Source organism: Cajanus cajan, chromosome 5, assembly GCF_000230855.2.
Source record: "Cajanus cajan strain Asha chromosome 5, NIPB_CcT2T_4, whole genome shotgun sequence".
In the NCBI taxonomy this organism is placed as follows: domain Eukaryota; kingdom Viridiplantae; phylum Streptophyta; class Magnoliopsida; order Fabales; family Fabaceae; genus Cajanus; species Cajanus cajan.
The window spans coordinates 2,650,252-2,721,161 of record NC_138521.1 but is presented as its reverse complement, the minus strand read 5'-3'; the positions used below and the strand labels follow the sequence as shown (position 1 = coordinate 2,721,161).

Below are 70,910 nucleotides of genomic sequence, written 5' to 3'. Positions count from 1 at the left end.
ACAGGTTCTTTTAAAGCCTTGAAGTTGTCTATAACTGGCTTGGCTACAATAGGTTAAATGTTGTGATTCAGTAGGATCTAGTCACTTAAATTGTTTACCCTATTATAGGAGATCTCCTTAGTTGATATTCGTGACAACGCATTAGTTGTATATTGATGCATGATGACTACATGGTTGAGATGAAGTTGTTTAGTGTTCTATGTGGTAAGTAATTGTATAAGTAGTATTTGTGACACGCTGAAGTTGATGTTGTTATTTATGTTGATTAAGTTGCTATTGATGTTGTGCTAGTATGTTATTTTATTTCACAAGCTTATTTTATATTTTTCTTGTGATTGAAACTATAATGATCATAATTAGTATGAGAACAGGTCAGGATTAGTTAGTGGCTTATATGGTGATGGAGGGTCATGGAGGAGATAACAACTTTCTTTTGTGTTGTTGTTGCTCTAATGCAAGATGATCTTGTATAGTTGTTTGACTGACAAGTATATGGTTCATTTTGTATGTTGTTATATATTTGATGTAGTTGTATAAATATTTGTACAAAATATGTATATAGTCAGTGAGGGTTTTATTTTTAGTTGTTTATTTTTTACCCTATACAAGTATAACTTACATGATTACTTACATATAATTGTTATATAATAACTCTAGGTTAGTTCCTTCTTACTCCCATTGCATAGTAGTTGAACTGTAGAAGTGTGGTGACCTATCGAATCGTTATTATTATTATTATTATTATTATTATTATTATTATTTCTAAAGAGATAATTTTTCTCCCCCTTTTTTTTGTCATTTTTCACTCATTTTCTATAATTTATTTTTGCATAATTTTTTCGGTATAAATAATTTGAACTTGAACAATACATAAATTATTTTATTATCATTCAAAATATCTTTTAATATTATTAAGTCATATTCAGTTTATACATTAATATATTTACTGTTAAAAACGCTTGTAAATGCATAATAAACACTAGTGCTATTTTGTAACGAGTTTTTAAATTTCTTTTCTTCTTATTATTATATTAAACTCTTTTTTTTTTTTTTTTTGCGATAAACTGCATTAAGTTGTGACTTATAAATATGTATTATTACCTCTTAAATATTTATGTTTAATGTATTAATTTAAAAGTATGATAATGTCATCCTTAGTCACTGAAACAACAGTATTATTAGAAGTTAAAACTGTAAATTCTTTCTATAAGAATCGTTCTGCATGGTGAAATGACTATTTTTTACTAACAATTGTTGGTGCAAGTGATTTTATGTTTATTTTTTTTCAAGTAAAATCTCGTATGAAAAAAAAAAGTGATTGAAAAAGAGATTTCAATAAAGATGATTAATTAAATTTTTGAATAAAAATTAGTCAATGAATATTTCATATTAATAATATTATTAAAAAAATACAATTTCTTTCTGATAGACTATGGCCAAGGCTAAGGAATCCAAGAGGTGATATACTAAAAGAACCAAGAGGAATGAGATGATCTTAAAGACCTTTTTCTTATGTTTGTACATATAGTAGCTCTTTTGTATAGGTTATTTTTGCCTTTGTATTTGTGAGGCACTTTACTTGCTTTTTCTAGTGTTTGTATATTGATTTTAAGGTAGGCTACTTAGAGAGTTTAACTCCATTTAACCTTCCTAGTTGATACATTCATTTTGTATTTTTTCAGTAGAGAAAAGGGGGTGACATTTAGCAATACTTGAGGGTGTGAGTAGTAATTAGGCCAGAACTGGGCCTAGGCAAAATTTTGCATATTGGACTCATTTTGCTCCTAATTTTTCATAGATTTGATTTAGCTAGGTCTCATCATCATATGATGACCCTAACTAAACCAAATCAAATATTTTTGCAATAAATCTTGGAGTAATTTGGAGCCAAGGCTGCCTATTCTCTTTTGTTCATGGCCGAAAATTACTACTTTTCCTTCTAGTTTTTGAAGCTTCTCCTCCAAGTTTCTAAACCATTGTAAGTTAGGCTGACCTTACCATGGTTCTTAAGTGAACCAAGGTCAAGGATAGCTTCTCCTACAAGTTTTAGAAACCATGGATGGTTAGCTACACCTTACCATGTTTCCTAATGAACCATGGTTAAGGTTAGCTTCTCCTAGAAGCTACCTCCCCTATATATTTGTAAAACCCTCTCTTGTAATCACTTTTGGACATTAATGAGACTTAGAATTCAGAAATTCTCTCTCATTTTCAAGAGTCAAATTCGTGAGAAAAACTTCTCCTAGTTTTCTCTCAAAGTTCCTTCTCCTAGAAGCTTGGTTCCTTTCAAGCTTCTCCACTTCTTCAAGAGGTAACCGAACCTCTCTTAGGTGCTTCTCCACCATTGGAGAATCCTCCAGGGTGATTCCGCCACCTTCAAGGAGTTCAACCTCATGGAGCATTTCGGTCCTTGCATGGAAAGCTTGGAAGAATATCAATCATCTCCAAGTGCTTCCATCAGTTTTGGTATCAGAGCCTAGTGCTCTTGAGGTTTTTGTGTTCTAACTTTTTCTAAGTGAATCCATGTTGTATCTTCCTTCTCCTATGTCTAAATATGTGTTTGCTGCATGGATCTAAATTTTCTAAATTTTTTTGATAGATCCTATATGTCACATAAGAAGTAAATTGATTCATGTTCTTGCTTGTTCCTAATCTGTGAATCAATTGTGTTGTGCTTTAGGTTCCTATACTTGTGCGTTTTGCTTTTGTTTGAGTCTCTCCATTCTATAACATGTGTCCGTGATTGGACTTCATTCACATTGCATTAGTTTTATTTTTGAATCAATTGTTTTGTCATAGAAGTCATGTGTAGTCCTTTTCATGTTGAAAATTCCTAGACTAGCTTATTGAGCTAATTTTTTGTGTGTTGTTTGTGTCTGAAATTTTTTGTGTATTTTTATTTTTGAATCTGAACCTTACCTATATGTGCTTTTGTTTTACATATTTGTTTTCATAATTTGCTATTAGTTCTAGCAAATTTCCTAGAGTTAGGTTTCTATTATGTCTTGTTAAAAGTTTTGTCAAAAAAAATTACTAAACACTAATTCCTATTAGGTTTCTTTGAGTCTTGTGTTGTGGCTGAAACTTTTAACACTTTTTAGGCACTTAAAACAGAGAAAAAACAGAGGTGTTTGTGTTCTAAAAACATTAGAAAAACAAGAGAAAGAGTGCTTAAAAATTTGACAAAAAAAATAGTACAAAATTGTGAAGCACTAGTTGAACATTTCATGTGAACACCTCTTGTTTTGTGTGAAAATTTCTGCAGCAGATTTTTATGCTTAAATCCGAGATTAATACTTGATTAAAAGGCATTAAACTCCTGTGTTAACAAAGAAAAAAAAACAAAAGAAATCACAAAAGAAAAGAACACAAGAAAAAGCCAAGGAGTGAAAATTTTAGCAAAATAGTGCTCTCGGTTTGGTAACATTTTGTGTGCCTTATCATCAATTTTCTGTCCAGCCACATATACAATCTTTTGAGTCTTATTTTTGTTTCTAATCTTAGCTTTTATTTTGTAATCCATTCTAGTGCCTTTGATAGGATATCTTTTGTGTGCTAGCTTTCTAAAATTGCCTTAATTGTTGCTTGTCATTTTTGTGGAATTCTTTCTAGTCTTGTCTCATTTTCTTCCACCAATTGGTGTAGCTGTTCCTAATTGTTCCTTTTCAGTTTTTGAACTAATATTCCAGCATCTTAAGGTGTGTTGAGTGCCTCTTGGAAGGTGTTGAAGGCCAAGCTCAAGGTTAGCCAATATTGAAGGACTTTGGTGGTGACCTAGGAACTTGTTTCTCATTGGATTAGATTCTTGGAAATTCAAACACCTAGGAGTAACCATCATCAAGGTTGCTTCTAAAGAGGAGTGAAACACATTGAGAGGCTGCAAACTAGGTGTCTGAATTGGAGAAAGAAGGAGCAAAATTTTTGTGAAAATTTTGTGAAGAATTTAGTAACAAATTTAGTGACGGAAATTTTTCTTCAAAAATTTCAATACCAAATCCGTCACTAAAGTTGTCACTAAATTAGTGGCTGATTTTTGTTTCTAAAATTCTTGGTGCAGCCACTAAATTTTCTTTAAGTGAATTTACATTTCATTTGGTGTAAATTTACATTTCATTTGAATGTGAATTTGCATTTCATTTGGTGTAAAATTTACATTTCATCTTTGTAATCTTTTAATTTCCAAATTTTTGTAGAAGGCCTTTATTAAGGAGTGTCTTGGAGTTCCTTTGGTGTATCTCCATCTCTCCTTAAGTGTTCTCATAGTAAATTCGTTTAATACTTGTGAGAGGGTCCTTGAAGGTCTTTGGTGCCTTTCAAGCTTTCACCTAGGTTTAATTGTTTTCCACGTCTAGTTTATGTTTTCTTGTCTTTAAGTTTTCATGCAATTTATTTTTTGAGCAATTTATGTTTTCAAGTTTTGATTGCATTGCTTAATTGTACACATTAGGCACTTGCTTGTTATTTTTCTTTTGAAAAGAACTTTGTGAAAACATTTTGTGCAAGGCAAAGGACAAAGGGGTTTAGAGATTTTTACTTGAAGAGACTTGGTTATTAAGTGGCTTGATAGTAGCTCACCTCCCTCCAAAGTTCAATTTGTACTCTTAGACCTCCAAGTGCCAAGTCTAGCACTTCCAAAAATATTATTTTCTTAAAATCTATTTTTGTGTGAAGAGAAAAATCTTGCTGTTTAAAATGTCTCAACAATCCAACTATAGTGGAAGTGATAGCTCTCCTAAAAACATTTCTTACTTAACAAAAGAGCTAAAATCACTTAAACTATGGAAGAAGCAAGAGGCCTTTCAAAAAGAGAAGGAGAAAATTGAAAGAGAGGCCAAACTTGCTATCCTAGATGAGAAGTTGAGAATTCTTAAACAAGAAGAAGAAAAATTGAAAGAAGACATGAGAAAATACAAAAGAAGAAGAAAAATGAAAATCAAAAGAAAAAAAGAAATAGAAAAAAATAAAGAACTTTGTGCAGGGAAGAGTAAAGAGGAAGAAATATCCTCTACAGGATTTGTGACTAAAGAGAATTGTTTTAGTACTAAAACTCCTATGAAAAAAATTCTCTTTATTCATAAAGATCTTAACTCTTGCCCTCATTCTGCCACTAGTCTTGAAGAGGAGATTCATAAATCTATTATTTTTAAAGAAAAAGAGTCTCAACTTCAAGATTTGGTGAAGGAGAAGTGGACTTCACTTAGTTCCACTTCTCGTGCTACTTCCTTGGTGGTGCCCAAGGTAGATAGCCTTCCTTTGTGTAGGACTTTTCCTACCTTAGTTGTTTCAATAATGCACCCAATTTATGGAATATATTATTTGTTGGATATAACATCTGAACCTTCAAGGTTCCTTGTGACAAATTCTTTTCATAACTATACAACAAATAATATAATCCAAAATTGTTTAGGAAATTTCTTAGTAGTATTTTCCTTATTTTCTAGGAAATGCCTAGGTTACCACATAGGGTACTTTAGGCAAGATATTTTAGTTTTTAGGATTAAGACTTTAGTGTGCTATAGTTTTAGCTTTAGCACATTTTTAGGATTTAGAAATATACCTAGTCTATGTTTAGGAGAGGATCCTATTCATTATATTAGTAGGTCTAGTGTCATAGATTTCTTTAGGTTCCATGAAAGGATTCCTTCTAGGATCTTCCTTTCACATTTATTTGTTGAAAATATCACCTCTGATGAATTTTATTATATATTTGTAGGTATGGCCAATAATCATGAGGACCCTCGAGATTTGAGGTCAAATCCTTTTCAAGAGGGAGGGGATGATAGACTATGGCCAAGGCCAAGGAATCCAAGAGGTGATATACTAAAAGAACCAAGAGGAATGGGATGATCTTAAAGACCTTTTTCTTATGTTTGTACATATAGTAGCTCTTTTGTATAGGTTATTTTTGCCTTTGTATTTGTGAGGCACTTTACTTGCTTTTTCTAGTGTTTGTATATTGATTTTAAGGTAGGCTACTTGGAGAGTTTAACTCCATTTAACCTCCCTAGTTGATACATTCATTTTGTATTTTTTCAGTAGAGAAAAGGGGGTGACATTTAGCAATACTTGAGGGTGTGAGTAGTAATTAGGCCAGAACTGGGCCTAGGCAAAATTTTGCATATTGGACTCATTTTGCTCCTAATTTTTCATAGATTTGATTTAGCTAGGTCTCATCATCATATGATGACCCTAACTAAACCAAATCAAATATTTTTGCAATAAATCTTGGAGTAATTTGGAGCCAAGGCCGCCTAGCATTCTCTTTTGTTCATGGCCGAAAATTACTACTTTTCCTTCTAGTTTTTGAAGCTTCTCCTCCAAGTTTCTAAACCATTGTAAGTTAGGTTGACCTTACCATGGTTCTTAAGTGAACCAAGGTCAAGGATAGCTTCTCCTACAAGTTTTAGAAACCATGGATGGTTAGCTACACCTTACCATGGTTCCTAATGAACCATGGTTAAGGTTAGCTTCTCCTAGAAGCTACCTCCCCTATATATTTGTAAAACCCTCTCTTGTAATCACTTTTGGACATTAATGAGACTTAGAATTCAGAAATTCTCTCTCATTTTCAAGAGTCAAATTCGTGAGAAAAACTTCTCCTAGTTTTCTCTCAAAGTTCCTTCTCCTATAAGCTTGGTTCCTTTCAAGCTTCTCCACTTCTTCAAGAGGTAACCGAACCTCTCTTAGGTGCTTCTCCACCATTGGAGAATCCTCCAAGGTGATTCCGCCACTTTCAAGGAGTTCAACCTCATGGAGCATTTCGGTCCTTGCATGGAAAGCTTGGAAGAATATCAATTCTCTCCAAGTGCTTCCATCACTTTCGAAGCAGTAAAAAACTTAAAATTGAAACTAGTGTAAATAATGAACTTAATAACATTTTGTCGATCAAAAAATATTTAAAAATACAAGTGGATAGACAAAATGGACATTATATGGATCTAGGAAATGGCTCAAATTCATTTTATTTATTTGGAAATGAAATGGCTCAACTTTAGGTATGTGGATAACTGGTTATTTCCTTTAGCTATTAAGTTGCTTCTTTCCTATGTAGAGCAAACAACACCCTGCCTATATTTTTACGTGATTTTGATTTTCTTGCTACCAATTTTATTTCACAAATTTGTTTTCAATGAAAACATGCAGATGGGTAAGCAAATTGAAAAAACTTGAATAACTTGAAGGGGGTTGGTTGAATCTTTGCTTTGGAACAGGGAACATACATACCCTCCTAATTTTTTTTTGTGCCAAAAGAGCTGAAAAAAATGTGTAGCACTTGTCTTAGTTCCTTAGACAGAATCTGGGTAGTCAAAAGTTTTCTCCAAGCTCAACTGTGAACCCTATTCTCACATTAATATACAAAGAACCAATAAAGTTTGTGAAGCAATAAGGTAGATATTTTGACTTGGGTGGAGCACTGGCCAAATGAGTAGATTCTGTTTCTTTTGTTCACTCAATTCAAAACTGAAGGGAAAAGACACGGACCTGTATATGCGGCGAGAGGGAGTTGTGTTTGATTGCTTCCTAGAAAAAGATTGTACAAGATAAGGAAAAAATTTTATGCAAGATTTATCAAGGTATCCACAATTGATGGATCAAATAAGTTGCCAATTCAAAAGGAACAAAATGGTGGACCACATGCACTTACCTTTCTACTTAATTAGACCCATTTTGAAAGGTTGTCCGCTTATTAAGAAAAAATAAATTAAAAGATAACTAAATGTATGAATTAATTTATGTGAGATTGTTCTACTTTAACTAATTACTAATTATTTCAAATTCAAATTTTGAGTATCTTATTATTTTACAACTTTGTTATACATAATAGTTTCATCGAATTTAAATAGGATTATCTCAAATCATGTGTGATTTAGAAAAAGAAAAAAGAAAAGTTTGATGGGAACACATGGATTGCCATCGATGACAGCTCAACTTAGAGATAGCTATTTGTTATTGTAGGTCAGCGTTGAGGTCTTAATTCATACACATATTCGACCACCTGCATTTTATTTAGCTGAAAGGAATTTGGTTCTTCCTTTTCAACATAATTTTTCTCAAAGGCATTCTTTCTGCCGCAATGAAAAGAAAATTTAATTAAAGGACCACTTGTGGATGGGAGCAGGAACAAAACTCCTGCTATTGATGCACCGAGCATTATTAATAATATATAACATAGATTTATTAACAAGGCTACGTCAAAAGCAAGTAAGATAATAAAATGCATATTTCAACCTTATTTTATAAATCGATTTTATAAGATTAAATTATATTTTTAATCTATTTTATTAATATAGTATTACAGCATATCAAAATTTATATCCCAGTAATTATTGATTGTTAGTATATTTATTAAGTTATCCATTATTAGGTCGTTATCGTATCATTTGTAGTTATTTAATTGTGCAAATTTCAAGTTTGAAATGTCCAATTTTCAATGTGAGAGGAGCGTATTAGAAGTAGAGATTTCAAATCAATTAGAAATAAGATCATAATAATGTATATAAATAAGAAATAATTTTCACCTTACAAATTAATTTTATAAAGTTGAATTAGATTCTTAATCCACTCTGTTAATTAGTACGGAGTTGTTGCCAATTTTCTCAAGTATCTAATTACTTTTAGCAAGTATAAAGAAAACTTTTTCTATACACAATGAATAAGATTAGCATAAATCACAAAGTTGACAAGATTCTAAAGTAAAGTAATTGATAGATAACTGAATTTTTTTTTATGTATGTTACCAAGAGTTTAATTATTGATCATGTATAAAAATAAAAATAAAAAAAGAATTTGTTCACTTTAATATTTTTTGTTTTAAAAAAATTTAGTCTCCAATTATTTGTTACATATATTCTTAATTGGTACAAACCAAACAATAGTAATAACATAAAATTCAATGGCAATTATTTTTTTAATATTTCCAAAAAGTTTGAGACCATTCAATTGAATCTTAAATAGGTAAGTCCATAAGTGGAGCCATATATAGTGGGACTATTGAATAAATTAATTCTTAAAAAAAAAAATTTAGCCGTTAAATATCTTGGTGGTCAGTTATATCTTAGCAGCAGCATTAATTCAAAAAATTTTGTTGCAGAAATTTTCTTTTAGACATAGACCACCTTGTTGGTTGGTGTAAGAAAAGACAAAAGGACAAAGAAGGGTTCATAAGTAATGCTATGATAGCCTAATCAATTCATAGTTTCTTTTGACCTAAGCTAACCACTAGGCATTAAGAAGAAGCCAGGCTAGTCCCAACCTTTGATATTTACAGACATTACACCTTGAACCAATATTCATATAACAAGAGCATGTGTTCCTTTGTTTAATTAGGACCACAAAGAATTAAAGTAACATGAATGGAATCCACACTTGTGTCAAATAGCAAAAGAGTTGAGACAAATTAATGTTAGGATACTCGTTATGGTGCTTTAGTGCTTCTTTCGGGTCATTTCTTGTTCTGATGGATGAACGTGGCTTTGAGAAAATTGGAAAGTGGAGAAGTTTATTCTTGGAATATGCCTGATGGTTCAAATACATCTGCACTTCTACTTTGTTACTTTCCTACTTACAATGATTGATTCAATTTTGGTTTTCCTAAAATGCCGTTCCTCTTGGGACTATTGTTATTATTATTACCTCTTTTTGTTTAAAATAAAAAATGGGGGGTACATGACATAGTGCAGGGAAGGAAATTTGGTTAAACCACACAATGTGGCTCAACTGGCAGAACGAACTCTTTGTATATTGAAAACATCTTATTATTATGGAAATAGATACCTTATGATGTTACCCTAAATAATTGTTAAAATTCAATCATGATCAAGCAATATCCCAACAACATGTAATTACGTTAACTTTTGAATTAAAGCTTTTGAACACTTTTCTTCTATTGAGCGTTGACTCTAGGGGGTAATGTATCCTAACAACATGTAATTACATTAACTTAAATACCCCATAAAAACATGAGTTTAATTTCGATACATAGTATATAACTTTTTATTCTCTCTGGATATAATTTGATACTTAACTCCTTTTTATTTTATTTCTTACCAAACAATTTAGAAAAAGGATTGTTTAACTTACCGATTACTATCTCACTTTCATTTTTTTTTCCTTTTACTTTCTTCCTTACACGGTTACACCAAACATAAATTCTGAGGTCAACTCGAGTCTTGAAAATTTTAATTAGCACATGCTGGTCAATCATCAGTAGAAGAATTAATGTCCATGCTTCAGGACTCTCTTATTCTTTGCTAACACAAACAAACATGTCAAAATTGAAAAAGTTAATCACCTATATTATGCTAGTGTAAAGTTTTTTTACACTAATAACTAATTATATCTTTTAATTGTGTCATGTCACTGTTAAAAATAAATGTGTTTATAGTAACATGGTACAATTAAAATATATAATTGGTTTGTATAGGTGATTAATTCAAATTGAAAACAAGTTCTTCGTTATCACGTGTTTCACTTGTGAGAGCTACATTGGGCCAATACTTGAACAAGCCTTTGTTTGGGCTTTGGCTCCTCCCACAACTAGTTTGGGTCGCAAGATTGGGCCCGTACTTGAACTCTCCAAAATATTCTCGGGCCCAGTGGAGACACGCACCAGTTTTCTTTATCTCTTTCTTTCGTGAAAATAGATGTGTGCAGACGCTAGCAGATAAACCTAAACACCAACATTGCAAATTCCCTCAACGCTGGAGTCACTAAGTAGGACTCGTTGGAAATTGTTTCTGGGACTCAGGTATACCTTTTGTCTAATTCTTCTCAATATTCATTTTTGTTTGGGTTGTCATTTTCTTTGTGTTCTTATTATTAGTGTTATTGTATCAGTTGACCAACCATGATTCAAAATGGTTGCATTGTATCCCAAGGGTGTGCCCCTGTGAATTCTAGGTCGTGCAACCGTGTCATACCCAATACCTCTGTCTTTCGTTGCGCTTCTCGAATGCCTGCTAATGTGGCTGTCTCAAACATTCGGAGTTTTTGGGGACATAATCTAGAATGTAAATCCTGGTTGCCAAGAGGTAATGGCATGCTTTACTTATCTTAACTCGTTCACTGATAATTGTTATGATTTGAATTATTCAGTTTATGACTTGTGACTTGTGAGATTATTGTTTGATTTCCCATGCTCTTATAATTTGTGTTTAAACCTAACTCACTCAACTCACCCCAAAAGGTAGCACAGGAGGTGATATTTTGGCTATAACACTGGCTAACTTGTGATCCTCAACACTTCTCATGTCGAGGACTATACAATATTTTAACCGAATTGTTTATACATTTTTGTGTGATAGGAATGACATTCTCAAACATGTTTGCTGCATCAAGCCTACGTTTAAGTGGGGATCTAAATATTCTCTTTCGCACACTCCCTGTGTTACCCCGGTTGCGCAAGTCTAATATGGCTCCTCGAGCATCGAAGGATGTCCCAACTAGCTTCCGTTATCCTCCAATGACCAAGAAACCGCAATGGTGGTGGAGATCATTAGCATGCCTCCCTTACCTCATGCCTCTCCACGAGACATGGATGTATGCTGAGACAGCATACAATCTTCACCCGTTTTTGGAATTCTTCGAATTCTATACATACCCTTTTCTCATGGCAATTGGGAGCCTACCTAGCTGGTTTCTCATGGCATACTTCTTTGTTGCATATCTCGGAATTGTGAGGCGAAAAGAATGGCCCCATTTCTTCAGGTTCCATGTTGTGATGGGAATGTTACTGGAGATTGCCCTGCAGGTTATAGGGACTGTGAGCCGTTGGATGCCTCTATCACTCTACTGGGGTAAAATGGGAATGCATTTCTGGACTGCAGTATCATTTGGTTATCTTTTTACTGTCTTGGAGTGCATAAGGTGTGCTCTTGTTGGTATGTATGCTGACATTCCTTTCATCTGTGACGCAGCATATATCCAAATACCATATGATTAACAAGATCTAAGGAGGTTTACCCGTACATTATATCACTTTGCGTTGTATCAGAGTGTTTCTTGAGCAGAATTGAAGGATGTAGTCTGTTAGTGTTTGTTTATGTCAGAAAAGTATCTACTTGAGATTTCCCTTTGCGTAGGTTTTATTTAAATGGATTGACTTTATCTGCTGTCTCAAGGTTCAGTCTCCCTCTGTTTCTTCCCCCTGTGACATTTCCTTCTTTCGATTTCTAATACAAATGCACATTACCTTTTCCACAGCCTTTATGTAGAGATGGCAATTTTAAATGAGCTTGTTTGGTTTTAATTCACAAAATTAGTGAGAAATCTGAGATTGAGAGGACTTAATCAATAATAGTTATAACATGATCTACTCTGCGGTCGAACTGGAGATTATTTACTGGTGGTGTGATTCAAGTTTTGTTCTCTGGAGATTATTTACTCGTGGTGTGGTCAATTTGTGGCCTGTGCAGACTTTTCGTTGAAACTTGCGATAACATCGTGCCTCATGCCCTCATGTAAATCATTTTTTTTTTGGCCGACATATTACATATTTCACTATCAATTTCTTGGACTTGGACGGGTTGGCAGTCATTTTGTTTTTATGTTCGCTAGAGAATCATCTAATACAACTGCAGAATAAGTGCTGAGAGCATCTGCAGTGGGGGTTGCTTATAAGCAACTCCCTATGTCATATCAAACCACATCAACTCTTTTTATTGTTTATAAATTGTTTAAATTTTAGCAAAGTTGCTTGTAGAAGTTCCAGTGCTTAAAAAAAAGTGAAAAAGAGTTGATGTGACATGACGTGGTACAAGGGATTGCTTATAAGCAACTCCCACTGCAGATGTTCTTAGAAACTCGTGAAAACAATATTCATGTCAATTTAGCCTCAAAATGTGAAATCATAACATTTAGTGTATTTGGATAAAAGTTGAGTTTAACTAAATTCACTTTTCCTTCAAAGTAATACATTTGTTAATTTTGAATTTTATGCATTGAAAAGTTAAAATACATATTCCAATGTTTTAAAACAAATATTTAAATACACTCTTAATTTTTCAAACATGAAAAATTATGTGTTTAGAAATAAGTTAAGGTTAACTCAATCTACTTTAATTTCAAAATAATAGTCTTGTTTTTATATTTCATGTATTAGAAAGTGAAATCATGTGTTCCAAGGAAAACTAAACATGCAATAAGTTGAGACTCATCTAATTCAACCGTAGAATAAGTACATATTTGGAAACACATCTGGAAACAATAATCATGTGAATTTAGTCTTGAAATGTGAAAGTTATATAACATGGACAATCGTTAGGGTGGACAAATTCACTGAATGATTCACACGAGGAAGTGAATGTAGGGGTATTGTAGGTAATATCTTTTATAATTGGTTAAATAATTAATGACTTTTAATGTGTGAAATTATAGACTAGACCCTTCTCACTCTTTATTCCCAATTAGGGAGAACTGGATGACGAGTCATTGTGTGGCAACTCGACACCCCTTCGTCGGCGACCACGCTTTCGACCAACATCGGCAACGCCACCCAACCTTCGAACCTTCACGACATTCCCGTAACGCATTTGTGTTGAAGTCTGCCGCTACCTTGACCACCATGTGAGGTACAATGCTGTGTTGATTTGGACTTTCATATCATGTTCCTGTGTTTGATGTGTACATGAGTGATCGCATGAACATGGGAGAAACGATGACCGAGTGTTCTACGGGGACATGATCGCAATGCTTGGCGGAGTAAGTGATGTAGAGGTGTTGAAGCACAGTGACCACCATTTTTGTCCATCATAACGTGACTGTTGTTCCTTTTGCTGCAACACACAAATCTGAAAAAGCTAAAAGGTTGTTTTATGAACAACATCACCATAACTCAACTACAATTTTGGCCATTGGTTCCTACTTCCTACGATAAATCCAAGAACAAAATGGATATTTCATTTTTACGTATAATATAATTCTCAAATTTTAAAAAATATATCGAAAGTAACATGTATCTAGTCTCAACCTTTAATTTATATATTTATATATCCGACTATTTTAAACATTATCATTATATTTTCATATAACATATAGTTTGTCAAATGTGAAAAATTACATGGACAACAAGGGAAATCACATAAAAAAATGTGCAAATAAACACATTATAAATTGTTATTGGTTCCAATTAATTCTGTCGATTAGATCCATTATTGTCCAATTGTAAATGTAAATTCAAGTTGACAAAAAAAAAATGTAGGATCCATATTCACTAAAAATTATTGTATTAGACAGAATAAATGTAACTATCTTATATTTAATTAACAGAATTATGAAACAAAACAAAAAAGGTGAAGGACACAATCAACATCACCCCAAATCTTAATGTGTATCAAATGCATCCATAAACACATAATAGTTAGTTACATTACACTCGTAACCTATCTTGAATATAAAAAGGAAAAAAAATCAAAAAGTTAGTCTAGCATAATTTAATTATGTCAATCTTATTTAAAAAATACTTGTTTCCTGAAATACTCTATTAAAGCTTATATTAGGAATACAAAAAAATTATCAAATAAAATCAATAAATTGTTATGAAATAAGGTGAAAATAGTTAAATTTTACTTACATTTAAGACCAACAAACATCATTTTTTTTAGTTACTTATATTGAGAGTAAACATGATTTTTCTTCTTCTTATATTTGAAATAAGAAGGAATAGTCAATATAAGTCAAACTCATTGAGTTCTCCTAATTATTATCTTTAATTTGGTTAAAATTATCTTCAAAATATGCAAATGTGATAATTATTGGATTATGCAATTGTTTATTTAAACTTATTTTATCAAATAACTCCATCAAAGCTTTGAGAAGTCTTTGACTATTTTAGTTATAACTCTAACTAATAGTCCTTCCATCCATTATACAAAATATTTGAAATTATTGGACCTATTCTTAACATTATTATTGTTGAATCAATACTTATATAGGAGAAGAAACATGACCCTGTAATTGTTATTTGGAATGCTAATCGTGACCTTTTCATTTAATAGTCCTATTTGTGAACATCTGCTTTGTATTAACCATTTTTCTTCGATTTCTGTCTATAAGAACCATATTTTTCTATATGCTTTCATCCTTGTTTGTCTACATCTCTCTATTGTACAATTCACAAGTGTCCTTTATAGAAGTAATTTTATTCGAACCACTCGATTTCTTTGTTTTACCACTGTTGAGAGGTATCACGTCATAATCGTGGATTACTTTACTTTTGTACAAACAATTGTCTAAAAAAATTAAGTTGTTAGCATCAACTTAATTAATGCAAATTTAGCTTGCCAAAAGTAATTAATCTCTTACAACATAACAAAATCAACAGTCAAATTTTTATTTAAAAAAATATCCATATTTAATAACTGTGCCTTGTTCTCTTTAAACGAGGGTGATTGTAAAAAAAAATAAAAATAAAATAACATTTCATTTTTCTTTTTAAGCCCTTGATCTGGATAACTAAGGAATTTTATTTTTTTTAAGAAGGGTACCCAACTCAAACCCCTCCTACAGACAGTGCAACTGACGGGTATGATTAGATCTACGCCGTCCATTTTATCATCTCCGTTTCATTCTATCTTAGATCCCTTCACCGTTCACCCTACTAGCAATCGCATCCAAACGACAACGCATTGGACATACGACACTGACAGTGGCATTCTCGTAAATCCGTGTCTTAACCGAAAAGCAGCGTTCCGTTCCGTTCCCCCTTTGTTTCCCATCGATCATCATATTTGCACTCTCTGCACTGCAAAACCTCGTCGCCTTCCCCTTTCTCTCTCTCTCTCTCTCTCTCTCTCTCTCTCTCTCTGAGCTCGATCTCTTGAGCTCTTCCAATTCGACTTCTGATCTGCGACGAGTTTTGTTTAGTTCCTTCAATCTTCGGAAATGGTGAGTTTCGTCTCTTCTCTCGCGAACGAACGCTTCACTGTTTTCGACAATCCTAGATCTGGAGCGGACTCGCTTCGATTTGGTGTTTTCTTATTACGCTATCTCCTTATTCGAATTTCAATCGCTTCTGTATCTGTGACTTCAAACGCGAGCCTCCTGGTTTTGCTTTGTTAGTTCAGTTCCTGCGGGATCTAATGTGGAATTGTGCATTGACTCCTTTTTGTTTGTTTCTTTCTTTCTTGATTGCTTTTGCAGCCTCTCAGACTCGAAATCAAGGTACGGTTCTCTCGGCTTTTGGTTTGAGGTTTAGTTTGTTTATTGTTTTATAGCTTTCTGGCTGCTTAAACTGACGTGTTTTCTTAATATTTGAACAGCGAAAGCTTGCGCAGAGATCAGAGAGAGTAAAGTCTGTGGATCTACATCCAACAGAACCATGGTAATGCCTTGTTTGGTGGTGTCGGGTCGTGCTATTTCATCTCTGGAATTGTTTTATGATATGAAGCCAAATTTATACGCAGCATTATGAATTGTTACTCATTACGAATACGAATTAGGAATATCTAGAATTGATTCCATCATTTGGTATTTATCAAGTGTGGCTTCTAAAAGGATAGTTTGTGAACATTTGGCACTAATGGTTGTGTCTGTTATGTGGGAACACTGTTGACGTTATTTTTTTACTGTGGGGATTAGAAAGATAGGTATATGGTTGATATTTGGATGTTTCACTGAATTGTGTGATGTTACCATTGTTAATGCAGGATTCTTGCAAGTTTATACTCTGGAACTGTATGTATCTGGAACTACCAATCTCAGGTATGTTGATTTTTATATTTAGCGGTATATTGTTATAAATATATGCAACCAAATTGAGAAGTGTAATGTTCAATTCATATTTGTTTTGGCACTTGAGTCAGACACGAAAGTTTATTGATAGATTATCAAACAAGCCTCCTTTTGCTTGTCGCCTCTATATAATGGGCTGCTGATCCACAAATTAAAGGGGCCTATTAAATATTTATTAGAGCTTCCTTAAAATTCAAAGCAGCTGCATAAATGTTCGTGTGCTAAAAGCTTATCGGAGAATGTTTAATTAAGGTGTCTACCCAAACACACCCTAGATAAATTAAACTATAGCAGTTTAGCATTCAAATCCAACCAGGTTGATTTGCCTCTACTTTATCCTATCATTTCCCTCTGCACCAGATCCATAGACTTTCTTTGTAACTAGAAAATAAAAAAGAAAGAAGAACATGAATATGCTGTTTCATTTAACCAATTGCTTTGTTGCTGCAAAATGATAAATACCCGTTCAAAATGTTATGAAAGGCTAGTAGCTACTCCTATTTGACAGAAATTGATAGTCTCAATATCCCATTTCTGGGGAGACTATTTTAGATGAAATCCATTCCTTTTGAATATTCTTGGTGTCAGTACACTTAGTTGAGCTGCTGGGGCACATTTTAATAGTTTGATGAATTGTGTGCTTCTGTAGATTTAGTATCAGCATTGGCTATGGCTTTTTGCTCCTCTTGTGTACCCGGTATTTTTTTTTATCATCAATGGTGTGGAAGAATTCTACTCTTGGACTTAGTTTTGTACCTTCTGTTTGTTGTATTTTAATAATTCTACTAATATTGAATGAGCATATCCTTGCTTTCTTCATATAACTAATCTCTTCATGGCTCTAATTTCATGAGACTGCAACACATTCTATATGTAATGTATTTATGGATTTATAGATTGGTGTCAAAAAACAGCTTACTCTCCTGTTTGTATATTAGAAGCCTTTCTTCACATGGATATTCATTATTTGTTTCTTTGGAGTTTTGTGTATGCAATTAGATTGATTTTTTTTATTATTTTATTTCAGACCATGTCCAAGTCTTTTGAGGTTACTGAGTTACCAGGTGTGTGAACATTTTTAGTCTGCTTCATTGTTTGTATATCTGCCTCTTGATTCAGTTGCTTGAATTCATTTTCTTTCTTTTTATGTTTTGTGGGTCTCATACAGCATGATTTTGCAGTTAGGTCGGCCAAGTTTATTGCACGCAAGCAGTGGGTTGTTGCAGGGGCAGATGATATGTTTATTCGTGTATATAATTACAACACAATGGATAAAGTTAAAGTATTTGAGGCACATACGGATTACATTAGGTGTGTGGCAGTTCATCCTACCCTTCCTTGTGTGTTGTCATCATCTGATGATATGCTCATAAAGCTTTGGGATTGGGAAAAGGGCTGGATCTGTACCCAGATATTTGAGGGACATTCTCATTATGTCATGCAAGTGACATTTAATCCTAAAGACACAAACACCTTTGCCAGTGCATCTCTTGATCGCACCATAAAGGTATACATGTGTTCTTCATGCTAGTTGTTTCCTGCATTTTCTTTTATTTATCTATGTACACCTGTGATAAAATTAAAAAGTAATGCATTAATGGTGCTGTTATCTTCACTTGCAGATATGGAATCTTGGCTCTCCTGACCCCAATTTTACACTGGACGCCCATCAAAAAGGAGTGAATTGTGTTGATTACTTTACAGGTGGTGACAAACCTTATCTAATTACTGGTTCTGATGATCACACCGCGAAGGTTTGTTTTCTATTTTCTGTTTTTTTTTTTTTCCTCTTCACCCTTCCTTTAATTTTGTTGCCTATTTGTATATATGGATATGAATTGTTACACCAATAAGACCTTTGAAACAGGTATGGGATTATCAAACCAAAAGTTGTGTCCAGACTCTAGAAGGTCACACACACAATGTATCTGCTGTATGCTTCCATCCTGAACTGCCTATAATCATTACAGGCTCTGAAGATGGCACAGTCCGCATTTGGCATTCAACAACTTATAGGTAATTTTATGTTGTTCACAGATTACTGATTTGAGAGCTTATTTTTTTTATTTAATTTGATGCACTGCTCTTGCCTTCTTGTCCAAATGTTATCACTCTTTTATAGGAACTTGAATAATTCAATTTTGGTCGACTTCTTTTATCATAGAGATTAGAGCACAAGGCCTTATGCCAGTATGCCTTATTTTTAAAAAAAACTACATAGTTTTTCACTTGTCATTGTCTACTTGTCGTTTCTTCACCCTTTTTTTTAATGACTTTTATGTCTAAATTTGATGTTCACTTGAGAATTGACATATTGCTGAAATTTTAACAGGCAGACTGGATAGTATCATCTTATTCTTCCTGTTATAGATATTTTTTTATCACCTTTCTTCATGATACACTTTTTAAAGATTTTACTAAAGTTAGTATGGAATATATTTAAGATTATGGATATATTGTAGTCATTTTTAAAGTTTTATGGTGGTTTAATCTGCTTGCAGGCTTGAGAACACCTTGAACTATGGTCTTGAAAGGGTTTGGGCTATTGGATACATGAAAGGTTCACGCCGGTGAGTTTTGTTTTTGGATTGTATTGTGAAAGTAATTTGTGAGTCTCATATGTACCCTTGATTCATGTTGAGTGGGACAGCACTCAATAATGAGATATTCTTATCTGGTTAGATTACTGATTAGCAAACTCTTTTTCTCCTTATGTTTCATGTGATCTTTGCTCTAATCACTCCACAGATGCAGAATATTTTTTACATTTTCTTCTCTTAAAAATCAGTGTCACTCTTTACACTCTTTCTTCATGACCTAAATTACCAAAACCTCCTATGTAGGGTTGTGATAGGATATGATGAAGGTACTATTATGGTCAAACTTGGTCGAGAAGAACCTGTAGCCAGCATGGATAACAGTGGGAAAATCATCTGGTCTAAGCATAATGAAATTCAAACTGTCAATATAAGAAGTGTAGGAGCAGATGTGGAGGTATGTGCTCATTTCTACCCTTTTATCCATATAGGGCCCATTTGTTTAAACTTTTTTTTGTAAACGTGCTTTTTTCAAATAAAATAAGCACTTTTTTACTTTTTTATGTGTTTGTCTAAATTTTTTTAAAAAAAATACAGTTTTCTGTTTTTTTTTTTTAAGAAGCAACTCCTATCTGCTTAAAGAATTACTTTTTTTAAAAGAACTTGTTAGAAACACTTATTTTTAAGTTCAAACAAACAGATCCATAATATGCCAGCAATAAGTGAAAACTTGCTTTAGTGACACACAAGTACTATTTTATCTAGGTTGCAGATGGAGAAAGGTTACCGTTGGCTGTTAAGGAATTGGGCACCTGTGATCTCTATCCACAAGTGAGTGACGTCCCTTTTCCTTGACATTATGCAACCTTTTTGAGGATAAACTGGTGTCTTTACATTATTTAGCAATTTAGACATTTTGGTTTATAAATCCTGGCTTCTTTATTGTTGTCATTCATGCCTTGTATTTACTTTTTTTTTAACCCTGATCAATGTTTTTAATGTCTTTTTATTGTATTTGTTTACATAAAGCTTGTCATTGTTTTATAGGATTAAATTGGTCATGATCTCCTTGGCCATTTTGCTCTAGATCTTGAGTATGTAATCTGGGTACAGATGAGGATTTATTTAAATGTAGGTTTTGTTGAGTAATGTTAGACATTCAAATTCAGAGTTTAATGACAAGAAGTCAAGAACTAGTTGGTATCTCAGAACTATTCAATTGTAGTCTTCATTCCATTTTCAAATAAATGGGTTTTATAATAATAATCTACCCTTTGGGTTAAATTATCACCACTATTTTTTTATTATTTTTTTTTTCATTTATGTTGACTTTTGTCTGGCTTGCGGTTTACTTTTATATTCAGAGTTTAAGGCACAATCCAAATGGGAGGTTTGTTGTTGTATGTGGAGATGGGGAGTATATTATATACACTGCTTTGGCGTGGAGAAATAGATCGTTTGGTTCAGCACTGGAGTTTGTTTGGTCTTCAGATGGGGAGTATGCCGTAAGAGAAAGTACATCAAAGATTAAAATTTTCAGCAAAAACTTCCAGGTTGTACTTCATGTTCAGTTACTCTTTTCATTTTGTACTTTGACTGAAGACAAAAGTGATGGTGATGACAACCAACAAATTCTAAATATTTTTTTAAAAGGATAAGCAAACTGGGTGCTTCCAATGCTGCTCACAATTGGAGATTATTTTTATTTAAATTGCCTGACTTGGTTCTCCAAAATAACATTCTCTTATTGTTATATATGTCTTCCGAATGAGATAAGTTGTCTCTTGTGAAATTTTAATTGGAAACAATTTTTTGAGTATTTCAGGAAAAGAAGAGTATCCGACCAACTTTTTCAGCTGAACGAATATTTGGTGGCACTGTATTGGCAATGTGCTCAAATGATTTCATCTGCTTTTATGATTGGGCTGAATGTAGGTTGATTCGTCGTATTGATGTTAATGTTAAAGTAAGTTCTTACTTGAGGTGACAGCAGCTTTCTGCTTTGATCACTTCTTGTTATTTCTCGTTAATTTTGTTAATTTTTTCTTGTGTCAGAATCTCTACTGGGCTGATAGTGGTGATCTAGTGACGATTGCTAGTGATACATCATTCTACATCCTGAAGTACAACGTGAGGATTCCAATTTACTTGATCTTTTTTTACACTTATTTTACTTTCTGTGAAAGGCATTATGTCCCTCCCCCCCACCAAGGTTCTTGATTAAACTAATACCTGATGGGACTACTAGTGAAGCACACAGTAAACATTTTAACTTCCACTGTTGCAGCGTGATGTAGTTGCATCATATTTAGATAGTGGAAGCCCTGTAGACGAGCAAGGTGTTGAAGATGCCTTTGAGCTCCTTCATGAAACAAATGAACGTGTCAGGACAGGGATCTGGGTTGGGGATTGTTTTATCTACAACAATTCTTCTTGGAGACTTAACTATTGTGTTGGTGGTGAGGTATTAACTCTTCCCTTTTAGATTTTAAAAGTTTGAATATTTATTTGTTGAACTCTTTGTAACCATGTTCTTTGCTATGATGAATTTCTTTTATTATATGTATATTTATTGAACTACAAGAATCATACAAATCATGTTGATGCATTATATTATGAATTTAGGTAACTACAATGTTTCATTTGGACCGTCCTATGTACTTGTTGGGATATCTTGCCAGCCAAAGTAGGGTCTATTTGATAGACAAAGAGTTCAAGTAAGTGGATCAAATTTTTGCACTATTCAGAATCTCTCAACTCAGTAATCCTGATTTTTTCCTCCTTTTTTTTTCTCTCTGTTTTACTCAGTGTTATTGGATACACGCTACTTTTAAGCTTGATTGAGTACAAGACTCTTGTCATGCGTGGTGATTTGGAAAGGGCCAATGAAATCCTACCATCAATTCCTAAAGAGCATCATAACAGGTAGTAGTTATTTTTGGTTACTTTGTTACATAATGACCTATTCTCTCGTTATTTAGAAATTATGTTGGATAAGTTTTGAGAAAGGCTTTTTTGTAAAAGGGATGTGTTATAAAATTTTGGAATCCTACTTTACCAAAATAATAAAGACTGTATATGTCAATAATTATCATGCACTACATGCCCTTTTTTGTTGTGAGGAAAGTTCTGGTCTGATCCTACTAGTAAAAATTTCAACCAGCTTATAAATGGAAGTGGAACATTTATGGTTAACTGGAGAATCTTTAACACTTACATGGTCATTAAGTTTTTTGTTTGCTTATTAATGCTACTTAGCTTCTTGGGTACTTTGATATTTCATTCTGGACTCGCTCTAGGTTTCTTGCTTGTTCATTATTTATCATCACTTGGCATGCTTTTATGAAATTAATGTATAAACTATAATCTTATATGAATATACAATTCTTATTTTTTTTGCACATGTCCTTGTTTTAGAATGTTTTTCTATCTGCGTTTGGTGTTTTCATGGACTTCAGTTTCAATGTTCGGTGCTCAGATCGTACATACATCCTGATTGCAATTTTGTACTTGTTTTGCAGTGTGGCTCGTTTCTTGGAATCACGAGGGATGATAGAGGATGCTCTTGAAGTAGCTACTGACCCTGACTATAGGTTTGATCTGGCCATACAGCTTGGAAGATTAGAAGTTGCCAAGGTAAGTTCCCAAGTTTGTTGGTTCCTGCAAGGAAATATCATCTGACTTGTGAAATTTGATAAAGTGGGCATCTAATTTTCTGCATTACTCATGTGCATGAGTTTGATTTACAAGTTTATATTGTGAGTAATGTGCATTATTCTTTTGCAGGGTATTGCCACTGAAGTGCAGAGTGAGTCTAAATGGAAGCAGTTGGGAGAATTGGCTATTTCTACTGGAAAGGTGTTTTTCCCTATCAAAAGAATCTTCATTTTTTGTGATTTCTTACACCCTAAATACCCATGTCTAAATCTATTTAATGAGTGCCCTGATGTACTGATGATTGCTGAATATAACTATAACAGATGTAATGTTGGGAAGATAGGAATCATCTCAAGAGTATAGATTGCAAAAATGTTTCATTTAGCTGGGCCACCATTCCATCTTGCTATCTCAATTATGTTAATGATAGGTTTTATCAGATAGTTCTTATTCATTTGTTGCTAATAATAATCTTAGTGGTTTGTTCTCCTAGCCATAATGCTTAAAGAATTAGTCTTCTACTGCAGGAGAGGTCTCATATTGAAAGGTTGCTTAAACCTATCAAATCCTTTAGATTGTGGGAGTTATATTGGTTGCTTGTGGATGGATGGATGTACAAAGTAGGCTTTTAATGAATTTCATGAATGTAACTGAAGGGGGGGCTTTATTTTTTAAGGCTATTGATGGTTCCAAGAATAAAAAGGACAATGGGTAGCTTAATAAAAGATGTAAGCAATGATGTAGTGCCCCAAAATGTTGTCCAAATCATAACTGATACGGCTCTTGTTTCTGTTAATAATAACAAATGTATTTATGAAATAGTATGTTCATGCATCTCATGTTAGAATGTGTTTAGTAGTCATGGGTATTAGTGTCTAGGAAGTTACACTCAACTAATATTAACCTTTGTACTAGTGACTATTTTTTTTCTTCTTTTTCTTAGAATTTGGATTTTGGGTTTAGGGCTTAACTCAATCCCATAAAACATATGTTGAGATTGCCCAAGCTTTGAAAGCACTACTTAAGCCTTATCACTAGTCGGCTTGGCGTTAGATCCCAATTCCCTTATGGTGTGTTTGGATGAGAAATTTTACAAATTCAAGAAATTTAAAATTCTTAGTATTTGAATTATTTTGATTTTAATTTCTATCATTATTAAAATATTTTATTTGGATAAGTCAATTTCAAATTTTTAAAATTTTAAATTTTGTTTAGATATGATAATTTGATTCCACCATGGTAAAATTGATTTTAAAAATATATTCATATGTTGAAATTTTTAAATTAAAGTTTATAAAAATAAATATTAACCAAATTTAAAATATTTAATAATTTTAAAAATTATTAGATAATATTTAATGATTTTAAAAATATTTTTGAATATTCAATAATTAAAAGAATGAAGAGATGAGATAAAATATATAAGTTAAATAAGAAAAACAAATATGAGGAATTTCAAATTCTTACTCTTTTGGGAGAATTTGAAATTCTACTATTTTAAGAAATTTTACAAATGCTTGAATTTCAAATTCTTTGTAAATTCTCCATCCAAACAAAACATTTCATCTCAAAGAATTTGAAATTCTTCAAATAAATGAATTACTCTATTTAAATTCCTCATCCAAACACACTATTAGTATTAGAGTCGATGTCCTGACTGTACAAACTCTGATAGGCAGCCTTTCTAGCCAGCCCTTTTGGAGGTAGCCCTTTTTTTTTGAGACGTAGGCAACCAACTCTGATAGGCCACAATTAAGGTAAACTAGGGATGATTGCATTTAAGGTGACTTTCCAACACATTTGGTACTGTCTCCTGGACAAAATTTGGTATAGGCCCCAAAAAAATTTAGAACTAGTAATTTCTCATCTTGTGTCATAGGTGCTAAATTAAGATAGTTTGGTTGTTTGAAACCCCGAAACAGATTCTGAGTTTTCACAGAGAGATGAGAAAAACAGGGAGAAATTAAAAGAAATACTTGTTTAATGTTTTAAAGAATTACAAACAGAAACATAGGAAGAGAATTCTCTCGCCAAGGGTTTCCCTTTTCAACAGGAGAGCTAATGCCTAGTTCCCAAATGCTTCTTTTCTACCCTCTCCTACCAAGTTATTTTGCTACCTTTAAAATTTTTTACTTTCTAAATTTAACTATTCTAGCTGAATACTCTCTGGCACTAGCATTGGTAAAAGGAACAAAACATTGTTTGGAACTTTTTTTGTGCCTGTGTGTAATAGTGTATAATGGTTAAAGAGGGAAACCAAGCCACTCCTTACCACTCAAACACCCAAGGCACTCTTATTTTTTTAAATGTTCATTGATGATATCTTCACTTTTCTTCTTTTGCTGCAATCTTGCAACCATGTAATTAAAAGATAGTGTTGGAATTGGAAATTAAATTTGTATCCACTGCCCTCCATTAGTCACGCCTGTGACTGCCAAACAATGGTGAGGAGCTTCCTTCCGTTGCTTTATTAAAACTTAAAAAAAATAGAGCAGTGTTCCTTTCTACACAATTCCATTCCAAACAAATCCATTATGAACCCTCCATCCCATCATCTTAAAAACTCCTTATTGTATCAGAAGTCTAGATGCTGATCTGGTGTATGATTGGCATGTTGGATATTTATTTTGTTCTTGTTGCAATTAACAATGATTCTGGACACACTTGATGTTGATTGGTGTTGGGACTCTCTTATTCTGTTCTTGCAGTTAGAAATGGCTGAGGAGTGTTTAAAAAATGCAATGGATTTGAGTGGGTTATTGCTGCTATATTCTTCTTTAGGAGATGCTGAAGGAATGTCAAAACTGGCCACTCTTGCTAAAGAGCAAGGGAAGAATAATGTTGCATTCCTTTGCTTATTCATGTTGGGTAAACTTGAGGACTGCCTTCAACTGTTGGTAGAAAGGTAATATTCTACGGTTGTGATCTTTTATTTATGATATTCAGAGAGAGAGAGAGAAACGGGTTGATTAGACTGTAGTTGGAAGCAGCTGAGTTGTGCTTTTTGCAGCAATCGGATTCCAGAGGCTACTTTAATGGCCCGATCCTATCTCCCAAGCAAAGTCTCAGAGATAGTGGCAATTTGGAGAAAAGATCTCAGTAAGGTAATTTGTTATTCAGATATATAATTTAGTTATAATGGAACAGCCTGACATTTATGTTGTGCACTTGATATTGTGGGTAGAAACTTCTGTTTTCATTTTTCATTGCCCTGCCCTGGCCTAGGATTCTTATCAAGTTGACAAATATAAATACTTGCATTTATTTGTTAACATGCACAGGTTAATCCAAAAGCTGCTGAATCATTGGCTGATCCTGAGGAGTATCCTAATTTGTTTGATGATTGGCAAGTTGCACTTGCTGTTGAATCTAAAGTTGCAGAAACAAGGTCAGTAGGGAAATGCATTCTTTCTTACAAGTATCTTGCAACTTCGGTAATTTATGTATTAGCGTTTTGTGTGCTAGACCTCTTCAAATGTCTTTTACGAACTTATTTTGTTCATTTGTTACATAGGGGTGTTTACCATCCTGCAGCGGAGTACATCAACCAGGCTGATAAATCACATAGCACCCTTGTTGAAGCTTTCAGAAACATGATGATAGAAGAGGAGGATCAGCCTCTTGAGAATGGGGACTCTAACCATGAGGTATACTAAATATAGGGCCAACACCATGCAAAAGTTATCAAAATTTTCCTCCGAAAATAAAATATTGTATGCTTTTGCTGCAACAGAAAGAATAATCTACGATCCCAATTGATTATCAGTGGTGGTGTTAATAATCTACGATCCCAATTGATTATCAGTGGTGGTGTTAGAGTGTCTTATGTTGTTTTTATGACCTTTTGTCCCAGTTGACTGAACAAAATGGAACAGAGCACTACACTGAGGAACATGAGGAACAAAATGGAGAGGAAGGAAGCCAAGAGGAGGCAGTTGTAGTGGATGCGGATTCTACTGATGGTGCAGTGCTCATCAATGGTAATGAAGCCGATGAAGAGTAGGGGTACAAGTAATGGAGCCCCGTCGGCATAGAAGCATTTTGGTTGGGGTCGTGTGAAAATTGAAATTTTGTCTCGGGTGATTGTTTCTGAAGTGCCATATCTAACTCCCAATTTGACAACTAGCTGCTTCTACTATAATTACTACCACCTGGGTCCTGGCAATTCTAGTTTTGTTTTTAGTGTATCATATACTTTACTACAACTAGGTTGTATATTTGGGAAATAGAGAGGAAATTATAAAATTATGTTTATTTTAAGTAGTGAATCAGTGACCAAATCTCAGAACTCTCGCCACCTATTTTTCCATAATTTTGTACGGCAATTTGGCTTGGAATTTTGTAACATTTTGTTGCTTGAGCAATCATGGTATAATTCATGCTGAACTTTCTGTTGTGTAAGATGTGGCTAAGATCAAAATGAATTCTTTTATTTTCTATCTTAAATATTTCAGAGGCTACTGATCACTCTTTTTTATCGCATGCTAGCAGTCCCACTTCTATTCACTCCAAACTTATGCTACGTAATTTCATCTACCATTGCCATATTATTAACCACAATCATGGATATCTCCCCAAAATCTGTTTTCTATTTTAAATTTTGCATTAGGGCGGTTCGTCTTCACGTAAATTTTCTACTTTGTTGACAGTGTTCGCACATCGCTAAATTATCATGACACGGTTCCATTTCCAGGGATATTTATCTGTTAGGATAGGAGTCGTGTATTGTATTGTGTTCAACATACTGGTCTTGCATTTGTTTTGAACGTGGAAATCAGTTCCTTGGGATTCTTTAATCAAATATATTCATTCTCTTGTTTGTTTTATATTAGCACCTTTGTTTTGGACTCAAATAACCAAAACAATTTTACAAATTTTATCAAATAACTTCTCTTCCCACGGTGTCATTAATTATTTCTCAATGTCGCATTTAATCAAACACATAATGCCCACAACTCAGTATATGATGCACAGGATCGTTCCTTATCTATACAATGTTAATTTATGTTCATATATATATAACCCACCAAATATAAATTAGGTTATAATAAACTAAAATATACTAATTTTCACAAATAAAAGCAATCACAATATACAGAGAATTCATAGAAAAGATAAAACTAAGAAACTGAGAACCAAAATCATTAGCCACATTTACTACTACTTCGTTGATAAAAATTCAACTAAGATCAATGTTAAGAAATTTTAGTCGCAAACTCAATATAATTTTTTTTTTTTTAATGTCAAACTATTGATTAACTAAGAAGAATATTTTTTTTGTTGGTTTCTCTAGGCTCTCCTTACCCATACAATGTTAATTTTAGAATTTCTCATCAACCTTTTAATTTTATGGAAGTAATGTTGAATGATGAATTGACCAATATTTTCAACTACATTGGATTGAGATTTCATAAGACTTTTTTTAGTATAAATTTTTTTGTAGATTTTAAAAGACTTTATAATAACTTTTAAAATTTTTTTCTAAAAAATTTGTAGGAATGTAATAACTTTTAAGATTTTTTTAAATGATTTTTTTTTAATCAAGATTTTATAATATAGATTTTAATGATTTGTAATATGTTCAAGTTTATGATATTTATTAATCAATAAAATTGTCAAAATATATTTTTAACGTATGTTTAAAATTTTAATATTAAATTTTATTGAAAATAAATATTTTTTAAATTTTAATAATTTAAAATTTTTAATAATATACAATATTTAATAATTCAAACATAACTTTTAAATATTTAATAATTCAAAAATAAATATTGACAAATGAGACATCAATATTGATAGATAAAATGTAAAAAAAAATATTTATAGATAAAAAATAGAGAAAAAAAGGAAGAAGAAAAAAATAAATTAGATATATAAACAAGAAAGAAGAATATGAGATAAAGAAGACATAAGAATAGGAAGAGCAATAAATAAATAAAAAAAGATGAGATAGGGAAGAGAGAGAAAAAAAAAAGATAAAATAGGAAAGAGAGGAAGAGGAGAGAGAAAAGAGGAGATGGAACATAAGTAAAAAATTAGGGATGCAAAATGGGCTAGTCTGGCCCGTTTTGGCTCGCCAAAAATGGGCCAGGCCGGGCCGGCTCGCCAATGTAAAAATGGTTGGGGATGTTGGCCTGCCCTGTCTAAGGACGGGCTGACGGGTTGGCAAGCTAGCCCGCATACAAAAAAAATTAAAAGAAATAGAAAAAAAAAATATTTTATGTTCAAATAAATTTTTTTTGCTACAAATAAATAAATATAATCATATAAAATTAAAAATGCATACATATTATACATAATATATGTTCAACAAAAGCAAATTACAAACTTAGAACAAAATTAAACAGAAATTAGTCTACTTACACCAAAATCAAAACTAAATTATAAACTTACAAATTACTTATAAACTAAATTTTTTGATAGTTCATAAAACAAATTCAAATACAATTAATTAACTTTGAATTTTTATTTTAAGAATATTAGAAATTCTCTTGGAAGAAGTTGTTTCTATTTTTTTTCTTGATCATCTTCATCCCCATCTTTTATATCAAAATAAAATAAACCTAAAAATAATTAAATTAAAAATAAATAAATATGCAGGCTCGCGAGTTGTGGCAGGTCGGCCCGCTATTTGGCCCAACGAGTTGGCGGGCTTGACGAGATGGGCTTGGTGGGCTGGCGGGTTGAAATGATAGGCCTGGTCCGCCAATTTTTGGTAGGCCAACGGGCCAGCCCGCGAGCCACGACCCACTTTGACATCCCTATAAAAAACAGTGAGAGAAAAAAAAAAGAGAAATAAATGAAAAAAAATGTGAAATTTTAATAGTTTTGATGAGATTATTAGATGAGTAAAATATATATATGAATTCTATAAAAGTCTCACAAAATTTATCTATCAAAATATTTAATTGAAATATCTATATTTTTAAATATCAATACATTTTTTAAGTAAAAAAAATATTAATTAAATATCACTAAATTTTGATATCCTCTTCAAAAATTTCTTATTATCTTAATTGAATGCTATTTTGATAAACTATTATTAAAAAAAATGTATTAGCTCAATACCACATAAATTTTTAGATTAAAAAAGTCTTAATTAAATATCACACAATTTTTTTTATAAATCTTTTGAAATCCTAATTTAATATACTTAACAGTTAATTTTATTTGCACACATGTTTTACTTTTCATGCATACTATAAAAAATTGAATCGTAATTAATATGCTTAAATGATCAAATTATAAAGCTTAAATAGACTTGTTTTTTTTAAACCAACTTTAATTAGACTTTGAAATTTTAAAACATCAATTATTTTGAAATATAAAAAGAAATTAAAACATCTTAAGATATCAGGAGGTAGTACAAAATATAATATAAAATATTTATTATTTTATTTCTAATTAAAATAATGTATATATCTAAATTATATATAACTTTATATATAATATAAATAATATTTTTAATAATAATTTATATAAATTAAAATGATATAATACATAATACATATGTAAATACAAAATCAGTTGAGTATATATCAAAATTATAATTAATATTTTAAAATTTTATGCAGATTTATATAAAATTTGGTAATGATTAAAAATCTATTAAAAATATAATAAAATAAAATTATAATTATAAACTTAATGATTCGTATAAGTCATAAATCATTACACTAAATTATAACATAAGAGTGTATAAAAAAAATTATAACATAAGAGAAGATTATTATTTATTTTTTTTAAGCATTATAGAATTGATGAATTGTAAATTGGTTTTTTAAGCGATTGGATCACTCTAATTTTTTCCAATATTGATCTCCCGTGCCAGAAGTTGATCAGATTCCAAATCTCAATTAAAGATGGAATTCCCAAAATACCCTCCAAGAAATCAGATAATTCCTCCTAACACTGTTTCCTATTTCAAGTTTTAAACTCCCCTCTCCTTTACAAATCCTGCTCTGCTCTCACTCAAAAATCAAAATCTCTCAAATAATCAAATCACTCATCTATGCATCTCAATCGCTTCGATTCCCCTGTTGTCCCGCTCCTTCATAATCTCTCAATTTTTGGGCTTTTGTTTTTGGGGTTGTTTTCAATCGACTGAAGAAATTTCACATATTGGGTTTCATTATTGAGTGGGAAATTCCGGTGGTGATTGGTGCTTATTCGTCACCCCATAAACTTTTTTTTTTCTTTATGTCAGTTTGGGTAGTTGGGATTTGTTGAAAGTTGTGTTTTTAAGGTTTCTGCTTTGGGTTCGGAAAAGTCTAGGTTTTGGTCGGGGTTTATAGGTTGTTGTTGTTGTTTTGGTATTGATGGCTAGCGCGGTTGAAGAAAACAATGTTGAGTACGATAGTGATCCGGAAGAGGCAAAGCGACCGTTAACAATGCGGAGGCGCGAAGCCAGCGATGACGAAGAAGCCGAAGGAGAAGTCACTGATAAGAGGGAAGATCGTAGGGTAGAGGTTCCTTCTGATGTGTTAGATGACGAAGGAGGTGTTGAAGACTATGATGATGGTAATGTTGTTGAAGAAGAAGAAGAAGAAGAAGAAGAAGAATTAGAAGATGAGGAAGTTGAAGAAGAGGTGTACGAGGAGAAGAGTGCAAGTGGTGGGGTTGATGAGGGTTCAGTGGTTGTGGTCAAGGAATCTGATGGTGATGGTGATGATGATGTCAGACCCCCTTTGGAAGATTCTGCTGAGGACCATTTGGAGGAGAAAAAGGAGAATGAACCATTTGCGGTGCCCACTGCTGGAGCTTTTTACATGCACGATGATCGTTTTAGGGACAATTCTGGTGCTCGTCACAGGTTTGTTTCGTTCATATTTTGCACCATCCCAAATATAGCCTTCTAGAGTTACTTGGACTTGGAATATCCTATTTGAGTTTTGCTGTGACTTAGTTTCATGATCAAACTAAACTAGACGAGAACAACACCTTTATGTCCCGTGTTCGACCGAAGGTTGTGAGTGGGAACTGAGATAGATTCCTACATAACACATCCTTGAGTACTTTAAGTGGGTTCAATTTCCTTATCGATGATTAATCTCATAGCCGACCCTAAAGACTGAAGCTTGTAGGGATACTTCAAGGTTCCATCGAGTAGCCAAAGGCCCAAATTATGGTGGTTAAAATATATAGAATGCATTGTCTTTTCTCTTTTGAGTTCAATTTTGATACACCGTTAGTCTATGCTCAACCGATTAGTTATTATTACAAAATTCAACAAGTTTACTATACATGGAAATTCATGATTGGATGAGAGTGTAAATATTGTCTGTGAGTTTTAATTAAATTCTTATTTTTTATCGCGTTAGGCGGATACCTGGTGGAAGGAGACTGTGGGAGTCCAAAGATGACAGGAAATGGGGACATGATAAATTTGAGGAAATTACTTTTCATGAAAGGCGCTATGAAGAGGTGATGATCTTTAAAGTGTTGTGTGGTCAAGCATTCCTGTTAGTTCGATTGTCATTTTTCTGAAAGTCTATTTTCTAATGCTTTCTGTCTAAAATTTAGAGGAGACCTAAGGGTAATTATCATGGCCATGCTAAGAGTCGAGGCACTGATCGGGGAGGATATGTTCGAGGAAACAGGAAAGGGTATAATGACAGCTCTAGCAATCAAAATCAGGTGCCTAAGAGTGTTGTGAGAGGGAGAGGCCCCCAAAGGTATGAACGTACCAATAAAAGCAATGGTCCATCTCCCCAAGTGCAAAATAAACAGTAAGTTCAGGCTGCATTTTATAAAATTTTCTTGACACATGATACCTATAGAGTCAAGACTTTCTGATAAGTATTGTTTTGTTTTCCAAGATCTGGGAAGTCTCTTGAGAAAACTTCAAATGTTAGTTCAGAGAGGACTTCCATATCTGCTTCCAACACAGAATCTGACGCTGTCCGTGCTAAAATTCAAGTGGTTGCTTCAAATTTGAATTCATCATCCCCACCATATTATCCGTCAGTCTCTTCCAACAAAGATGCACAAAAAAGGGAGGTACAAACGGGCGGCAGTAGCAGGAGCACTGGCCCTTTTGTTATGGAAGAGGGTTTTCCAGTTCAACAAAACAATGCACTGCTTCGGGGAAAGAATGTTGCTGATTCCATCAGCATGGCAAAGCTGTATATTGATGAGTCCATCCCTGCATCTGTTGGAAAACCTTTAAACAATGAGCACATGGTGCCACTGAGATCTTCTGGAGTCAATGCTTCTCAATCTCCTCATCTCAGGGCTTCTGGGACTGGGAGGGGTACAGCAATCCCCGTGCAGATGAATTATCAGCGTGCTCCCTCACATAATCAAATAAATAAAGTTTCTCCAACGCAACTGCTGGCTACTCAGACAAGTTCTGCTCCAGGACGGAATTCTACTTCTGTACAAGCTACTGTTCCGCAGTTGGGCCATAGACCTAGTAGTAGGTCTCAATCATCATCTCCTCCCAAAACATCCATGTCAATGAATTCACATGATTCTGGAGATATGCATGACGGACCAGAATCAGGTAAAGCCAAAGGTGCTTTGGTTGGGAATGGAAGGGGAGGTACCCATGGTGCTGGTATGGGCTCTTTTGTTTATGGTGGGGCACAGGCAATGGGCGCTGCTGGAAATGTGAGTGTTAGTCATGGAGATCCAAATGTCCCAACCTTTTTGCCAGGTTTGTACTTGCTTTGCTGACTTTATTGAAATTTTAGATCCCATATACCTATTAATTATTAGAACTTCTGATGTTGGAATGCAATTTCTCGTGCGAATGTAGGTGTAAGCTGTAAAATTGTCCTGTGTCAAATTTAATGCTTATATTATTTAATGTTAAGATGGATATCTTAACCCTGAAGGCTCTACTATTAACACCCATTTGGCCTTTTGTTTGTAGTCCTATCAGAGCAAGACTAAGCAGTTATTTTAGTCAATTACATTTTTTTAGCTAGTCAATGAATATTTCTAATTTTGATTTGGCTTTGGTGGGACACAGTCATGCAATTTGGAGGTCAGCATCCTGGTGGTATAGGAGTTCCTGCTGTTGGCATGGCATTCCCTGGATATGTCCCTGGAAACTCAGAAATGACATGGTATGGATATAATTTCCAAATTTAGAGTGTATGGTATAATGCTTGAGGAGTGGGCAATTCACATGTTTTAGTGCCTTTGTGATGATCTCTCTCTCTCTCTCTCTCTCTCGCTATATATATATATATATATATATATATATATATATATATAAAAGAGCATTCTATGTCAGTGTCAACAAATCACAATAAAAGAAATATTTTGGAAAGGATCATGTAAGAATGTCTCATTTGTGTACATATTTTTTCTTTATTAATAAAAAAACTCTGATTCCTTTTTTGTTCACTTTGTATTAGAGCCCTTAGTAATTTCATCCTACTATGGTTTAGGCTACCAGTCTTGGCTGGTACTGCAGGAGCTTTAGGGGCTACATACCCGTACCTTGCTGTTGATGGTGCATACGCTCGACAATCTGGACAAGCCACTGCAATGGATACTTCAGGGTTGGTCAACTTTTATAGCATTGGCACATTTTCATACTCCCTCTGGTCCATTTTATAAGACCTAAATCAAAGTTGTTGCCTTTTTTTTTTTGAGGTAGTTTTAGAAAAAAAATTTAGGACAAATTTAACATTATCAACTAAATTAATTGACCTCCTTAATCCTAATGAATTAGGTAAGGGTCTTATGAAAAGGACGGAAGGCGTATTATTTATCACCATTTTCTATTCAATGTCGTTGCATCCTATTGCTAGGTTTGTGATTTCGGTTTTTGTTATTGAACCTATGCAGCAAGGAACATAATGTTAATAAACCTAACAATGAATTGAAGCCACCGCAGAGATCTGGTAAATATTGATATTCCATTTCCTTTGATATTGTTTACCCATTGACCTTGGTTTCTAATAGTCATTTGTGATTTGTCTGTTTGTAGCAAGTGATGAGTTTGGACAACGGCAGAATAAACCCCGAAGGCAAGTTGGATTGCAAAACCATCATCAATAGTTTAATTATTATTTTGTTTGTGGTCTTGGGCATGGTTCTGCGCAACTGCTGCTTGTACTGATGTTTTTCTTTGAGTGCTATTGGTCCTGTGTAGGGAAGTAAGGAATGCATATCTTGGTTACTGTGGGGTATAACTATGTATTGGATATATAACTTCTATGAATGTTGATTGTGTTGATATGTTCTATGCAGATATTCAGAGATGAATTTTGGTCAGTGAAGTATTATATATGATGCAGCTTGTTTAAAATAAGCAGATAAAGGTTTGTTATTTCCTAATTAACATCCTTTTTATTTTGTTATTGCTTCAAATATCTGAGGTTTGGTAATGCTGTTTTGCAGGCCTATCTCCTGGCCCTTTGTTCTCCGGCTTCTGATCTGGAGCACTTTGGGCTGCAATAAGTTTCAAGATTTTTTAGGTAATTGTAGCTACTGAACTTGTATTCTTTTTGAGAATATTTTATATTGTCCAGTTGAGAGGTGTCCTAGTTTTGTATCCTTTGGCTTCATCATTCAATAAAGCCAACGAAGAATCGAATCAAGATTTGACTCCTTTAAAGTGAGAGAAGCATGTTTTAGATGATAAAGTACAATATTTGGGGTAACTAGTCTTAGAAAATAATTGGACGGTTTTTGGACCTTTTTTATGGATACAAAAAACATTAGTATGGTTTTCTTAGACTCATTTATCTTTTTCATTTTTCTCCCCCTTTCCTATTGCAGTTATAACACCTGCTCTTGCTGTTCCCGTCATTGAAGTTATTGCAGCATGAAGGGTGGTAGTAGCTTGTTTAGTTGTACGGTAAGAATTATTACTAGTATTATTGTTAGTACTTTGTACCCTTGTAATCAAAGAAAGCACTGACAAATTCATTGCTTCTTTCCAGGTTTTTCTTACGGTTTGGTTTTTTAATTAAGCTTGTTTGTGTGAAACAAACACAGGAAAGCTTCTCTAGAACTAGGGATATAGAAAAAGTCATAATTATTATTCTGCAGCAGCTGATTGCATCATCGTGGTTGAAAAGTTTCTCATGTAAATGGTTGTTATTTGTTATTCATATGGTTCGACCTTGTGCTTATATCATCTATAAGTTTATGAGACATTTTTAATGTATTCTTTTTTTTATTATTTTAAAAAGCTCTAGTATTTTCAAATGAACCGTTTTGTTTCCAATTTAATACAACTATTGTGATTGAAAGACTATGGTTTGCTATCATACTATCAAAACTTCTCTTGCGTAATCAGAGGGAATTTATTAATATTGCCACCAGAGGTGGGTTCATGTGAATTGACTTTGAAGACTTTTTTTTAATAAAACGTGAAAAATAAAGAATATTTTTGTCGTACAATTATTTTTTTTCTTCTCAAAATAAGTAAAGAAGTATCTTTTTTTACACCAACTTAGTGTTGGTCTAATCTCTAGCAAACCAGTGGCGGAGCATTGCTATATTAGTGAAAGAAACATGAATATGCAGTATTATTTTCGTGTTAGATATGTTTCGAGTGTCGAATGAAATTCTAGTTCTGCTAAATTAATATAAAGGCACTAATTTCCTTTACAATAATGACAAGAATTTAGGGGTAAAAGCATTCTCTAGAAGGAAATATGATGGTAAAAGGCAGGGGAGTGCAAAGCTGCACTTTGCAAATTGGGATAACTGATTGAATTAATCCATTTCAAAAAATTTGATCTATATTTTAAAAAACAATTAAGTCGATTTATTTTATAAAAAAAATGGGTTAATCGATCTACTTATAAAATGGATTAGCTCGGCTTTGTTTGAGTTTTACAAAAATTTAATCCCTGAACATCCTAGTAAAATGTGGAAGCAAATAATTTAACATGTCTCGGACACAAAAGAAAGTTTATCAACTATGGCACAAAACATGCAGCGTGAATCATTAACTATTTCACTTTATTGCCTTTGGGGATGTTTGTTACATAATATCATTTTGCATTTCTTAAAATTACGTTTTCAAGAATATTATAATTAAATTGAAATGTCAATTTTTATTTTTTTAAGAAAATACTTGGTTATATTTTAATATTTTTAAAATTTAAAATGATCTAAATATTAATAAGTAAAAATAATTTTTATTAATATTCTAATAAAAAATATTACTTTACTGTTAACTTTTATAGAAATAAAAAAAAAATATCTGTGAATATATTTTCATAATTTTCTAACAAATATGGAAATAAATAACCTCATTTATACTTTTAATAACAGAAGATGCATGAAACAAATTTCTGGCTTGTTGGCCAATAAGCGGAAATGCATGTTTTAACTTTTAAATATATTTTTCAAGAAATAATTGAAAGTGTCAAAATAATAATTATTTTAAAAAATAAAAACATGAATATGTAGTTATTGTTTTTTAATATCATCATTTACTTAATGAAAATGATCAACCAAAAAGTGATTAAATTACTTATTATAATAGAAAAAATTGAGAGAACCTTTCGTAATCATTTACCAAAACTCTGACGTGACATCCGATCCGAGCTTGCACATGAAAGTAGTTGCGACCAGCGAATTCTGTAATAATTAATTCAATGATTTAAGAAAAATGCTTTTTAAACCTCAAAATGAGCTAATAAAAAGTACTTTTTTAATTTGAATCTGCATTTCTAAAATATTTGTATAAAAATAATAATAAGATATAAAAATAATATGTTATATATAAATATAACATCATTTTCTGGACCGATTATTTATGCTTTGGTCCAAAAGAAAATTGAGTTTGTTTTTGGTTGACCAACCTAACACATGTGCGAGGCACGTGCATCCTTTTGTGTCAAACTCATACCCCTCTGTCTCTTCTCTTCCACTTTTTGTTATTGAAGTACATTACATTGCAGGCCAAGGAACAATTCAAGAATGATCGTTGACCCTCAAAGCACACATCCTTGGAGTACCAATACATGTAACTCATGCTCTTAGTTTCTTCTTGAAAAACATTTTTGTCAAACTCTCTCTTTGCTATGAAAAATGCATCAAGAACTATAACACACCTTTTCTTTCGGTGTTTCTTTCTTGATAAAACTTAAACTTCCTATATATGGTAGGTGAGTGTGAGAGAGAACCAACATTGCTGAAACCAATGATTCCAAAAAGGAAATGAATAAGGATACTATACTAATGGAGGATTGCAACAATAGAGGAGAAGTTCATGCAAATTCAACTAAGAACTCTTCATCCAGATTATCTATCAGTTTGAAATCCACGTTATCTGGAAGATCAACTCCACAACATTATTCTCCTTCTTTTCAGCGACCACATTCTGGTTTAACACCAAGAAGAGAAACCAAGGGTGGTGCACAGTGTTTTGGGAGCAACCGATTACTTCTGTGGCTGTTTCTGATTACCCTTTGGGCTTATCTTGGATTTTGTGTTCAATCTAGGTGGGCACATGATGATAATGATGAGGAATTTTCAGGCTTTGAAAGCAGGCAAAGTGATAGAACAAACTCATATATTGAACAGAATCGGCATCATGATTTGTTTGTCAAAAACATTTCCTTATCTGTTAGTATTGGAAGAGATGGGAACAAAACAATGAATGTGGCTTTGGCCAAGAAAGAATATGGTGTTCTATCTCAACTCAAGGCTAGCTCAAAGAAAAGGAGAAGATCAATGCGTGCTTTGAGAGGTAAGAGGAGGCGAAAACATAGAGTTGAGAGTGCTGGTATAGAGGAGCAAGGGCCAGAAATTCCTCAAAGGAATTCTACCTATGGATTCCTTGTTGGTCCATTTGGTTCAATAGAGGATAGAATTCTGCAATGGAGTCCTAAGAGGCGTTATGAAACGTGGGAAAGGAAAGGGGAGTTTGCAAGGCTTGTTTGGTCAAGAAGGTTTGTGTTGATATTTCATGAGCTTTCAATGACTGGGGCACCACTTTCAATGATGGAGTTGGGAACTGAACTCTTGAGTTGTGGGGCTTCTGTTTCAGCTGTGGTGCTTAGCAGGAAGGGTGGTTTGATGCAAGAACTTGGTAGGAGACAAATCAAGGTGCTTGATGACAAAGCATACCTCAGCTTCAAAACTGCAACCAAGGCAGATTTTGTCATTGCTGGATCAGCTGTCTGTGCATCATGGATTGGTATGATACTATGATCAAATTGGTTTAGTTTTCCTTATGCAGTGCTGTAGTTTTCAGTGTTGGAATGTGGATGTGTCGTGTATTTGGGGGTAAATAATTTTTCAACTCAAGTGCAAAGCTTACATTGATGCTGAATGAACATCAGTTTCTAGCTTTTGCACAACAGGACAATGCTTGGTAGTTGTGTTGCTACTTCAAATTATGACTTTAAAAGAAAGATTAAAAACTTGAACAATACATTTTTGAAGACCTTACTTTTCCATGCCTTACTTTTCTATATAAACAATACCAAAATATCATAGGCTTAATTTCGCATCCTCATACTAATTCTTAATTTATTGGCATAGGACTTTTACTTTTCACCAATTATGTTATGCAATGTATTTATTCTCAACATCTTACTGAATGACACTGAAATAGGATTCTCCTCCCCATGCCTAGCCACTTTCATATAAACATGAGCTTTATCCTTTTAATCATTCTCCTGACAATTGATAGAAAAAGTGGTCAAGTAATTGTATGCTTATTTTCAGATTTTGTACCATTATCAAGATGAGAACTTCGATACATATCATAAACAATATGGAAAACCATGAGTTTGGAACTTCATACTTGTACCCTTCTTACTAGAACACCTTTCTTGTATATTTCCAGAACAATACATTGAACATTTTCCTGCTGGTGCAAGTAAAGTTGCTTGGTGGATTATGGAAAACCGTCGAGAGTACTTTGATCGTGCAAAGAATGTGTTGCACAGAGTGAAGATATTGTTTTTTCTTTCTGAATTACAATCTAAGCAATGGCAAAAATGGTGTGAAGAAGAAGGCATAAAACTGAGATCAAAGCCTACACTTGTTCCTTTGTCTGTTAATGATGAACTAGCTTTTGTAGCCGGCATTCCCTCTACTCTTAACACTCCATCCTTCAGTGCTACAAAAATGGATGAGAAGAGAGAGTTGTTGCGAAATTCGGTCCGAAGAGAAATGGGGTTAACTGATACTGATATGCTTGTTATGACTCTGAGTAGCATCAACCGTGGAAAGGGTCAGCTATTGCTTCTTGAATCAGCAAGTTCAATAGTAGAACATGGACCATTGCACGACGATATGAAAATGCAAAACTCATCAGATGATAGCAGTGTAGACTTGAACAATACCTCAAGAAATTTTATAAACAGGTTACATGAATCTAAAAACTATATGGCAGTTTAGTGTTATAAATTTATTCATTATTGATGTATAATTTTATGCTCACAGAAGGGAAGTGTTGTCCCACAACAATGGTTCAATGGCACAATCTCTCAAAATTCTCATTGGCTCCGTGGGATCTAAGAGTAACAAGGTCGATTATGTCAAAGGTCTTCTAAGTTTCTTAGCAAAGCATTCCAAATTGTCAAAGTCGGTTTTGTGGACCTCAGCCACAACACGTGTAGCCTCACTTTACTCTGCTGCAGATGTTTATGTCACAAACTCTCAGGTAAACCATGTTTAAATTATTTATCATGTCATAGAATATAATTGACTTGTGATGTGAGTGCAGAACTCAGATCGAGTCTATCACCTTAGTCGCTACTAGTGTAAGGCAATGTTATTATTGTTGTTGTGATTGTATAGTATATGTTTTACATTTGCTGCATTCTTTACTCTGCTAGCATTTATTGTTATTAAATTGCTTGAATGAAAATACTGTAATGACTTTTGTTTCTTTTGCAAAATGGTGAACAGGGACTGGGAGAAACATTTGGACGTGTGACTATAGAAGCAATGGCATTTGGTCTTCCGGTATGACTATAGAAACATTTTCAAGCATGATGCTACTTTTGTCATTTGCAATTTGAGAAAATAGGTTATATACGTATAGGATAAGTTTGTTAACGTTTATAGTAAATAACTTCAAAAAAATCTTAATAACAATAATTTCTAATTAGTTCATAGTTTTCGATGTCAGTACATAATCATTAAGCCTTTTAAATATTGTTACTTAATTTGAGTTTAGAAATGTAAAATTAGTTGTCCCTAGACTGTTCTCAAACAAGTAACCTTCAATCTATTGAGGTTTCTAACGTATCATAGCCCAAATTACTATTAATTACATATTGAGAGTACAACACTATATCCTGCTTATTTCTATAATTCGGTGAGGGTAGTTGATACTTGATAATCTCTAGGTTTTATCTCTCTACGACTCTACCTATGTGAAAAGTTTCTTGAATGGTACAAGTGAATAATGACAGTTTTTTTTTTTTTCATTTAAAAATATGGAGTAGGTGTTTGGAACAGATGCCGGAGGAACGCAAGAGATTGTTGATCATAATGTGACAGGTCTTCTTCATCCAATTGGACGCACAGGGAATCATGTCCTTGCACAGAATCTCCGGTATTTACTTGAAAACCGATTGGCAAGAGAGCAAATGGGGAATGAAGGAAGAAAAAAGGTGCAGAGGATGTTCTTGAAGCAGCACATGTATGAGAAATTTGTAGAGGTTCTTGTCATGTGCATGAGGAGCAAATAATTGCTTTGCACTTGAAATATTCTCATTCTTTTATTGGATTATCACATGATTCTGTCAATTTCTTTATATTCAAAATGTAATTCTTGTGCCCTGTTAATGAAGTAAGATCATTTAAGAGGAAATGATGTGTTGTGCCTTTCTACAAACCAAAATTAGTTGACTTTGAAAATGATTTCTATTGCAAAACAAACTACTAACTATAAAATAGTGCGTGTTTGGTTTCAATTTTTAAATGTAAGTTCTTCATCTCTCCACATTCAATTATCAATTTATAGAGAAGTCATTATTTTTTCTTTTTAGTTAAACGTGAAAAATCACGTTTTAACGCTGATATAAAAACACGGATAATATATCTTATTCAATAAAGAAACTCAATTTTACATCCTCCCAAAAGTACAAAAGGTAGACTCCATATAAAGGATCAACGGATCTTACTTTAGCATGGACAAAAAAAAAAGTTAGTAGATAGTTAGATTTTTTAAATATGTTGTTTGGTTTGATTTTTTTTTGTTATGTTTATAGAGAAAAATTTGCTGTGAGAAACAAAAATAATTTTATACCCCCCTAAAGCAATTAGTTAGAGTTTTTAATTTGTTTCATTAATTTTTAGGCTACTAGAAGATAATAGTCATTACCTCTTTTATCATTAAATAATCCTCCCCTACCTGTGACCTTCCTAACAAGCGTGAGTGGATTTTTATTCATGAAAATTAAATACTTGTCACAGTAGCTAGATATAACGAATGCATTTTCCACGATGTATTTAAAAATCTGAGTGAGTTGTATAACAATAGCTATGAGTGGCTACAATTGAGTCAAAAGAATTAATTAGTCTGAGGTTATGAATATGTTTTTGAGTTAATCACTTATACACTGTTAGTATAAAATTAATAATAAAATAACACAATTAAATTATATAATTAGTTGTCAGTGTAAAAAAAATTTACGTTGTATAGGTGATTAACTCTATTTTATATGTTGGAATTTGTATTGAGGGGGTTATGTACTTGTTTGGGTTATGAATGCAAGGAGCGTGCGCCTAAAAGGCCCATTTTATGTTTCCATTTTAGTCATTAAAGAGTGTCTAGAACTCGAGCAATTATCTTCAAGTTCACGATCATTGTGGTCCTCGTTAATCTACTTCTCCTCAAATGACATATAGTTGAATGTTATTAATGTTTTTTTCTAAAATATATTTCACATGATATTGACTAAAAGTATGGACGTGTCATAATCTCAAACTACTTGATAATTTCTTCTAGAACCGGATACAATTGGCTGGTCTTAGAGGAAAGGAGTCACTAAGCTAATTAATTCGCTCAACTCTTGAAATTAGTCTTTAAAAAAATATATATATATAATTTGTTCAAAATTGAATAAAAAGTCCAGAACTTATTCGAATATGTTTGCTAGGAAAAAAATAAAACTTTTTTTTTTACTTTTTTTAATTAAAACAAGTTAATATTTTTTATCCTGTTTGTTACAAGTATTCTCCATCAATGGACTAGAAACTAATGTTGTTTACAATAAGTGAAAATGTTATTGGTCTAAAGAATTGTTGTATATGATTGAAATTCAACATGAGATTTTTCACTAAATAAATCATCTTTCTCACAATGGATGAGTGAAGAATGTTTAACCATTACACTAATTCATCAACTTAAAAAACTTAAGATTATGATGATTAATATAATTTTAATTTAATATTATAATAGTAGTTATATCAATGACATTTAATTTCTAATCGTAAATACTAGACATATTTTTAATTTAGTTGTATTTAATTTTGAATATTACATTTTTTTTATATTGACCATAAATAATCATTTGTCTATCTATCTACTAAAGGAATCTAGCATAATTGATTGAACAAGTTGCATGAGTTGTTAAAGATCCATTAGTACCAAATTTGATTCCCAAAGATTAAAAAAAAAATGATCATCTATCTCTTTTGTTGCAAAGGAAAAGAATCGATTAGATTTAAGAAATTTAAGGGGGGAAATGCATGAATAAAATGAATTAAGAGAAATTTCATTACATTGACTACTAGGACATCACATGATAGAAAGTTTACGTAAAATGTACAAAATTTAAAATTCTAACTTTATTGTCATCATTATACACAAGCAAATGACAACTAACAAAATTTCATTAATAAATTGTACAAGGTGAAAAAATTATGTATTAAATATCTTGATAATTTTTTTTTTTTGCAAAATAAGATACCAATAATATGAATAATTTTTTTGAAATTGGAAATATCTAATTTATTTCATTTAATAACTTTTTTTTTCGGATTTCACTCCTTTTAAATGAGAGAGGTGCACTTTAAAAGATAAATATAATAATTGATTAAAAATTAAAAATTTAATCATTGGTAATTATAATAAAATCAAATAAATATATAATAAAATCTAAAACTATTTTTCAGTATGATATACACGTAGAGTTATAAATTATCCCATAATTTAAAGTATAGTTATTGGAATATAATTATTGTCCCATAAGTTATAAATATAATTGTTGTACCATAACATAAAATTTATAGATTTATCACTAAATTTAGTAATTCATCTAAAACTAATTATAAAATCAAGTCATTTTCATTTATATAAAGATAATTATAATTAGTGAAAAAAAAAGACAGTCTATGTTTCGATGATAACTTTTTCTATAATATATATATATATATGTGTGCTAATGAAATAGTATATGATTATCAACAATTTCAAAAATAAAACCTTTTTGTAAACAGGCTTTTTTTTGTCTTCTATGGTACTATGTAATATTTTTGAAAAGTTAAACATATCATAAATAATGTGTAAATCAAAATAAAGAATCAATTTTATATATAGATATAGATTTAAAATAGAGATTTAATATATTATTATTAAAATGGATATCTGTTTTTAAAAGTTGACGAGGATATTGATTTTCAAAAAAGAATAGTACATTTTACGCGGTTTAAATAAATAGAATAATGTGAAGCACAATTAGATTATAGTTACTAGACTAGGTGGTGTCCGAAATTTAAGTTACTTTAGTTTGGAAAGGATCAGACAAATGAAATCGAAACACGTGTCTCCTTTCCAGATGAAAACTTGAATTGAAAAGAAAATTGTGTTGTGGGGACCCAAAAATATAATCATTCAAAGAGGACCATTGCTTAGCACTCAAGGCTTGGCCCATACAAACAAAAGTTAAATTCCACTTCCTCAAACTGACACACAATTACACTGCCACATTTCTCACTTCATATACCCAAATCATTCATAAAATTTTTATTCAAAACAATCTTAACATGTAACATAATTTTATTTTTAATATATATTTAACCAACTTACATTTATGATTGATTTTGAACTACAAGTAGATAGATGGTTACATTTCAGGATCTCTTTTCAGAACATATTTCATATAATCAAATTTTCATTATTTGACATTTGGCTTCTCCGTTAATCCTGCTTATGCTTTCTCACATTAAATTAGACCAGCAGATACCGTGCCACATAAGTGCATATTAGTCCTAAATTAATCTTTGATTTATGTTAATTTTGAGACATTAGTCCATGTCCATAAAAAAATATTAAATTAAATAAATGACAGCACATTAATAGACATCTAGGAAAACAGAATTAAAATTGTGTGTCACATTCGTGGAGTTCAAGTCTTTAAACGAATCTCGAATCTCTCATTCTTTTTCCAATAGGAGCATTGGAAAGTGGACCACTCTCATTCTTTTTACTATAGGAGTATTGAAAAGTGGAAATTTAGTGCAAATGAGTTTCAAAGACACCCTGATTTTTAGAGTTTAATAATCTACATTATCAACCAAAAATCATCTTTATACAGAAGTTCAGGAGGAGATAGATTTTTTTTTTTTCACTCGCGCTATTTCAATTCTTTAAGAAAAAAGATTAAGTTTTCAAGATGGAAAACTATACTCTATATAGAGTATATATACCTATAATTGTATAATATTTATGTAGAAAAATGAAAATGCAAATTTTCCTAAATCTCCAAAACGCAACCAGTTTGGACATGTCCTCTGAAGGCCTCCGGTGTCTCCAGTTTTCTCCAGTTACAACTCTTCGCATCGAAAGCATAAGCCACGTGGACTTCCCCGTAGCCGCTGGATCCGATCACCACCAGTGTCCCATCCAACGCTCCAATGTACGCCACGTTGCACACATCCCCGGGCACCGCCGCAATCCTCTGCCACGTGTCCCTCCGCATGGCCATCAACTCACCCCCGACGCACAGGTACGCCCCCTCGCCATCGCCATCGCCACCGTCCACGAACGTCCTCGGACACGTGGCGCAATCCAAGAAGCCATCCTTCACTTCTCCCCAGCGCCACGTGGCGGGATCGAACGCCTCCGCGCTCTTCTCGAACCTTCCCTGCGCGTCCGTCGGGTAACCCCCGACGACGAAGAACCGGCCGCGGCGGAAGACGCCGCGGCACTCGTCGCGCTCCGCCGCCATGTCCGGCAGCGGAATCCAGCAGTCCGACGAGACGTCATAAGCAAGCGCGGAGCGCAGCGCGTTCTTCTCGTTGTCGTGTCCGCCGGCGACGAAAACCGTGGCGTGGGAGTCGGAGGCGGCGCACGCGAAGAAGGTGCGGGGTCCGCCGGGCATGCAGGCGGCGCGGCGCCACTTGGCCGACAAGAAGTTATAAACAAAAACCGAATTGGATGCTTTCCATGAATTAGGGTCCAACCCGCCCAACACAACCAGATCGTACCCGACGCCCACTACCTGACAGAACATGGGTAACCCCGAATTGAACTCGGGTGGGCCTGGCAGTTCGGCCCAATTACCCGTTTGGGGTTCGAACACGCTGAGTCTGTAAACCGGGTTGGTCACGCGCTTGGTCGAAGCGGTTCCCGGTTCGACCTTTGCTTGAACCATGAGCATGACGTTCTGGGCGTGGCCTGTGGTGCGGCGTTGACGGTGGAACTCCGGCGCGTGAATCTGGGATTTCCAGAGTCTGCAGACCGACGCCACCGTGGGGAACTCTTGATACGACACCCGTATCAGACAGTCCCGGGCCACGTCCTCTGGTAGACCTGAAATTAACTCCATGGTGAGAGTAGAGAAATCGATTACCTTTGCAGAAAGAAAGGATCTTTGCGATGTTGGAGGAAAAGGGTTTGGAGAATGATGATATGCTATGATATGAGGGTTTGGGATTTTATAGAATGGGGAAAATGGGGTGCACATGGTTTAGGGTAAGTTATGAATTATGAGTGAGAAGGCAAATGGCATTCTAGAAGGAAGGGGTGTTGAAAGCGACACATAAGGATGAGCATTGGAAAAGGGGACGCAACGGAACGGTCTATTATTTTTTATTTCTATTATCTCCACTAAAATATTCCCTTCTTTTTTATTTTTGTACACCCCACTTATCTTCTAGAACACCGAATCATTCCAACATAAATTACTTAAATAAGCTAACATATCTTATGAATAAGATTTTTGAAAAATGAGTACGAAACACAAATATTCAAAGCAAAGACAAAACATAATTAAAACTAACTTATTTCAAAATTTGAGATGCAATTTGATTTTCCTTCGATCAAAATCTTTTATTTTTCCATGCAGAAAATCTTTAAAAATAATTCATAATTGTTATGAAATTGTGTCTTATTTTAATATAATTTTTTAATTAATAAAAAATAACTATCGTTGGTAAATCTGGACCAATTATAAATCGGATAAATTAGCTGTTGCTTTTTAGTTAGTGAATACCATCTTTACTTTATCTTTGCAAAATTCTTGACGTTAGAAGTTAGATTAAATAAATTACAGGAGAGAGTTTTTGTTTGAACCGTGATTTGTGACTTTTTCTCGGTACCATCGTGGTTTATGCCTATAAATTAAAAGTTAAACATCAACTTATAAAGAACATGTTTCAAAATCGCTACTCGTAAATTACAAGAATGCTTTCAATTTTTATTATTATAATTTTTAATGCATTTAAATTTTTGTACTATAAAAAGTTTAACAAATATATATGTATAGGTAGTTCTTATGAAAATTAATAAACGTATATTTCAAATGACATTTAAAATAAATTAAATTCATAATTATTATTTAAAGTTAACTCAATTAATTTTAATTGATATTGATAAATCAGTTATTTATTTTTAGTATAAAGATAGTATATATTTTTTTTTTAATTGTATTATTGACAGAAGGTGCATCCTATAGTTAAAAGCATAAGATTGTCTAAATTGGGAGTTTGTTAGAAATATTCTTGAGGATATTGGATGCCACAACAATTTTATTAATTTTGTTTGGTGGTGCATCTCCTCATCAAAACTTGGAGTTTTATGAAATAGGGAGTCATTAGATGAATTCGATTTGCAAAAGGGGATTAGGCAAGGAAACCCAATTTCTTCTTATTTGTTTGTGCTTTGTATTGAGCGACTATTCCCCCTAATTCAATTAGCCGTGGAAGCCAAACAATGGAGGCCAATTCATATAGCTAGAATAGCTCCTAAGCTGTTTCACTTGGTGCTTGCGGATGATCTAATTCTATTTGCTAAAGCTAGTGAGGAGCAGGCTAATATTATTACTATAATTTTGGAATGTTTTTGCAAGAGTACTAGTCAAAAAATTAACAAGAATAAAACTCGTGTTTACTTCTCAAAGAATGTGAGGTGGCACTAAAAGCAACAGACTAGTTAGGTCTTAGGAATTCAATCCATGGGAGACTTGGTAATTAATGGCCAAATGGTGGAATTCTGGAATGATGAATGGATTCCAAATTTAGGGAGACTGATTGAACGAGCAACAAAAACTATTTCTAGTCCTCACCTTAATTTTAAGGTGAAAGATTTGGTAACCAAAATAGGTGATTGGGATTTTTTCGCTATTAATAATATATTGGAAGAGTGTGTTTTAAATTGTATTTGTGCAATCCTTCCACCGAACGATCTAAGACATCCTGATGTGTTATCTTGGAAAGGAACTTCAACAGGTAAATTCTTTGTGTTTTTCAACATATACACAGCTGATATCAAGCTTTGATTCATACAATGAAAGGAACTTGTTGTTTGTGGAAATTTGGTCATGGCCTGGGCCTGAACAGATCCGCACCTTGCTATGGAAAATTGCAAATTTCAACTTGTTGACTAATGCAGTTAGATATAGTAAACATTTGATAGAGAATTAGTCTTGTTTATATTGTGCACATTGCATTGAAGATCTGGACCATGTTATGTGATTCTACCCCCCATAAGGGTTGTTTGGTATATGTTACTCTTTGGATAGCAACACTCTTGGTTTTTGACAAAGATTTCTCGTCATGACTCCTAGCTAATTTAAGCTAGCATTCCAGCACAAATAATAGAAGATGGAACATCTTTTTGTAGTGGCCTTGGATGTGTTTTGGAGATGCAGGAACGAGTTTGTGTTTCAAGATAATGTTTCACAATTTATAGAAATAAAATTTCACATTCTTGTAGGTGAACTGTCTATCAGGACAAGCTGCTTGCATATTAAGGACAAACCTACTGTTGATAAAATAGTTTTGGAGCCCATGCTTTTGAGGTGGGAACCCCCTCCCCAGGTGTGATGAAATTAAATTGTGGCCTCCATGAAAGCAATGAAGGTAGCTAGCTGTAAGAGGTGTTTTTCATAACTTTTATGGTGCTGTTGTTTTTTCTTTTTCTGCAAATATTAGTTACTATTTGGTGCCTCTTGCAGAGTTATAGGCAATTCATTTTGTTATAAATATTGCTTGAAATAAAGAGTTTAGTAACTTCATAGTAGAATCAAATTCTTGTGGTGACTTTGTTGAAAGAAGAATATACTCTCTATCATCCTTGTTTTCGATTGGTGCAAAACAAAACATTATTTTTTTAATTTTGCCAGTCGATGATTAATTTGGTTTTATGTGTTACGCGAAGCAAATCAAGTAGTTGATAAGATGGTCAATTATGATTTGTCTCTAAAAGGTAATATTTGTATATTTGATAATGTTAAATTTTTCTTTGCTTCATTTGTAAAAGCAACTATTGTTTATACTTTATTTGTAAGAGCAAATATTATTCATACTTTATTCCCTTGTGATTTTTAATTGATTGTGTGAAAAATATTTAACCCTTCAATTAAAAAAATGTATTATTGACATCTCATCTCATCATATATTTTGTGAATTAATGTGCAATTTAAAAGAAAAAATTACGTTGTAATATAAGAAAAGTTAGATTAATAGTTGTATGCAATTAATAGACAAAGATGTCTAAAAAAAACTAAACATCATAAGAGTTTATCATTGTTATAAATTAATGTTTTTCATTAGCGCTATTATTTAGTTAATTGAACATTTTTTTTATATAGATGATTTCACTTTCTTTATTTTGCACTAATGGGGTCGAGACACTTCGTACCTCTATTAAAAATATAATAAAAATAAAATAAAATAATAAAAGTATACTGATCTAATTAGTATTATGATTAATTCATTAATTTTAAATTTTTAAATTTGATTAAAAAATAATTTTTTTAATTTTTTAGAATAAAATAGTATAATGGTAAAAAAATGGAGACCAAGGTAATTACTGAAAAGGGTATCCTCTTTATATATAGTATAAATTAGTATAGAAGTATAAATTCATTAGTTTCAAGTTCTTAAATTTAAATAAAAAATATTTTTTTTAATTTTTTTAAAATACAAGAGTATAATAGTAAAAAAAAAATGAAGATCTACCAAAAAATCTCCTTTATATATTATTATAAATTTGTAATAAATAATTGATGTTTTTGGTCAATGGTAGTATATTGACTTTAATGGTTTGCTTCTAGTATCTGGCTGAGCTGTGTTAATATTGCCAAAATCCAATACTGTTGCTTTCCTTGTTAGTGACGATGGCCCGGTGTTAAAATAAATTCGAATATATTAAGAAAATTAGTATTTTCATTTGTGCAATATTTAAGAGAAATATAGACTTACTTTTAAATACGTTAATTAGTTATACTCTTAATATATTATGAGGCTATTAATGAATCATATACTTATTTCTTATCAAAATAAATGTTTTTATTAAAAAATTAACAATATAAATTATCTTAATTGTTTGAAAAAGTATTCATTTGACTTTTGAGTTATATCATTAAATATAATTATAACTTACATTATTTTAATTCAATTTATATTTTTAAAATAAAATTTTAAATTATTATAGTATTAATTAAAGTTAAATAATTTAATTGTTTTCATTGATTTTGATTAATTAAATATTTTTTATATATAAAAACAATGGTGACTCTGAGTACTATAGTGGCACGATTACCCAGGACTTCATTATCAGAAGGACACATAAAAAATTATTTAGTGCATATAATATAAAAATATATAATTAATTATTGAAGAAAATAAATTGATTATGAATAATTAATCAATAATTGGTTTTTCTACTAGTAAAAAAAACTACCAATAATTTTGGAAAAATAAATTAATAATATTAAATGTAAAGGGAAAAGTGTGATATGCTATTTTTTTTTTATAAACTTTCATAAGTATTCATGTAAAATTATAAATAAGAGTTGATTTTAATTTTTTTCATTTTTCGTTATTTTTAATTTCTTTTATTTTTTTTTTAAATAATAACCTATCTTACTCTACTTATATCTTAAAATCAAATTATGAACTTCACTTTCTCTATCGCGAATTTTCTTATAATGTGTTATCACTATTGATCTATTTTTTCATTCCATAATGGTGCCTAATAATAATTTATAGTCATATTTAATTATTTTTCATTATCCTCCTTGTTAACAAAATATTTCTAAATGTATTTTACTAAATCTTTTAAAATTGTTGATGAGTTTATTTTTTATATATATATAAAGAAGTATTTTTCATTTGTAGCGATATGTTGTAAAAGCGGGATGCAAAACATATAATATATTTTAATGATTGATATATAATTTGATTAAATATAAATTATATATGTTTTTGAGAATTTTTTTATTGAAAACAAAGGATTTCTTTGGTTAAAAGAAGAGGAGGATAAGTGAGGGATTTTGATTAGAGATGTAAAAAAAATTCAAAAAAATTGATTTAAATTTGAAGCTAAAGTGCACCATTTAAAAAAAAAACATAATCAATTTTCAGAAAAATAAAGTTTATTATCTACATAAAATGGATTTAAAAAATTAAACCGCATTAATAATTAGGTTTGGTATACTAGTGCACTATTTTTAAAATAATAAAATAAAATAAATTAAAAATAATTTACTTATATCTCTTATATTTTATAGTTTAGTGATTTATAGTATCGCATAAAAGTTGAGTATTATGGTTATTATGTTTTTGTCTCTTTGTTTTTTTTTTACTTTTTAATAGTTAGTTATCAAATGATGTTTCTTAATTAATTTTTCACATAATAATTATAATTCTTCAATACTTTTGACTTTTGAGTTGACCTTTAGAAGTTTGTTTGTATTAATTTTTTTTGTTTTATTTTTTTAATAAAATAAACAATTTTTCTACCTTTTATGATGTATTTGTTTACTTAATTAATCTCTAAGTTAAGTGTCTAACTAGTAAAAAAAAATTAGTTTGTCTCTAAAGATTACATTGATCGTAACTTTGTTCACAATTTTGGGAAAAACTATTTTTTTCTTAAAAAAAATTGGTTTAAAACTGGCTCAATTCTTAAAATTGGTTCAAAATTGATTTGTTATAAAATCAATTATAAACCAGCTTTGAACTTGTTTAAAAAAACGATTTGACTTTGAATCAATTTATTAATTTACCTTGATTTTCTTATAACTTTAAATCTAAAAATATAAATAAAGATATTTTAAATATTATACTAAAAATATTTTAAGATCTCTATCATTTCCTCCGAATCCCTCAATATTGAAGGGAAATTAAAATTAAAAGAGGAGGGTTTTCACATAAAAATTGAACCAAACAATTTTATTTTATTTTTATAAAAATTTATCCTCTCACACTTTCATTTTCTTCCAACTAAATACTATGAAATAATTTTTTTAATAAAAAATTCTCAAAAGTATTTTTAAATTTATATTAAACATATTGATATATAACTTTTCTAAATAATCATAAGAATAATGAAAAGTAACATAATATGCATCATTCATTTTCAACAATCAAATCATATGTAATATGATACGTTTATATTATATGTTTGATTATATCTATGTGTTAAAACACTTTTTGGGCAGCTTAGTACTATGAATCGATATTAGCATACCAGAAAAATGATCTTTTCAAAACTACAGAACAATATTATGCATAGGACCAATTCATTGAACCCAATATACGATAAATATCGATCGTATGCATCCCCCATTTTATAGTAGGCATTATTCATTGTCAATGTTGTTTGTTAGGTTTTTTCGAATACTCAGCCTCAACTATTTGATTCACATTGTTTACAAGCTTTTTTAAGCTATAAACTACAGTACTTTCACCATGCTCCACAAGTATTAACTATTAACCTTTGGATTAATGAGGTTCAGAAGACTTCATATTCATGTCCCTCTCTTTTTCCTTTTCTTTTTTTTTCACTCTCTTGTCATAAATTATAAATTTATAATAGTCAAATCCATGCGATCATAGCTCGTTGGTCGAATCACATAATAAAAACTTATGGCAGATCTACACATATAGAAACAGATTTATTTCCTAATTGGACTGAATTACGCGAAATCTGTCTCTCTTATAAACTTGTTTTCAACACGTAGAGACCTCTGAAATCAATTCAATCGTCATCTATAGGAACACGTCTCTCTCTCTCTCTCTCTACATACCAACAATAATACAATATAAATAACATAATACGATTTTTTTTTACACCAACTAATACGAATCTTATTATCTTATTATATAAACAATCATCAAAATTTTAGAAAAGATTATTTTATCGTACGTACTTTATAAGATTATAAACGTAGTTGAAAATTTGAAACAATATTTTGCACATAATAATTTAATCAAGTATTCTTTTATATATTTTTACTTATAAATATTTGGTAAAATATTAATTAAAAAATATATTTCATAAATATAAATTTATATGATCCCGTGTAGCACGGGTAAACTAATTAGTGTTTTATTAAAAAATGAAGTATGAAAAGTGGATGGGATATATCATAAATATGGGAAAGTCGAATGCTAGATTTACCCATTTAAAATTGTATTCATTTGCTCCGAGGATGTGTGAGTGTGATAGAGTTGAAGTATTAATGTACAAAAATATAAGATAAATTAAGCTGAAAATGAAGAAAAGAAATACAAATACCAAATACGGTGATGTGAATAGATCTTCAAATCTAAGCATACAAAATTTCAAAAATGGCCTTATTAGGCTACATTGAATTAACAATGATGTGAGAAGTGATAACAAATGGGTCCTTCCGAACCCCATTTTCGTTCTGACAAGTGACCAGAGACCGATTGGGAAAGTTTCGTGTCCACTGTCCATACACACAAGTCCAACTTATCAAGTTTTGAACAAGACTTGTATGCGTGAATTTTCTGTTTTGTATGAACCATAAAAAGAGTTTGTGGACCTAAACGGTTCAATCGCTACTTTAATTTAGAATTCAAATTAAATATTTTGTTAGTTGAATATTTAAAATAGAAATACATTTTTTTCTGATAGAGTTTGAGTGTAAAAAGAGTTAGAGTTTGATATGTTAATATTATATAATAAAATAAAATCCACTTATCTAATACTTTAAAGTTATAAGCTATAATATGATGTCAAACTCGATAATTTGTTTAATTTTACTATCATTGAAGAGAATGTTCCCCAATATTCAATCCCAACATTTTACAGTACGGTTTGATTTTTAATTTTTATTTTAAAACTTAAATCTAATTATACTAAATTTATATTAGTTTTCTTCTTCTTATAATTTATGTTTCGGATATGGCATATGCCTAACCATACTAGCCAGTTAGGATCGTGTGTTAAGCAACTACGCGCTTTTATAAAATATGTAATGTCATACATGTGTTTTCTAGTTATATATATATATATATATATATATATTTGTATATTATTGAGGTTAATATTAATACGATTAGGCGTTACAATTATAATGGCATAGGATAATCTTATTTAAATAATATATGTATATTAAGTTTTTTTATTATATATTATATAGATAAATAGGTTAACATGTCAGGTCTAATAAATTTTTTATAAGTTTAAGTTTAACTTTTTTAAATAAATGATTTTTTTAAAAAGTTTAAACCTAATATTTTTAATAAATTGTCGAGTCAAACTAGACTTTAAAGAGGCTAAAACACAAACTCATGTTGACCTATTCTCATCTCTATACACATATACATGTATCTTACCTCCTCTCAATCATTAAGCGGATACTCATTCAATTATCCATTAAAAATTTATAGCAAATATTATTTGTTGATATTCTTGTGTATGAATTTTTTTGTCATCCCTAATTACAGGTTATCTATTTCATCATTTATAAATTAAATTTAAATGATATTAGAAAAATATCAATAGTCAAAATAATCTTATTTTATAATATAAATTATTTATTAAAAATGTACATATAATTTATATGATAAAACTATTTATTTATTGTGAATTTTGATTATAACATGATTTATATATTCAAGAATATTTATTTATTATAATTTTAGATATAAAATAAAATATATGTTGTATATTGCATATTATAAAATACCAATTTAAAATATATAAAAAATACAGTGAGAACTAAATAATAACAAATAAGAATAAAACGAACTTCTCTAAAGTTATTGTTTGTTTAAGGAAAATATACATAGAAAATAAAAATAAAAAAAAAAGGAAGAAAGAGATATTACAAACTTCTTTCAAATTGGAATGAAAAGGATTGAAAATAATCTCTCTTCCTCATTTATTTATTTATTTTATAAAAAATTATAGTATATAAAACTTAATAATAATAATATTAATAATAATTTTATCTTAAGAAAGTATATTATATTAAAAATTACATTTTTAACTATTATTAATATATTTCACAATTTTTTCTCTATCTTTTCGTTCATTCAAACAAACTGAAAAATAATTATAACATTTCCTTCCTATATGTATTCACCGAGACAACATAATTTTTCTATTTTATTTTTTCTCTACTTCCATTATTTCTATTTTATTTATTTCTTTATTTTCTTTTCTTTCTATTTTATTTCTCATCCAAACAAATCATAAATAAATTATATATAGATGGCACTAGATAAATATAACTTTAATAATAATTATATCATTTTCTTCCTATTTCTATTCGTAACATGATTTTTCTTTTTTTCTTCTTCTACTTCTATTATTTCTATTTTATATTTTATTTTCTCAATTTTTTTCTTTCTATTTCATTTCTCATCTAAACAAATCATAAATAAATGATATATGGATGGCATTAGATAAATATAACTTTAGTAAAATGATAAATGAAACATCATAGTGTAGCAATAATGGATCACATTATCAAACTTAACAATTGTAATGAAAGATCACACCGATCTCAACCGTTTATTATTAATAATAAAGATGTATAGAAGTATATGGTTAGTGGTATTAATATTTTTCAAAAATCAATCGGTTTCACTAATATTATTTTTCTTGAAATTTAAGGATACTATGTAATTTTTGACAAACCAATTATAAAACTACACTGTATTCTGTGATATTATTTGCACAATCTTTCCTCAGGATGTGTTGTCTCTATGTTTCAAATGTACTTGTAACCAGGGGCGGAACTTAGAAGTTATAGGGGGAGCCACGGCTCCCCCAAAACTTTTGTAAATTTATTTATTTTTATATATTCACATATATTTTAATATTATATTTATATATTATTATATTATTAACTATAATAAAACTAAAAAACTTTCTAGCTTCTCAAATAAGTATCCTCCACATGTGCCTCGTCACCTGCTCCATTCTCCATTTCATTCATCATTCTCAAACTTGATTCTGCTTGGCTGCTTCTCTGTTCCGCAGTAAAAGAAGAACTGAAGAAGAATAATGTAGTACGTACTGTAGTCAGAAATAGCAAAAGAAGAAGAATTGTACGGCAACACTAAAAGAAGAAGAACGCACCGACGAAAACGTAGAAGAAGATGAACTGAAGAAGAAAGGTTTGTGCGTGTTTCTCTAATTTGGACCCTTTTTTTCTTTCTTATATTATTTCCTTTTTCTTTTAAGATTTTAAGATTTTCTTTCTTATATTATCTTCTTTTGTTTTTTTTACATTTACAGTTTTACGTATACACATTACTTTTTTTTTTTAACTTTTAAGTTTTAATCATATTTTAATTTCTTTCTTTTCTTTTAATTTTAAATATTAAACATATTTAAAAATATAAATGTCTCCACTTTTACCATTAAAATATAGTAGTTTGTTCATGTGCTTATTAAGAATTTTAGAAAATTGAATTTGCTCAAAGTTTTGCATAGCTAGCTTGAGGAATATATAATATTGTATTTAATTATAGTAGTATATTGGTATGAGTTTTTGTATGTTTTGCATTGTGATAATTGTGAAGATAATTTTTTCCTTTTTTATGTAGGTGAAAGGTGATAAATATATATTAGAAAAATTATGATAAAGAGTAAAAGAATTGATTATTTTTTCAAGAGGAAGACTTGTGATAAAGATGAAAAAAAATGCAATTTCTACGTCAAGTGAACTTGAGAAGTTTCCCAAGAATCCAAGAATTGAAGAAAATGATAAACAACTCTCAGGATGTAGTTAATGCTATGCATTTAGTTCGTTTTACAAAAGCACTTATCCAGAACTTGAGAGAAGAAGGTTGGGATAAGTTATTAAAAAATGTGACATCTTTTTGTGAAAAACACGATATTGAGGTTCCTCAATTTAGTGCTTCTTATGTAGCAAGGCAAGGGCGTTCTCGTCACCAAAAAGATCATATTATAGTGGAGCATTATTTGAGAGTTGAAATATTCTTTGTTACAATTGATAAGCAATTACAGGAGTTGAATTGTAGATTTAATGACCAAGCAATGGAGTTATTAACTCTAAGCATGGCATTGGTTCCTAAGGATGCTTATAAAGCTTTCAATATTGAAAATATTTGCACTTTTGTAGACAAATATTATCCCATGAATTTCAGTGAGTAGGAGAAAATTAATTTGCATTTCCAACTTCAACATTTCATTGTTGATGCTCGTCAAGATTCAAATTTGAAGAATTTATCAACAATGCAAGAGTTGTGTACATGTTTGGCAACAACAAAAAAGTCAGAAGTTTACTACTTGATTGATAGATTACTTCGTCTTATCATGACTCTTCCAGTTTCTATAGCTACAACTGAAAGATCTTTTTCTGCAATGAAAATAATAAAGACTAGGTTGAGAAATAAGATGAAAGCTGACTTTTTAGCAGATAGTATGATCGTTTATATTGAAAGGGATATTGCAACAAGTTTTAGTTCTGACTCAATTATTGAACATTTTAAGTCATTGAAAGAGCGAAGAGCAGCACTTTAACTAAAGGTAACTTCTGTTTATGTTTATATTATTTTAAACTTTATGTTAGGCTTGCATTTAAAATTTTATATGTATATAATAATGTCAATATTTAATTTATGCAACTGCTCCTGAATTTTGGCCCACTTAAAAGTAATTATTGGCTTTTGGATGATTCTTTTTGCTTGACTTGCATTGCACAATTTTGGGTATGCCGTGTACAAGTGATACTATACAATACAAGTAGCTTGGGCTATGTTAAATATATTATTTTGGATCTCATAGGAGACAAGTGTACAACTTATCTTGGAATTTACTTCAACTACTTTGGTTTGCTTTATTCCAGGTAACCTTTGACATTTAATGATAGTCTTTTATGATTATTTTATGAAATGACTAGTGAATGATAATACTTTTTCTTAGATTTCATTATTATACATGTTTATTTTGAGTAGAGAAAGTGAAAAATTATGTTATTTTTTTAATTAGTAAAAAATTTAATTTATATATAAAAAAATTAATTTGGCACCTCCAAATTTTTTATCCAAGTTCCGCCACTGCTTGTAACTAACTAAGTTTGAAAACTGATTTTAAAATAAAATCCAATAATTTACACTATATAATGTCTCAAAATTGATGATGAAAAATTAAACTCAGTTCAAGGATGGATTGTGACTTTCCAATGTAATTGAAAATTGTTTATTTTAACGTTAATATAGTTGAAAATAATATTTATAATGTACTGAAATACTTTATTTTAAAATGTAATTAGTTGGATATTTACTGGTACTTATAATAAAATTGAAGTGGAGATATGGCAAAAGACACCTTGGCACGAAAAGGCACACCTCATCAGAACATGGTGTCAGTTTTATCCAATAAAAAAGAAAAAAGTTGACTTTGCACATAGCACGTCAAGTTTCTGAAAAAATATATTCACGTTGAACATTACTCGGTTTCTAGAACAATAATAAATGTCAATGATCACCTCCAAATTGTGAATTCACATTAATTTTTTTTAATAAATAACAATTAGACAATGTGTGATTTAGTGAGATTTAATGGCCGTTCTAATATTTTTAATATTTACTATAGTTTTATTTATAAGAAAATACAATGTAATATTATTTTTAAACAATTAAAGAGACTTAATGAAATATTTTTCAAGTGACTAAAGAGAGTTAATAATGTAAGGATAAAAAGGGAAAGGTATCAAGAAAATTTAACAAAACTTTATGGAGTATGTCAGTAAAATTTAGTCTAAAAAAATTATATTGATATGAATAGTGAAAGGGATGTTTAAACATTGAATTTTCGTACAAATTATTCAAAATTGTACAGCAAAGTCTAATCAAGTATATTGATTATTAGTTAATGTTTTTGCAATTTATACGTGTTCCAGCAAATGGTTATAGGATCTCATTATTGAAAACAGCAATTGATACATGGACTTCAGTCTTCAGCAGACATGATAATTTTTCATTAAAAAAAAAAAAAAAAGAGTAACGTATGTTTTGTTCTATATGATTATAACTTATTCAAGGCAACCATTGACGTATCCATTTCCACAGCCATGACAATTTTCATTAGAAAAAAAGAACGAGTAATGTAAGTACATGCATGATAGGTGGAACAATCCATCATTAATTGTAGGGTAAATTATACCACTCTCATGATATATATGAATATTATTACACCGTTCTCATTTTTTATATTAAAAATTATAGTTTTTTTTTTATGACAGATTCTAACATATAATATTTTGTCTATTTTTAATTTTTTCATTATTATTTTTCTAAAATATTTTTAAAAATACATATCAAAATAAAAATATGTTTGTAAAAGTAAAATAAAATAACATACAAATTTTAAGATATTATCAAATCAATATAGTTAATGTAATATTTTATAAAAATTTAAATAAAATAGTATTTTCATTATACAGTGTTAATTATAATATATATATATATATATATATATATATATATATATATATTAAAGGTAATATATATTATTGAAGTATTATTTAAGTGATGTTACTAATAATTTTTTTAATAATATCTAAATAAATAAGGTAAAATATTATTTACTATATTTAATTAATGTAGTGTTAATATATATATATATATATATATATATATATATATATATTAAATATATAATTATTACAAAATTTAATATTTATATATAAGTTAATTTATATCATACACATTTGACCTGTATATAAAAGTATACATATATAATTTATTTTTTAGTATTTATTTATTATTTTAATAGTTAATTTAAATTTAATTATATATTTTTATAATTTTTTAATCAAGCGAATGAATAAAAATAAATTAAAAATATTTTAAAATATATTCTAATTAAAAATACATTTTTCTAGTGAATAATTATATTAAAAATATATTTAATTTTATGAATAATGAAATTAAAAATATTTTTTAAAATCTTATAATTATTATTATCTAAAAAATTTATGTTAATATAAAAGGAGAATAATAATATAATATTTTTATTTATAAGAGATAAAAATATAATTTATTTAATATTTAATATAATAGAACATGACAATATAATACTTTTATTTTTTAAGAGAATGAAGGATGATAACAAAATTCACTCTTAATTGTAATGAGAGAAATCGCGTTATTACACGAATTTGGTAAAAAAGAAAAGTTAAAAAAAAAAAAAGAAGAGAAAGAGTGAGATAAATTAAATATTAATTGTTGTAAAGAGACCTAGAAATTGGAAAGAACTAAAAAAATAATATTTTAAAATATACAACTTGTTATGTGAATAATATAATTTAATTCTAACAACGTGGTTTAGCCTCATAATTTGTTAATAATACTCGTGTATTGTAAATGTATAAAAACTAATCAGATACACATGTCCATGTACTTTCACATTAAGGAGGAAAAACGAACAAGACACCACGATTTAAGCAAAAAATACAACATGTGATTTTTAACTAGTACCAGTATACTAGTTTTACCAGGTGAATTCTTTCTTTACCTCTTTAATTTCTGACAAAACCATGATTTTTATTCATTAATTATCTCTTATTATAGGTAGAATATGATTAATAAATAAATCAAGAATGCCAGCAAGACTAAATAACAAATTAATTTATAATAAAGGGAACCGATTCTCTAAACAACTCTCGAAACGAGTATCTTAAGTTTGACTTCTTCCCTCGCAACTTCTGACATAAACTGATGTGTGACAATTTAATTAATATAGATTAAAAAGAAAGAACACCGCAATATACAAGTAAGGTAATGGATTCAAAATCAGTTTCTATATTAATTAATTAATTTTAATGGATATATATTAAGCATAGTCTAAATCAACCAACCATGGCTACCACCGTGTCTGCATGCCCCTAATTAATAATACACAATCGTCATCCTTTAGCGTTTAAACTATGATAAGCATCACGACGAAAGATTCTTGGTTTTGGTTCTTTTAAAGTAAAAACAATTGTCATTAACTAAAATAATAATAATAATAATAATACACCAATATTGAAAACGCAACATCGTATATATACTATGTACAATTAAAAAAAGAAAAAACCATTATCATTCTAAAGAAGCTTCTGATTTGAAGGTCGAGTCACAGAGTCACAATTCAAGCCTTGTGCTTTTAGACCTTGAAAATGAGTTTTCATGGCTCCCAAATTTGATGTAGACATATTAGCCTCATACATGACGCACCATTTTTTTGTTCTCTTTTTTTCCCAGTAGCTATGAACAAAGCATGCATTGACTTGATAAATTCAGAATTGTACATCATCTTTTAGAAGTTCAAGCTTTTTGAATATGGAAAAAGAACTTCATCTCTTCATCAAGTTTGGTTAATATCAAAATACTAGGACTGAATCAACAAATTGGTCGATTTACTTTTTATTATGATATAATAATTAAAATTGTGCGCCTAATAATTAACACAGGGATTTTGATTTATAGTTCAAATAGTTTATTGGTACGTCTTGTTTGAACTGTCACCAATTATTTAATTAAAATCAAAATCAAAGTGCGACTTTTTTACCTGTCGGAATCACCCAAAAACAATTACAAAACCGAAGTTGACATTGATTCTTATAATCGTTTATTCGTTTTTGACTAATTAGGAAGATTTTGTTAAACTTAACATTAGGTCAATACGATTTCTCACCTTTGAACATATATATTTGCTGGTTTCCACTAAGCAGAGACAGCATGGACATTTCCATTTCCACTACTTTTCTTTCTTTCTTTCTTTCTTTTTTTCAATTTTGTTTTCGTGCCAACTGTATCAACTCTGTCCAAAAAGCAATTAAAAAAAAACATTGAGATTTTGATCAATAATGTTTGTAGTTACAAAATACAGGAGGTAAATGCATTTTAAAAATTTCAATAATTAATCAAAATATGGTTGAATTTAATGGAAGGAGAGTTGTTATAAAATGACAAATTAAAGCTCAAATTCCCATTGAAAGAGAGATTTAATTGAACTATTAAACATTTGATAATACCTCTTATCCAAATTTGTCGCATACCGGAGAATAAATCACTGTACTCTAAATTGATACATAGCGTGTTTGGAAATTTCTTGGAAAATAAGGAATCATGTTTAGATATAAAAGTTATAATCATTACTGTTTTAAAATCTCATGCATAAAATTACATTCAAGACTTGGAAACAAACCCACTAATGAATGATTTACTTTCAGGCTTGGGATGATCGACATGATTGATTGAGCAGGAATAGAGACATTGTACATGTGATGGAAAGAACCCAATCTCAACAATATATTTTTAGAGCATAAAATTTAATTGTCCATTAATTATTAGCCAATGATTTAAAAAAGGTCAGATAATAGATGGCTAATAGCTGATCAATATTAAGATAAGAAGACACATTTTTTCATCAATATTATTTTTTAACATTCTTTTTTATTAAAAATTATAAATTTTGTGGGTGTTATCTCTCATTCAATGATTTTTTTTAATTTAGTGGTAAGATTTATTAAAATTTATAATTTTCAAAAAATAATAAAAAAGATATCAAAACTAATGTTAGTATCATTCTTATTTCTTAAGATATAACTGAGATTTTAACATTTAAAAATGTATCAAAATGGTTGATACTCACGCTTTTTAGTGAAATAATGATTCTTTATAATTTTTTCATTCATAAATTATTCAATTATTTATAATTAAAACTAATACATCTATTAATAGAGTAAATTTGTTTTAATGAAATTGTATATACAAAAATAATATATTTATCATTGTTCTTAATTTGTTTAAGCCTTAAATTGTAATCATATCACTATTTACTCCATTTGTTTTGTATTATGAGAAAAATAAAACTAATTTCACATATATTAAAGAAATTAATCATCTACATTATATTTCAATAATTTTAAAATATTTTTAGTAAGTTATTCTTATTATAAATACAACATAAAAATTATACAATGAATAGTCATACATTAAAAAGAAAATATTTTTAAAAGAATGTCACTAAATAAGATAAAAATAATTAAAAATTACTTGTATTTAAGAAAATAATATTTTTTTAACGTACAATAAAAAAAAAATATCTTAACTCAATCATACAAAATCATCGTAAAGATTACTAATATATTTACTAAGAAAGTAAAGTCATTTTAATGAAATTATATATTAACTATTGTTTTTAATCTATGTTTAAGTCTTAAACCGTGGTCATATAACTTATACTTGTATAAGGTTGTGAGAATTATTTTTTATTCATCTATAACTTTAATCATAGTACTATTGAACTTTAAGCGTGTGGTTTAGTGGTATGGGTTGATTCACGCTTAAGCAAGGTCAGGAGTTCGAATCCTGCCTTGCATATGCAGCCGTGTTAAATTTTGGGAACAGTTATCCCACCCTTTGAAGTGCCTCTCTCATAATGAGGAGTTTTTGGAAGAGTTATCTCACCCTTTGAGGTGCCTCCCTCATAGTGAGGAGGGGTCTTAAACACATATATTTTAAAAGATATTTGTGGAAGAAGAAAAAAAAAGGTTCTAGAACTTTAGTTAAGGCATGGAATACGAATTAGTAAGAAATTGAGGAGGCAATGCAATTGCGTAGCACATGGTGCATTTTATAAAAGCAAAGTTTTGAAGAAAGCTTAAGAATTAATGTAACTTGTGAAAATGAGACGAGCACGTGATTAGAGAGAATGTATCATTCACCAGACACAAACTGTAAATCATTGATTAAGTTATCACCTTTTAACGCAACATGAACATGGTGGTCCACCTTTCATTTTCAGATAAGATATTATCCCACACCTTCTAGAACATCACCCAAATAAATAATAATAATAATTTCACATAATATCCATTTCTCTGTGCAAACCATTGAATTTGATATTTGATGTTGATTCCTGACAGATAGGGGAACGTGCTCACATCACATGGCCCTCCTATTCCTAATCCTAACCATTCAACCTCCCACAACCGCACCTCCACTTCTTTTAAGTTCAAAGGAAATTAAAAGACAAGTGTGGTTCACATTAATGATGGAACAAAAATCATTAAAATATTCTGTAAAATAATCCAGGAATTTTTGTGCTTACTCTCCTGAAGAGAGAAATACAAGAGAGGAATTGAAATGTCTTTATTTCTATGTTCAAGATCATTTTACCATATATTCCCGTGAGACCCCATATAAGAGATATACTGAGAATAAATGGACATAACTTGTTTTACTTTCAACATCAAGAGTACAATTATAGAATGTTTCTCCCTTTGACTATATATATTGGACACATCAGACATCTTTATGTTGCACTCCCTCCCCTAAAAATCAATAAATAAATAATCACACATCTTTTTTGTTGCCTTATCATCAGATTTAGAGAACATATATGTAAATTTATAGTTTTCTAAGAATATTAATTATAAAAAATTAAAAAGATGTTTGAAATTTATGATTCTCATGTAACAAAATAATAGTACATTATTATTTTTATAATGAATTTTAGAGGATTTTGATTTTTTTTTAGAAGAGAGAAACTTAAATTTCACTCTCTTTGCCTCTTCCTTCTATTTTTTTTTGGCTACGGTTTGAGAGAAAAATTTTCTTTTAGAGAGTGAACCTTGTTTCACATTAACAAATATTTATAACTCATTTAAATAAGATTCTCGAGAATTAAAGATTTTCATATTTGATAATAATAATATATTTTTGGATATATAAATATTTTTTTACTATAATGCTATTTATAAAAATAAACATATTTATTTACTCAAATATTATTAGAAATATAACATTTAAAATATTTTAAAAGTTGAAAACTTATTAAAATTATTAAAATACATAATTCAATAAAAAAATAAAAAATAAAAAATGTTACATTATAATTAAAAAGAATAAAAATATATTATTTTATTTAATTCAAATAAAAATAAAAAATATTAACAAATACTATTAAAATGTAGAAACAAAATAAAATTTAATAATATTATTAAAAATTGATAAATTCAATAAATAATAAGATATAGGAAAGAGAGAGATAAATAAAGATATGAGAGAGAGAAAGAGAGAGCGAGAGTGAAAAATAAAAAGAAAAATATAAGGAGAGACTAGAGAGAGAGGGAAAGGGAGAGGGAGAGTGATAGTGACCGAGAGAGAAAGAGTGAGAAAGAGAAATAGAAAGAGAGAAAGAGAAAGATATTTTTTTTTGTTTTAAAAAAAATATTGTGATCTTTTTATATAGATTAAATTTTTTTCCTAACTTAAAAAAGTTAAATTCTTACATTCAGAATATTTTTATGAGAAAGGGGGATAAAAATTATTCTTGCAAAATTATATTCATGAGATTTTTTAAAATAGGTATCAAACATAGAAAATTAAGATTCCTAATTCAAAATTCTTAAAAAAGTAAAAACATTTAATGTATTAAGCACCCTCTTAAAGTACTTTGATCTCCTTGAAAAAAAAGATAAACCTAGAGTATGTTTGATTTCTAAAAATATTTTCTATTTTAATTTTTCAAAAAATATTTTCACTTTCTAATTTTAAAATTTAGAAAATGTGTTTGGTTTATCTATTTTCAATAAATGTTCATGAAATATTTTTTATATAAACTTTACAATCAAAATTAGAATATAAATCTATCTCTATATACTAAATAAGAAGGACTATCTTGCATCATAGGATTTTTAAGAGTTTATCTTCAATGAAAATGATTTTAGATTTTATGCTTTAATTTGAGAATTTTTAAGGATTATTTTATTTTTTTTATCCAATTCTATTTTTATTTATCATATTTATTTATAAGTTAAATTTTAATATTTTAAAATAAATTATCAATAATTAAAAATAAAATTATATCATAATATAAATTATTTATCATAAATTTAAAATATAACTTATATATTCAAACATAATTAATATATATATATATATATATAACTTATTATAATAGTTAAATATAATAAACACTTAACATATATATACAAACTAAAATACTAGTTTAAAATATACATATATAATAATATTAAAATTATCATGTTATTTATCTGCAATATATATTAGATATAAGTATATATAGAATTGCATCCTAAGTCTCACAAATTAAAATATATAAAAAATATTTTGATATTATTTATCTTAAAAAATAATATTCAATTACATTAAATATTAATCATATTTAATGACTAATATTTCATAATAATAATAATAATAATTAAATATATATATCATATCCAATTAAATTATACAAAATATTTATATCAGATAAATCATTAAATATTAATATTATTATACAACACATAATTGCAGCTAAAATTTAAATAACCTTCTCTGCACCTATAAATATAGGACGTGAATATGCGATCAATTTGTATATGTAAAAAAAATAGAAAAAAATTTATGAAAATACATAAGAATCATAAGATACACACATCGAAGAGATGACAAAGAATTAAAAAATATCTCCTTTTCAGGCTAGAGATAAGTAAAATCTGACTAATGATTAATTTCAGTAAGAAAAATATTCGGAGGACATTTTTTTGTTTTCATATTTTGGCTTCTTTTGAAAATACTTTTTCATTTTTTAAAATTAAAATTAAACATATTTTCATGTTTATTTTTTATTTTCTTTAAAAATGAAAACAAAAAACAATCAAACCAAACAAATTCCTAGATATATTCTATCATCTCTAATTTTTTCTTCTATTCTATTTATCTTTTGTAACGAATTAGGGTTTAAGAAAATACTTTTTTCTATAAAAAAAATAAATCTTATTCACATTAACAATTTTAAAATTATTATTCTCATCAAATAATAATTATTTTCATAAATCATCTATTAAATCTATTTATAATTTAGTTATTAATTATTTATTGATTAATCTATTTAATTAGTTTGTCAAATTAAAATAGTGTAGAAGTTATAGAATAATGTTGTTGACACAATCTTGGTAAATTTGTCTTGTTATTCTACACATATAGCTTGTATGCAAAATAACTCTATCCACTAATATCGTTAGCTAGCTTTCACGATTTTCGCAACACATTTGGCTAAAAGCACCTCTAACGGGGTTGTTTATAAGCAACCCTACTTACCACATCAGCCTAAAAAAAAATAAGTGAATTGCTTAAAATTTACCAAAATTGCTTATATAAACACCAAATCTTAAGAAAAAAGGAAAAATAAGATTGATGTAACAAGTAAGGTTACTTATAAGAAACCACTAAAAATGACCTAACTACCAAATAGTAATACTACTTCTTATCCTGTTCAGTGGTAATGTTATAAGCAAGTAGCTGTCACATGTATTTATTATATATAAACACCACAATTTCTTTTATCAAAGACAATCATATATATTGGAATAAGATATAATCATATGAACAACAAACTTTTCTCACAAAGTATTTAATTAATACAATTATATAGTGCACATTATATATTTTAAGCCTCTAATTGGAAATCATTATTCAAGGCAAAAGAATTTGATGCCTATTGGCTCTGTGGTCACGATTTGTAAGTATAAATACTATGCAGTGGTGATGTTGATACAGCGAATGATATCGGTCTAAATCCACCATGAAACTGATACGTACACGGTATGCCAAGTGTGTATATATTCAGAAAATTAAGAACCTCTGATTCAATTTTTTCAAAGTTATTATGGCATGGTTGATACATTTGGAATATGCTGCTTATACGTAATCATATACAACACACTCACTACCTTATTTTTAGATAGTAAGAGTCTAAAGCCATTATGTTTTAGATTTTTTAGGTTAGTGTGGATGAGTTTAACTTATACTTGCTTATATAACAATAAATATATATATATATATATATATATATATATATATATATATATATATATATATATATATATATATATATATATAATGAACTCACCAAGAATGATAACGCCTCTCTTAATAATAGTATTATACTCCACTATTTTCTTATATTAAAATATATAATTTAATTTATTTAACTTAATATCATTAATGTAAATTATATTTTTCTTTCAAACGTAAGTATTATACCATCCACTTTGTATATGTTAAAAGATAAAATAAATTACAATTTTATCTCTTGGAATTTTAAATATTATATTATCATTCTTTTATTATATTAACTAAATTAATATTGCTAAAGAATTATGATTATAAGATTTAAAAAATACTTTTAATTTAATTATTTATAAAAAATTATACTTTTAATTTAATTATACATAAAAAATATAATTTTAATTAAAATATATTTCAAAATATTTTTAAGTTCATTGTCATTCATTCACTAAATTAAAAAAATTATAAAATATGTAATTAAATTTAAATTAGTTTATTAAAATAATTAATAAACTAAAAAATTTAATCTATATATTATACTTTTATATATACGTCAATATATATATATATAATATAAATTAATATATATATATATTAAATTTTATAATAATTATATTTTATTTAATAATAAATTTTTAATATAAATATATTTATTTAAAAATTATATATTTGTCGTACATATTTTAGTATTACATTAATTAAATATAATAAATAATACTTTATCATAAAACACTAATTTATTTATATATTATTTAAATATTTTATTAGTAACACCAATTAAATAATATATTAATTTAACATATATATATATATATATAATTAATATTATCTAATGAAAATATTATTTTATTTAATTTTTTTAATAAAAATATTAAATTAACTATGTTGATTAAATAATATCTTAATATTTATATTTGATTTTATTATGCTTATATATATATATAATTTTTATTTTGATAGGTAACTTTAAAAATATTTTGTAAAGATAATAATGAAAATGTTTTTTTTAAGATATATAGTTAATTTTAGTAAAATTTACAATAATTTTTAAAATAATATATAAATATGTAAATTAAGAGATATATTATTAAGGTGTAACATGTTTAAATTTTTAAGGGAAAAATATTTATAAAAAAAGAGAGTGATTTAATATTTACATGACTGAAAAGATATGAGGATAAATGATGTTTTGATGATAATTTTTTTAACAGAAGTTTACAAAAATTTGTCAAAAAATTTAAAAAGTAGGTAAAGTGTTATACATTATAATTTGCTAAGGAAATGTCTTTTAACATAAAATGGGAGGATAGCATAATCTTTGTATTTCTTAATGGAGCAATGTGTACTTTATTCTATAGATATAAATGAAGTGTTAAATTCAATTTTGATAGTTTTAGAAAAAAGACTATGTTTGAACTTTCAATATAAAATAAAATAACTTCCTGGGTGGAAAATATATAATTTTTGTGACATAGCTTACCTTGGTAAATTATATTTAATTGGTTGAAACAAGCTTTACACCACCACTCAAGCAAATAATGGTCAATATAATATAATATAATGCAGGAAGAGCTACAAATAATTTTGACCAGAGGAACAACTTGGAAAGTAATTGAAATGAAGAGCATATTTGAATTATAGTTTAATTCTACTGCAACTGATTTCTGACGCGTGCCTTCCGAATTGGATATAAATGCATATGGGCCCTTTGAACCATGTAAACACTACATTCTCAACTTTTTTTTTTTTTTTTACTCGAAATTTGCGATTGCAAGCGAAAATGGTGTAGAAAAGTGCAGGGACGTTGGTGCCACGCACAATGGCTGGGTAGTGGGGATACTGGACCGTATAGTAATTGGGCTGCCATAGTGGGCTCCAAATAAAAACATGACTAACAATTAATGGGCCTTCTTATTCCCATTCTCTATTTCGGTCTTTTCACCCTACCCTTTTTTTTTTATTTGGTTTTTAATATTTTTAAATACTCTTCTTTCTTCTCACTTTTAAGTTTTATGTATTTACTTTTTCACAAATATCGCGAAACTAATTTTCATAATGTGGTTATATTCAAATATATTACATTAAAGGAGTCTAGTTCAGCTATATTGACAAAAAATGCATGACTATTGTAAACTTATTTAATATAAAGTTTTATTCTGATAAATAATTTTTTAGATTTAAATATATTTTTAGATAATTTTGACTTTGGTTCATGTAAAGATATTTTTTTTCTTTTTAAAATTTATAAATATTATTTTTGATATCGGTAAAATGAGTAAATTTTTATTTTAATCTTTATAAAATATATATTTTTTTTATTTTCATCCCTCTAAAATCTAAAATCATTATTTTTAGTCTCAAATAATCATTTTAAAATAAATAAATAACATTTATTTTATGTACCTATAAAATTCTTCAAAAATATTAAATATCAATAATAGTTGTATGTAACACATAAGATGATTATTTAACCTTTTAATAAATAAAAAATAGTTAAAAAATGATCAAATAACA

General features: G+C 30.0%; 5 protein-coding genes across 6 annotated transcripts; 4 read left to right on the top strand and 1 right to left on the bottom strand.

Annotated features, from left to right (window-relative positions):
* Window positions 1–10,588: 10,588 nt before the first annotated feature.
* LOC109809315 (protein TIC 20, chloroplastic) lies at window positions 10,589–12,200 on the top strand. Its single transcript, XM_020372580.3, has 3 exons — window positions 10,589–10,747; window positions 10,837–11,030; window positions 11,304–12,200. Exons 2-3 carry the CDS (start codon window positions 10,847–10,849, stop codon window positions 11,939–11,941), a joined length of 822 nt encoding a protein of 273 aa, XP_020228169.1. The 5' UTR covers window positions 10,589–10,747; window positions 10,837–10,846; the 3' UTR covers window positions 11,942–12,200.
* A 3,481-nt stretch (window positions 12,201–15,681) lies between these two features.
* Window positions 15,682–27,323, top strand: LOC109809313 (coatomer subunit beta'-2). 2 transcript variants are annotated; one of them, XM_020372578.3, is made up of 24 exons: window positions 15,684–15,882; window positions 16,138–16,158; window positions 16,257–16,318; window positions 16,644–16,698; window positions 17,756–17,792; window positions 17,910–18,235; window positions 18,351–18,482; window positions 18,596–18,744; window positions 19,230–19,298; window positions 19,572–19,722; window positions 20,031–20,096; window positions 20,630–20,818; window positions 21,091–21,231; window positions 21,321–21,395; window positions 21,553–21,729; window positions 21,891–21,982; window positions 22,074–22,190; window positions 22,787–22,901; window positions 23,052–23,123; window positions 25,631–25,827; window positions 25,933–26,026; window positions 26,204–26,310; window positions 26,437–26,569; window positions 26,776–27,323. In XM_020372578.3, the coding sequence occupies exons 1-24, from the start codon at window positions 15,880–15,882 to the stop codon at window positions 26,923–26,925; spliced, it is 2,730 nt and encodes a 909-aa protein (XP_020228167.1). In that variant the 5' UTR covers window positions 15,684–15,879; the 3' UTR covers window positions 26,926–27,323. The 2 variants fall into 2 exon arrangements, with proteins under 2 accessions (XP_082930843.1, XP_020228167.1); XM_083074717.1 differs by lacking the exon at window positions 20,031–20,096 and having other exon boundaries at window positions 15,682–15,882.
* Window positions 27,324–30,857: 3,534 nt separating this feature from the next.
* LOC109808750 (protein MLN51 homolog) lies at window positions 30,858–36,096 on the top strand. Its single transcript, XM_020371873.2, has 12 exons — window positions 30,858–31,734; window positions 32,243–32,345; window positions 32,445–32,650; window positions 32,741–33,579; window positions 33,898–33,994; window positions 34,322–34,435; window positions 34,725–34,780; window positions 34,867–34,906; window positions 35,130–35,200; window positions 35,280–35,356; window positions 35,661–35,739; window positions 35,825–36,096. Exons 1-9 carry the CDS (start codon window positions 31,241–31,243, stop codon window positions 35,155–35,157), a joined length of 1,977 nt encoding a protein of 658 aa, XP_020227462.1. The 5' UTR covers window positions 30,858–31,240; the 3' UTR covers window positions 35,158–35,200; window positions 35,280–35,356; window positions 35,661–35,739; window positions 35,825–36,096.
* A 1,578-nt stretch (window positions 36,097–37,674) lies between these two features.
* On the top strand, window positions 37,675–41,676 carry LOC109809865 (uncharacterized). Its single transcript, XM_020373279.3, has 5 exons — window positions 37,675–39,042; window positions 39,697–40,219; window positions 40,299–40,518; window positions 40,767–40,823; window positions 41,309–41,676. Exons 1-5 carry the CDS (start codon window positions 38,061–38,063, stop codon window positions 41,552–41,554), a joined length of 2,028 nt encoding a protein of 675 aa, XP_020228868.1. The 5' UTR covers window positions 37,675–38,060; the 3' UTR covers window positions 41,555–41,676.
* Window positions 41,677–45,466: 3,790 nt separating this feature from the next.
* Window positions 45,467–46,772, bottom strand: LOC109808365 (F-box/kelch-repeat protein At1g80440). Its single transcript, XM_020371348.3, has one exon. It carries the CDS (start codon window positions 46,637–46,639, stop codon window positions 45,566–45,568), a length of 1,074 nt encoding a protein of 357 aa, XP_020226937.2. The 5' UTR covers window positions 46,640–46,772; the 3' UTR covers window positions 45,467–45,565.
* Between the last annotated feature and the right edge of the window lie 24,138 nt (window positions 46,773–70,910).

What these genes read in the sequence shown, in the direction of transcription:
- LOC109809313 (XM_020372578.3), top strand. An exon ending in GTATTGATGTTAATGTTAAA is followed by an intron (nt 21,232 to 21,320) that starts GTAAGTTCTTAC and finishes TTCTTGTGTCAG; the next exon opens with AATCTCTACTGGGCTGATAG. An exon ending in ATGGGGACTCTAACCATGAG is followed by an intron (nt 26,570 to 26,775) that starts GTATACTAAATA and finishes CTTTTGTCCCAG; the next exon opens with TTGACTGAACAAAATGGAAC.
- LOC109808750 (XM_020371873.2), top strand. Translation starts at nt 31,241, where the DNA reads ATGGCTAGCGCGGTTGAAGAAAACAATGTTGAGTACGATAGTGATCCG. An exon ending in AATTCTGGTGCTCGTCACAG is followed by an intron (nt 31,735 to 32,242) that starts GTTTGTTTCGTT and finishes TTATCGCGTTAG; the next exon opens with GCGGATACCTGGTGGAAGGA. An exon ending in ATGAAAGGCGCTATGAAGAG is followed by an intron (nt 32,346 to 32,444) that starts GTGATGATCTTT and finishes TCTAAAATTTAG; the next exon opens with AGGAGACCTAAGGGTAATTA.
- LOC109809315 (XM_020372580.3), top strand. Translation starts at nt 10,847, where the DNA reads ATGATTCAAAATGGTTGCATTGTATCCCAAGGGTGTGCCCCTGTGAAT. An exon ending in TAAATCCTGGTTGCCAAGAG is followed by an intron (nt 11,031 to 11,303) that starts GTAATGGCATGC and finishes TTTGTGTGATAG; the next exon opens with GAATGACATTCTCAAACATG.
- LOC109808365 (XM_020371348.3), bottom strand. Translation starts at nt 46,639, where the DNA reads ATGGAGTTAATTTCAGGTCTACCAGAGGACGTGGCCCGGGACTGTCTG.
- LOC109809865 (XM_020373279.3), top strand. Translation starts at nt 38,061, where the DNA reads ATGAATAAGGATACTATACTAATGGAGGATTGCAACAATAGAGGAGAA. An exon ending in TGTCTGTGCATCATGGATTG is followed by an intron (nt 39,043 to 39,696) that starts GTATGATACTAT and finishes GTATATTTCCAG; the next exon opens with AACAATACATTGAACATTTT. An exon ending in CAATGGCATTTGGTCTTCCG is followed by an intron (nt 40,824 to 41,308) that starts GTATGACTATAG and finishes AATATGGAGTAG; the next exon opens with GTGTTTGGAACAGATGCCGG.